General features: G+C 33.4%; 8 protein-coding genes and 1 pseudogene across 8 annotated transcripts in view; 5 read left to right on the plus strand and 4 right to left on the minus strand.

The window, feature by feature from the left end:
* LOC102600729 (premnaspirodiene oxygenase-like) overlaps window positions 1-9003 on the minus strand; it is a 19041-nt gene extending 10038 nt beyond the window's left edge. Inside the window, exon 1 of the mRNA XM_006338983.2 lies at window positions 8155-9003. Within this exon, the coding sequence (XP_006339045.1) occupies window positions 8155-8974 (820 nt within the window). The 5' untranslated portion in view covers window positions 8975-9003. The remainder of the gene's footprint in view (window positions 1-8154) is intronic.
* LOC102600403 (premnaspirodiene oxygenase-like) lies at window positions 2202-4657 on the minus strand. The gene is made up of 2 exons (XM_006338982.2): window positions 3746-4657; window positions 2202-2823 (listed from the first exon to the last, which is right to left on the minus strand). The coding sequence occupies exons 1-2, from the start codon at window positions 4655-4657 to the stop codon at window positions 2203-2205; spliced, it is 1533 nt and encodes a 510-aa protein (XP_006339044.1). The 3' UTR covers window position 2202.
* A 9178-nt stretch (window positions 9004-18181) lies between the features above and the next one.
* LOC102601982 (subtilisin-like protease SBT1.7) lies at window positions 18182-20631 on the plus strand (annotated as a pseudogene).
* Window positions 20632-24921: 4290 nt separating this feature from the next.
* On the plus strand, window positions 24922-28418 carry LOC102601427 (ankyrin repeat-containing protein At3g12360-like). The gene is made up of 3 exons (XM_006338985.2): window positions 24922-25491; window positions 26291-26700; window positions 27334-28418. Exons 1-3 carry the CDS (start codon window positions 24933-24935, stop codon window positions 28156-28158), a joined length of 1794 nt encoding a protein of 597 aa, XP_006339047.1. The 5' UTR covers window positions 24922-24932; the 3' UTR covers window positions 28159-28418.
* A 196-nt stretch (window positions 28419-28614) lies between these two features.
* Window positions 28615-31254, minus strand: LOC102601758 (pentatricopeptide repeat-containing protein At2g29760, chloroplastic-like). Its single transcript, XM_006338986.2, has one exon. It carries the CDS (start codon window positions 31230-31232, stop codon window positions 29190-29192), a length of 2043 nt encoding a protein of 680 aa, XP_006339048.1. The 5' UTR covers window positions 31233-31254; the 3' UTR covers window positions 28615-29189.
* A 594-nt stretch (window positions 31255-31848) lies between these two features.
* On the minus strand, window positions 31849-38780 carry LOC102602094 (phosphatidate phosphatase PAH1-like). The gene is made up of 11 exons (XM_006338987.2): window positions 38624-38780; window positions 36987-38436; window positions 36261-36871; window positions 36086-36159; window positions 35336-35420; window positions 34618-34704; window positions 34121-34193; window positions 33097-33140; window positions 32875-33003; window positions 32683-32781; window positions 31849-31933 (listed from the first exon to the last, which is right to left on the minus strand). The coding sequence occupies exons 2-11, from the start codon at window positions 38323-38325 to the stop codon at window positions 31874-31876; spliced, it is 2601 nt and encodes an 866-aa protein (XP_006339049.1). The 5' UTR covers window positions 38326-38436; window positions 38624-38780; the 3' UTR covers window positions 31849-31873.
* Window positions 38781-44064: 5284 nt separating this feature from the next.
* On the plus strand, window positions 44065-45865 carry LOC102602425 (protein GPR107-like). The gene has a single exon (XM_006338988.1). It carries the CDS (start codon window positions 44297-44299, stop codon window positions 45599-45601), a length of 1305 nt encoding a protein of 434 aa, XP_006339050.1. The 5' UTR covers window positions 44065-44296; the 3' UTR covers window positions 45602-45865.
* Window positions 45866-49922: 4057 nt separating this feature from the next.
* On the plus strand, window positions 49923-50412 carry LOC102602765 (uncharacterized). The gene has a single exon (XM_006338989.2). It carries the CDS (start codon window positions 50004-50006, stop codon window positions 50352-50354), a length of 351 nt encoding a protein of 116 aa, XP_006339051.1. The 5' UTR covers window positions 49923-50003; the 3' UTR covers window positions 50355-50412.
* Window positions 50413-52351: 1939 nt separating this feature from the next.
* Window positions 52352-53912, plus strand: LOC102602315 (uncharacterized). The gene is made up of 4 exons (XM_006339228.2): window positions 52352-52412; window positions 52642-52817; window positions 53089-53287; window positions 53677-53912. The coding sequence occupies exons 1-4, from the start codon at window positions 52352-52354 to the stop codon at window positions 53910-53912; spliced, it is 672 nt and encodes a 223-aa protein (XP_006339290.1).
* The last annotated feature ends 7306 nt before the right edge of the window (window positions 53913-61218 follow it).

Genomic DNA, 61218 nt, shown 5'->3' on the forward strand with positions numbered 1-61218 from the left:
AGTTTTGAGTCTCTCATCCATGTATATGTATGTATATGTAAATATTCTATTTTGAGACTCGAGTTGCCCCTTTGGGCCATATTTTTATCAGTTAAGTTGTTTATGTCTTTGCATGGCATTGAGTTATTCTGTTGAGTCAGGTTTCCGCTGAGTTAAGAAAGCCAGGCCAAGGGTTCGCTTGGGGCCATCAATGGTCTCCGAGTGCCGGTCCCGCCCAGGGTGTAGGCTCGGGGCGTGACAGTATATGACGAAAATATATGTATTCGTAATTGTATATACAGTTTTCTCTTGCTTTATACAAACACAAACGCATTTTATACATTTGTGTTTGTATAAAAGCAAGAGAAGCGAGGGAGAGACTGGCGAGCGAGAAACCTACGGAGAGAGGCGAATGACAGTTGTTTACTACGGATTACAATTAAATCAAACTGTGGTTATAACATTTAATTTAAATTAATAGTTTGTTATTTTATATACAATTTTCCCAAAAAAAATAAAACAAGAGAATTAAGGAAAAAAAGTGGAAAAAAAAATCCAAAAAATACTTACCTAAAATCCTGACTCCCTCATGTAACACAAACTCAACACACACGAAAAAAAGGAGAAAGAAGCCAAAAAGGAAGAGAGAGAGAGTGAAAGGGATGAGATGCAAAAATGGAAAGAAGAGAAAAAACGAAATAAGTAGATAGAGGAAAATAGAAGAAAAAAACAACAAATTAAAGAGATTTAGAAAACGAGAAAATAAAAATAATTTGGAGTTCTAGATTTTTGTTCACGTTACGTCTAGATTCATGGCTTTTAAATTAGTGATTTATTAAAGTATTTTTCATTTCTTTCTTTGAGTTAGATTTCACATTATGAACAAATGATAAAAAATATAAATAGTCATTTATTCATTTATGTGACATAACTAAATGTCTATCAAGATGAAATTCAAATATCAAATTTGTTAAATTTAATTAATTAGATCTGCGTGAGTTTAAGTTTCAAAAAATTATACTATTATATATAAAGGATTTTTATTCGTTTATGTTATGTCATTCTTAATATATTGTTTGATTTAATTTATCGATTAGTAGCATTTCTAGACTAACGATTAATAATAATAATAGCAAAACGGATTCGGCTCCCTTTCAGTATTCCATCTGTCTAGTTCCTCTAGTATTTTACTACACATATCCTTCAAATTAATATTTCCTTTGTTCAATTTTATTTGTCACTTATTCTAAAATAGATTTTTATTTTTTTCTTGTCAGATAATTATTTTTCCATATTTTATCCTTAGCATTAAATACTATATTTCAAATCTTAATAGAGACAATGTGATAAAATATTTATATCAAGTTAAACAGTGACAAGTAAAACTGAACGGAGAGGTAGATGGTTCAGGTTATTTGCTAAAACCAACCATTTAACCATAGTCAAACATTATCTTCCTTCTCTCCACGGACTCCCAACAGGGGCAGAGCTACTTGGTCGTTAGGGACACCCTTTTTTGGAAAAAAATTATACATACAAGTAAAATGGTACACAAAGTGATTAAATATATAACATATTTTGGACACCCTTGACACAACATACTGTTGTAGCCCAGTGATTTCAGACGCTTCAAATGAGCCAGTATTTGCATGTTCGAATCAGACTAGCAGTTGTACAATTTCTGGACACCTTTTGTGAAATTACCGCTCCCAACCATCTTCATGATTGCTCTCATGATAGGCTAATAATAAGTATAGAAAATTGAAAGTTGATGATTCTTAATCACGTCAATTGCAACCCAGGAGAATTCTCTAGCCTACTTCAATTTAGATTCATTAATGGTAAAAAAAAAAATCATAACTTTACATTTCTCTGGCGACCAAAAGGTTCTCTTCTACTTTAATTTCTTTTAAAGTAAAAAACATAGAAAATAATATTTGTTTTTCACTTGATTTTGCAAAAGTGAAAAATAAGAATTGGACGGATGGGCTATTGGAGGGGAGCCGAATCCTAGCAGAACATGGATCCTTTGAGCAAGATTCTAATAAAAAGAAGAAGAGAATAATTCGCGATAAGGTTGAAAAGATTCATTTGTGTCATTAATATAGAACTAAATTTTATCATGTGACATTATTTAAATTCTTTATATATAAATAAAAGCTTGAAACAAGATGACACAAATATCATTAAATACATAAAATACCTCAATTTCTATATCAAATATCATTCACGAGAAGGATAATAAGGAGTGGCAATCAAGTAAAGCTCACTCTTTCTTGCTGCAGTTATTCCAAAAAACTCAGTCATGTCAACATCTTCAAGCTTCACACCATCAGGTAATTTCCAATCAAAATGATACAACAAATTAGCCAGTGGAAGATAAACATTGATCAAACCAAATAAAATCCCAGGACACATTCTCCTTCCGGCACCAAAAGGAAGATACTTAAAGTTATTCCCCATAAAATCCACAGAAATCTGCTCGAATCTCTCAGGGATAAAGCTTTCCGCATCTTCCCAATACTTTGGGTCCCTCCCCATCGCATAAACGTTAACAATGACTCTTGTTTTTAAAGGGATAGTGTAACCATTGATGCTTGTTTCTTCTCTACATTCTCTGGGGATTAAGAGAGGGGCTGGGGGATGAAGTCTGAAGGTTTCTTTAACAACTTGTTTTAAGTATTTCAATTCTTCAATAACATCTTCATTGAAAGTTTCTTTTCCTTTGAATGCTTCTCTTACCTCAGCTTGTGCCTTTGCTAATACACTTGGATTTCTCATCATTTCTGACATAGCCCATATTATTGTTGTTCCTGAAGTTTCTGTTCCCGCACCGAACAAGTCCTATATTCATTATAATTAATCAGAGAAGGTTATAACACAAATATCCATATATAATATGTTGTAACATGAACTAGCTTGTAATTTCATAGTATATATTGAACTTAATTAATGTGTATTTATATTTTTGTCCACAAATATTATTACTTTATAAGGACATTTTTGTAATCCAACTTTTAATTTGGGTGCTTTCCACTTTTAATAATATATGATATGATATGATATGATATGATATGATGATATGATGATATAATGTTCATGCATATATCAAGGGTAATATATTTCCTTGAATATGCATCTCAAAATTTTCACAAATTCATAAAATATTCGCAAAGACATGATCAGGAAGTGGTTGAACTCTTTTTGATAACTATTAAATACTTCAAGAAGATCTACAAAATTCTTTCATGGAGATTAAACAAATCTCAAGCAGGCCAACATCATCCTAATTTGAGAAATACATCATTAACAGCCCACAAATAATGGAGAGAAGAATCAAGGGATAAACAGACTTATACCCACATTAATTTATCAATAAAATTATGTTTTTTCATATTTTATTTGTGATTATAATTTATTTTCTGTCACTTTAAATTTGTCACAAATATAGTTAATCGAAATTTTTGAAAAATACCTTTTTTAGGAAAACAAGTACCACAAGTGGTATTCCATATTATTATTCATGTCCTTCCAATTCACATCTTCACCTCCTATCCTATAGCCTCCATCCCAGACCCCTACCTCCACCTCCCTCCTTCTCTCCCATAGTATTTTTCTATAAATAAATGTTTTAAGAATAATAGTGAACACATGAAAATAAGAAATTCACTTATTTTTCAAAAAAACATTTTTCATGAAAAATATTCTTCCGTACAATACAAACCCTTAGAGATTTTTTAAAATTATAAGTACATATAATACTTACAATCATAATTGCTTTGATGTTGTCATTGGTGATTGGGATTTTAAGTTCCCTACTCTCCTTTAATCTTAGTAGTACATCAACTAAATCTTCACCTCCAAATGCACCATTTCCCTTTTTACCACTTGCAATATTCTTCTTGTGCTCATTGATAACATCCTCAACAATAGCATCAACATTTTTGTGAACTTTCAAGATTCTACTCCTCACTCCACTTAGTACATGAAGGATCTTGATTGAAGGAAAAAAATCAGCCACACTAAATCCACTAGCCAATTCCACCAATTCCTTCACTAATCCAATGAATTTCTCTTGATCTTTCAACAATTTTCCAAATGCTGCTCTGCTTGTATTTGAGCTCTCGTACCATGAAATCTGTTCCGTAACGTTTATCGGCTCGCCACGTGTTGATGATCGGATGAATTGCACGAGGCTTGAAGCCTCGTCTCGCCTAATGGAACTAAAAGACCGTACATTCTTGGCAGTGAAAAGTTCCAAGACACATATTTTGCGCATCTGTCTCCAATATTCTCCGTAAGAACTAAACGCGATGTCCGTGCTCTTGTAAAATATTATGTCGAGGGATACTAATTTAGGCCTCGATGCAAAAGCAAGGTCATGAGTTTTCATTACCTCTCGCGCCATGTCCAGAGAAGATACTACGACCATAGAAGTTTCGCCTAGTTGAAGGTGCATGAAAGGTCCATATTTTTTGCCCAAGTTTGTGAGTGCATGATGAGGAAGTCCACCTTCTAATGCCAAGTGATGAAGACTTCCTAAGAAAGGCAAATTCCATGGTCCTGGAGGAAGTTTCTTGTTAAAGTTTCTTGATTTTTTCCATTCTACAAGTAGTAGATAGAGGAATGATAGGAAAAGGATTAAGAAAATGAAGTTGAATGGAAATTGGATCTCCATTAGAGCAAAGGCAAAGAGAGGGGTGTCACAATTTTCAAGTTCAAAGCTTTATTTGTATAGGCTTTCTTTTGCATGGCCTACTATATAAAAGCTTCTTGTATAACTGTATATGTGACCCAAAAAATAATCAACAAAATCGGCGGAATGTATATGTAATGTATCGTTATTCTAAATAATAGACAGTTGTGTATATATATATATATGATGTATAACTATATATCAGAGATGTATATACATCCATATATGCTGTTTATACAATATTCATACATAATACCAGTTCATCTTCCTCCACGAACTGATTTTTAGTCAGTTTTTTATAAAGTGCAGACACTCTAACGATTTGGGCGCTAATTACATTCTATCTCGAAAGTTTCTCAACTTACAAATAATTTTGGATTTTTCAGAACTCATGGATACGCTACTCCTTCGCTCGATACATAGCAAATGATGCATAAGTTATATATCGGATACATAACTATAAACAAGATTTATACGAATTTAGGTTTGAAATAATTAAAGTTGTGTATAAACAATAACATGTGTACCAGATACATTGTACACAAACAAAGTTATAATGTATCTAATAGAGGTGAAGTGATGTATAGATGTTAAGAGAGAAAGAAGGGAAAATGAATTTTTGTAATTAATTCAAATGATAAAGATTTTTTTAAAGATTATGTTATCTTAAGTCGTGTAATTATGTAATTTTCTCGTAATTTTTCCCTACAATAAAATAATTGATTTGCACTTTGTAGACATCCTAGCTCATTAATTTTTTGGAATTTGTATTTGATAATTTGCTTTCTTTTCTATTTCTAGAAAAACCAACAAAGTAGGAAAACACACAATAAGATGTAAATTTTTTGTCTTGTTGAAAGTGAGATTAGAAATCATGTCGTGGAGAAGGACCTAGATATAACGTGTTACAATGATATTCTACGTGATTTTTTTTGGAACAAAAAATTAAATTGAATTACTACCTAAAATGAGGCTACAGCCTACATATATTAATTATAGCTCAACCAGTTTTCTACTATTTTAAAAAAGATTTTTAAAAAAAATATGTGTTGTTTCTAATTTAGATTTTAGTAAATCAACTAGTGACTTTAGTAATTTCTTTTAGTTATATTTTATTTTTAACTAGCTAGCTTTTAATTAATATTTTACTATTCTATATTTCCTTCGAGGGGAAAATAAAATAAGATAAAGCATATAATCCAAAAGTCCAAAAATACCACGTAACACAAACTCAACACACAAGAAATTGAAATTCAAAAGCTAAGAGAGGGGTCATGCATGTATAGGTTTTAATTCTTCTGGCATAATATATAATCCTAATGTCAGAAAGAAAATGATTTGCAACAAAGGTTTTTTTCTTTTATATATATATATATATATATATATTTGATAAGTAAACAAAAAAATATTGTAAAATTTAGAAGATATTCTGGGATAAGATTGGGTTGGGATTGGGGGTTGGAAAGATAAAGTCTCCATGTAATGTCACTTACTAGTTACGGACTACGATACGGATCTTGTTTTCCTTATTCAAGAAAGTCATATTTCATTATTTTCTTTTAAGAACTATTTTTCTATAAAAAATTATGTTTTGAAATATACGCATGATTTTGTATAAGTGATCAATATTGATTATTGAGTATCGACCTATTATAACAATTCATTTTGTAATTAAATGAGTTTTGATCTAGAAAGATAGGTTCATGATGCTTACTTTCTAACTAGCTAGATACTAACAAATGACTCAGTCGTGTCATCTGTTAAAATTTAGGTTTATTTATGCTATTACTGTGATACATTTGTGCCATTAACAAATAATTAGATTTTTTCACGTGACATTATTTAAACCTTTTATTATATACATAGAAACTTGAAACAAGATGACACAAATATCATTAAACACATAAAATATCATTCATGAGAAGGATAATAAGGAGTGGCAATCAAGTAAAACTCACTCTTTCTTGTTGCAGTTATTCCAGAAAACTCAGTCATGTCCACATCTTCAAGCTTCACACCATCAGGTAATTTCCAATCAAAATGATATAACAAATTAGCGAGTGGAAGATAAACATTGATCAAACCAAATGTAATCCCAGGACATATTCTCCTTCCGGCACCAAAAGGAAGATATTCAAAGTTATTTCCCATAAAATTCACTGAGCTTTGCTCGAATCTCTCAGGGATAAATCTTTCCGCATCTTCCCAATACTTTGGGTCCCTCCCCATCGCATAAACGTTAACAATGACTCTTGTTTTTAAAGGGATAGTGTAACCATTGATGTTTGTTTCTTCTCTACATTCTCTAGGGATTAAGAGAGGGAGCGGAGGATGAAGTCTAAAGGTTTCTTTAACAACTTGTTTTAAGTATTTCAATTCTTCAATAACATCTTCATTGAAAGTTTCTTTTCCTTTGAATGCTTCTCTTACCTCAGCTTGTGCCTTTGCTAATACACTTGGGTTTCTTATCATTTCTGTCATGGCCCATATTGTTGTTGTTGTTGAAGTTTCTGTTCCAGCAGAAAACAAGTCCTACATTTCATTAATAATCAAAGAAGAATTAACATAAATAGCCATGTATAATATGTTGTAACACCGAGACAAACCTTGAAATATGAATATTTGTAGACATTGAAATTTTATAGAACTTTACAATACGAGTTCAGTTTCAATTATGGTTCTTGAAAGTTACTCTATCCTAAGCCCTAACACATGCCCATATAAAAGGTAATATACTCATACATTTATAAAAGGTAATATATTTTCTTGAATATGCATCTAAAAAATTACATAAATTCATGGAATATTCACAAAGATCAGAACAAGATGTGACCGAACTCTTCTTGATCAAACTCTTCTTGATAACTAAATACTTCAAGAAGATCTACAAATTCGTTCATGGAGATCAAATAAATCTCAAGGAGGTCCATATCATCTTAGTTTGAGAAATATGCTACTAACGATCCTTGAATCACGAAGTAATATTAGAACAGAAGAATCACAAAATAAACAAATTTGTATCCACATTATTTTATCAATAAAATTATATTTTTTCATATATTTTTTTTCTGAGTACAATTTATTTTATATCACTTTAAATTTGTTGCAAACACAAATTGATCAAAAAAAAATCCGGGAAAACAAGTATCACAATAGTGGTATACAACATTAATTATATTATTCCTATAATCCCATCCCCACCATCTCACACACTACCTCCACTCCACCCCTTTCTCCCATTATATTTGTCTAAAATTTAAATAAATGTTTTTAGGATAATATGAAACACAAGAAAATAAAAAATAAATTCCCTTATTTTCCCTAAAAAATCACTTTTCATGAAAAAAATTCTTTTGAACAGATTTAATTATAAGTAAGAATACTTACAATGATAATTGCTTTAATGTTGTCATTGGTGATTGGAATTTTAAGTTCCCCACTCTCCTTTAATCTTAGTAGAAAATCAACTAAATCTTCACCTCCAAATGCACCATTTCCCTTTTTACCACTTGCAATATTCTTCTTGTGCTCATTGATAATATCCTCAACAATAACATCAACATTTTTGTGAACTTTCATAATTCTACTCCTCAATCCACTTAACACATGAAGGATCTTGATTGAAGGAAAAATATTAGCCACACTAAATCCACCAGTCAATTCCGCCAATTCCCTCACTATTCCAATGAATTTCTCTTGATCTTTCAACAATTCCCCAAATGCTGCTTTGCATGTATTTGAGCTCTCGTACCATGAAATCCGTTCCGTAACGTTTATCGTCTCGCCACGTGGTGATGACCCGATGAATTGCACGAGGCTCGAAGCCTCCTCTCTCCTGATGGAACTAAAGGACCGTACGTTCTTGGCACTGAAAAGTTCCAAGAAACATATTTTACGCATCTGTCTCCAGTAATCTCCATAAGGACTAAACACAATGTCTGTGCTATTATAACATATCACGTCGAGGGATACTAGTTTAGGCCTCGATGCAAAAGCAAGGTCATGAATTTTCATTACCTCTCGCGCCATTTCCAAAGAAGAAACTACGATTGTAGAAATTTCGCCTAGTTGAAGGTGCATGAAAGGCCCATGTTTTTTGCCCAATTTTGTGAGTGCATGATGGGGAAGTCCACCTTCTAATGCCAAGTGATGGATACTTCCTAAAAAGGGCAATTTCCATGGGCCTGGAGGAAGTTTTTTGTTTAAGTTTCTTGATTTTTTCCATTCCACAAGTAGTAGATAGAGGAATGATAGGAAAAGGAATAAGAAAGTGAAGTTGAATGGAAATTGAAACTCCATTAGATAGCTAAAGCTAAGAGAAGGGTGTCTCTCAATTCTCAAGTTCAAAGCTATATTTGTATAGGATTTCTTTTGGTCTAATATATAAGGACCGAATAGAGGGGTGGAGCCAATATTTTCAGCAAGAAGATTCAAAATTTGAAGAAGTAGACATAAGAACTAACCGAAGGGTAGAGTAGACATAAGAACTAACCGAAGGGAGTTGAGTTCAGCATCTACTATATATACATTAAAAATTCTATTAACCATATATAAATAGTATAATTTTTCGCTGAAAGGGGTTTGGATGAACCCCTGACCATAAGGTAGCTCCGCTCCTGACTGTACAGATGAAAAAATATCAATAAAATGATCGCATATACATATAATATATCGATATTGTATAAATAATTATGTAATGTATTAATATTGTAAATAATACATAACCATATATATATGATGTATAATTATGTATTAGAAATATATTTAAATTCATATAAATTTTATTTATACATTGCACTAGTTCATCTTCGTCAATGAGCTGATTTTTGTAGTCAGATAATATTTCCCTCCAATGTAACCATGGAGCAGTATGCAGCTTATAAACGTCTCTAGCTACCTCATTGACTTTTTGGGGTTTGGTTTTGATAATTTACTTACTTTTTTCCCCTTCCATTTCTAGACAAAACAAGAAAATAGAAAGAAATAAAAAACAATGAGATGTTGATCTAATTTTGTCTATTTAATATGAGATAAAATATCTTAGCTCATATTCTACGTGGAAGAATTTTGGAACAATAAGAATACAAATCAAATTGAAATATTACCTAAATAAGGTCTACAAATATAAGAGGGATATATTATAGATGAATGACCATTTTAAGTAGTAATAAATTACAATTGGATCATTTTGATTAATAAGTAATTTAAACCCAATTAACTTTTTGCATAAAAAATATTTTTTCATAAAAAATGTACGTAATCTTGAAAATATATATTTTTAGAATATAAGTGCTTTATTTGCTTATTTTCTGATATTTAATTAGTAAATAAAAGATATTGCCAAAAGTATTTACGCATAATCTTGATTAGAGTTTTGCCATAGATTTCCAAATATATTTGGAAAATCAGTTTTGGGGTAAGTTTCAACATGTGTTAACCATAGTTATTGAAAACATATTTCGTCCTTTAAGAAGATAAAAAACATGAAACAATATTTATGTCTGTAAGTTTTTAAAACTATTAAAAATACCTATAAGTTTGACATAAAATTATTATTTTATAATGAACTAGATAATATATTATTAAAAAATTATAACACAATATTTTAATAAGACTACTACTAATAAAATTATCAGCTATTATAATTTGTCAATTACAACAATAATAACTAGTTATTCTTTAATTTAATCTTCTCATATTCTACAAATAACAATATGTTTAATGAGGGATCGAGTATATAAAATTATAATTAGAATCTTTTAAAAATAAAAATAAAAACAAATTTACTACTAGATAAAGTGTCTAGCGGTCTTTTATTAAAAATAAAAACATATCAATAGGGATAAATACAAGCAACTGAAGCAAGGGGGGCTAGACCTTACCTTACCAATCCTAATGAAGTACCTAAGTTCTACTAACTAACAATTACTAACTAACAAGCATAATTATAAATAAAATCATAATTGATGAGGGTTTTAAATAAAATATAAAAGTTTAGGGTAAATATTAAGTTTAAAATATTTCAAAAACTTGATTTTGGGATTTTATTTTTATTTTTATTTTTATTTTTTGGACAATACTTGACAAATTTAATGATCAAACAAATTTTGACAATTTTTTCTTCAAAAAAAACTACTTGTAAAATCTATGGCCAAATGGGACCTTAGGGTGGTGGTGGGATAGGAAGGAAATAGTCATTTTCTTTGTTTTCATCATAAAAGACATTTTTCCTGATTTTTATAAACTTGTTTATTTTTAAAAATTAATATATTTTAACCAGACAATTATGGAAAAAATTGAAAAAAACCCCACACAAAAGTCAAAATCCACCCTAAATGTAATGCTAAGCCTATACGTGCAAGTCATTACCTCTTTAACCACATATTTGTTTATTTGACATTTGATGAAAGCAATAAATCAGTTTTTAATTGTATTCTATTAACACCTAATTGTTATCAATAGAATAACCAACACGTCTTTACTTAATTTACCCATCATGTATTACAACCGTCAATGATATGGAAAATCTTCTATGAATCATTATTTGGATTACGATTAGTTAGAGGGGTTAAATGGACACATTAAGTTGAATTTTAGCAGACCAAAGTGGATTGAGTTAATAAATTAACGGTTTAGTGATTCGTTTAAAAAAAAAGTTGGGCTGAAATGACATAAAATGGGTGGGTCATAACTCAGTTCGATTTCTGGGTGAGCTTGCAAGGTTAGAACATATGGAAAAAAATCACCTAGTATTTTTATGGAAAAATTATGTAAGTACTATACGATTTAAGATAGCATAATCTCTAAAAATTCCTACCATTTTTGAATTAAGGGAAAAGTCTCAAAATTGTGCTTAACATAGTAGAAATGGTTCAAAAACTCCCTCTCCTTCCACCTATTACCTATTGGTTTAAAAATGCCCTTAACGTTTTATTTAGATTCAAAAATACCCTTTAGTTAACAGAAATATGACATAAAATTTAACAAAACAAATTACCAATTTTCATTGGTCCACATAATTTTTTTTTATCAAATATAAATTAGTAGAAGATACTATCAAAAACAACGGACGCCCTAAACCCTGAGCAATTGCGATGGAGACTTAGCAGCAAGCATGTCTGCGCACATCTCTCCCCAACCTTTGGTTGTGGGAGAGACAAACCCTAATCATAATCAATAAACATTCTTTGCTACTCGATTAACCACAAATCAAGCTGTCCAAAATTTGACAAAAATCCAGTTGAAACAGATTCAATATGTACCTGGAGAGCCTACGATTCAATTCACAAAGGGATAACGACAGGTTTTCACATAGGAAGAAGGATTACATCAAGCTGTAATTATTAAGTTCTCATTTGATACACTAGAAGTGAAGGATTTGCGAACAGTTTTACCTAAACACTTGGGCATCAAAGGAAACTGTTTAGTTGGTTTACTTGCTCGTAGACATATTCTGCTAAGGATAGACCAATATGAAGATTATGTGGTTGCTCTATCAAAATCAGTAAACTTTTTGCCTTTCTGTGGAGATCAACATCTTTATAGGGTATCTCCTTGGACAATAGATTTCAGTTCAAGAGAAGAAACTTCAATGGTCGTGGTGTGGATTTCGTTACTTTATAGGGTATTTCCTTGGACTATAGATTTCAATTCTAGAGAAGAAACTTCAATGGTCACGGTGTGGATTTCGTTATCTCGATTATCACCAGATTATTTTCCAAGAGATCCTTGTTGTCGATGGCATCAGTGGTTGGAAGGCCAATAGCTATCGACAAGGCAACACAAGACAAGACAAGGCCTAGCACTGCTAGGGTGCATGAAGGTGATACTTGATCTTATGGACAAGCTGCCTAAGAGGATGCGTCTCCAGTATTTGGACGAGCAGACCGGTAAAATCCAAGAGGTTTTTCAGAAATTTGTTTATGATAATTTACCTTTATATTGTAACCAGTGTAAGCATCAAGGTCATGACGAAAACAGTTGTTGATTGATTTTGAAAAAGAATCAAGATAAAAATCACAAAGGTGATGGAATGATTGGAGATGAACAATTCAATGGTGAGAAATTTCAAGGTAATTTGAGACAAATTTTAAATGAGAAGAGGGGACTAGCAAACATAGATCAAAGTATTGATGATAATACTCGAGTTGCAGATGCAAATAATAATGAAATAGCAATGGTGGAAGCCATTAAAATAATGGAGATCGAGTAGTTGATACTTGTGTTCAAGATGATACTTTGGTTTTGGTGCAAATGATGGTGTTACTAGTGATTCGGTGGTTCCTATGATTAATTTGGAGTCTGATCTAGCTTTGAATCCTAAACTACCTACTGCTGGTGTTTTATCTAGGAAAGATCCTAGTTTGGCTACTATTGAAGATTCTGTCCAGGCTAATAAGGTGCAGCAATGTGAAGAGAATTTGGATCAAATTGTCGAATCTGGTGGTACATGTGATCATGACTTCACTTTGAAGGACAATGATGAGGAAGGCTGGACTGAAGTACCAAGCAAAACATTTTCTCCAGGTAACACCCAACTACAACAACTAGTTTGCACTAACCCACCACGCAAGGAGCAAACGATAAATTGTGAAGATGAAGTATCAAAGAAAATTGTGTCCTCTAACATCTTTGATGCCCTAATGATCAATTCTGATCAAGAGCTCCATGCTTTGTCCACTCCAATTCTTCAAGTTTCTAATCCAGAAACTACTAGAATAATCAAAGAGTCACATGCCACAATGTTGAATAAAGAAAACCCAATGAGCAAACCACCTATACAGTCAATCTCCAAAAGGAATGATAAGAGTTTGGTGAAGGAAACAAGTGATTCTAGATGGGCAGATTTAGTTGAGGAAGAGGAGCATGCACCTGCAAGGAGTAAGTTAAGTCCTCAAGCACCCATATTTGTGCCTTCAAGTAAGGAAAATCCATCTATGACAGTGACAATTGATAAGTCCAAAAAGATCTTGACCATTACCACCAAGGTATTGGAAAAAGCCATGAGCCAGAAGCTGAAGTTTCAAGACTTAGTCCAACTACAACTTATCATAGTGACTTAGGCAGTGAAATGTTTGACGAGGATGATATGCTAGACATATTATTTGATAAGGTAGCCAAGGTTGGAGATCTCTCGCCTAGGCAACAAAGAAGTGGAAGCAACAAAAACAAAAAGAAGACACATGAAAGGCAACATAGTTGGGATGGTAAGGTGACTGAAGAATTTATTCCAAAGCACCTACCAATGCGACTAGCAAAGCAAAATCATATGACAGTTTCAACAACAACACGATCTAGTAAATCCAAAAAGAAGTGATGAACTATCAAGTTTTGTTCGACATATTTGACGAAGAAGACAAGAGGAAAATACTTCAGGTTACTTTACACGGGCAATCCATCTCTTCTAATTCTTACATATATAAAATGAAGTTTGAGGTTGATAACCTACCTTTATTCTTAGATTTTATATTTTTGCATTACTTAAGCATCCTCATTAATTTGTAGTATCATCACAGAGTGTATTATAAACTCTATGATGATCATAGAATAACTAGTTTTCTCTAGCTCTTATTTTCTTCATGCTTGTTAATTAGTAGAGGTTTGTTACCTCATTAAGATTAGTAAGGTAAGGCATCACCCCCTTGCTTGTACTTTTCTCTTTGAGATCCTTTTCTCTTTATTAATAAAACTAGCCCTAGGCACACCTTGCCTAGCGGAATTGCTTAAAAAAAAATTAGTAGAAGATATTTTTTTTCTCTTTTTGCAAATTTTTAAAAAAAATTGTAACTAAATTATGACTCTTTTTTAAACTTTTTTAAAATTAAAATATTGAAGAATTGAAACATACCTCAATGATACCACGACAGTATGTAGATATACCGTAATGGTATCATGGATGACTGAGTAATCTCATTGAAGGATTGAAGCAAACCTCAATGAAAATTCTGCTCAGTTACTCATTGATACCACGAGAGTATATTATATTTTGATTGTATCAAAAAGGAAGAAGCAGTCCTTCAATAAAGACACTGCTCAATTACTCTTTAATGCCGATTGTGTTGATCATGGAGAAAGGTTAATTAGACTAATAAGCTGAGTATATACCGCTGGCATTCTGCTATAACAGTATGATTACTAGCTGGTTAGGTAGTTAACTAGTTAGTTAGGTATAGTTAGTCTATAAATAATAGCTAGTACACAAGATGTAAACTACCATGTATTCATTCTTCTCAATCAATACAAACAAGCACTTATTTACTCTCTATGTGTTAGTTCTAGACTTTTAGTAATGACCTAAAAGATCTCATATTCACTCTCCAATAATGGTGAATTTTATCAATACCATCAGACTATATTTATAGTATATAAATATAATCTGATGGCATCAAAGAGAGAGAAAAAAATGGTGACATCGGCATGATGTTAACGCACGAATAGATATAAGTCATTTTAAAATAAAAAAAGATATGAAAATAATAAGGTATTTAAGGATAAATTAAATATTTTACTTTTTTGATAAGCCAAAATATAGTTCTTGAAAAGCATTGAGGTGACTTTGTTTGTGTGTGTGTTTTCCATTCCCCCAATATTTGGTGTTTGGTATTTGCTTTGGATACTATTTAGATTCGTGTTGTATAAACTAGTTAGAGAAACCCTAGCAAAGATCTCTTTTTCACTTTCAAACTCAAATTCGAGATATCTAGTATTATATTTACAAAGACTTGATGCATATTTTGCCTTGTCAATAACAAATTATCGCATAAAAAAAAACTTGTATTGATTAATATATACATAAAGACGAGAGGGAGTTGCTCGGATGGTAAGCACTTCTCACTTCCAACCCGAAGGTTGCGAGTTCGAGTCACCAAGGGAGCAAAAAGGGTGGGAGCTCCTAGGGAGGGTAAAAAAAAAATAAAATAAAAATACATAAAGAATGAAGGCCTAAAATTGGCAAAACCGTATTATATAACTCGGAGAAACAGAGTACACTTAATACAATATACAATCCGAAAATTGTTAACTAGCCTATGCTCTTTTACAAAAAAATATCTATTGCGCGATTCGGTTCTTCGGTATCTATGCTCACCCCTAGGTTTCTTCAGCAGAACAGTACTCTTCTTGTGGATACATTGAATTGTAATGCAATTCAGCACAAAAGCTCAAATAAATGATGTCGATTGATTTGGCTGAAACTCGTGATAGTTCTTTAGGGGAAATTATATTGTTAACATATTGCTTACGCTTAGAATTATAATCTTTTGACACGTCGTCAAGCTGAGCAAAATCACTCTCATACTGATCAGAAATATATCGTGGGTTAGTTAGCACACAATCATAAATAATGAAAACAGAGAAGAAAAATAATATAAGGATTTAATGAAGTTTGGCTAAACCTAGTAGAGAGAATTTTTCACTATGCTTTAGAATTCTCAATTACATACCCTAATATAGATCTCAAATAATCCTAAACATATAGGGAAAAAGTTTTTCCAATTCTAAATTGAAAAAAAGAAGAGAGAAACAAAAAAATTACTATAAATTAAGTAGACCTAATTTGATATATAACTTATAAAAAAAAAAAAGTTTCCTAACTCCCTCACGTAACAAATTAAAAGATCAACACACACACACGGAAAAGGAAAAGAAACAGAGGAAAAAAAAAAGAAGAGAAAAAAAGTTGCTATAAATTAAGTAGACCTAATTCTTATCTATGTAGGTTTTGATATATAACTTATAAAAAATAGTTACTATAAATTTAGACCTAATTCTTATCTACGTAGGATTTGATGTATAACTTATAAATATACGTACCACCAAAAAGTAAAAAAGTGATCGATCATACACAAATTAAGAAGAAAAAAAAGGCTGAGTTATAAATTCCGCAAACAAGATCAAAGAAGAAGAAATAATTACAATGAGGTCTTTTAATCCTGATTATTATAGAAACAGGCAGAATTATATTAGTAATAGTTACAAGATGAAGATCAATAATGGAAGTGCAATTCAGAAAATCAAGAAGTGTCTCGATTTCATAAAGAACAAGTTGATGATGAGTAAGAAGGACTCATGCACTAAGAGAAACTCACTTGCCGAGTTGTTTTTACTTGATGTTCAAGATTGAGTATGTGATTTAGGAATATATACTACAAATGAGTCATATTTCAAGGTTTTTAGTGTAATTTACTCAAATTTCGAAGCATAATATATAGTATTGTTTTTTTCTTTTCAGTATACATTTATTACTCCAATCGTTCGTTCTTCTTTGTTCTATTAATCTTCAGAAAATGCAGATAGGCAAACTTTGAAACAAAATACCAAGCATTATTAATTAACTTATTTAGATGATTGTCATGTATCGTTTGTATAATATTATATTAGATGAGTATAATATTGAGATAGATTGTATTATTTTACGTCATTTTATAATGCCCAACACCAACAATATGAAGAATAAATATACAATATAACAAAACAAAAGTAAGGTACGAGATAGAATTATTATTAAAAAAAAAAAAGCAAGGTAAAAAATAAAATAAGATTTTAAAATATCAATGCTAGCAAAAAGTAACAACGCGATCACACAAAAATTGTCACCTTTCCATCATTGCATAATAAATAGAATTGACGATACGATACAACAAATTTAGAAACAATCAAAATACCTTGATGCAGAAAATTCATAATTATACGTCTTAAGAAAATCCGATAGAGCGCATTATGCAGAATATTAAGTAAAGATATAGTAAGAATTCAAAAGAGAAAGTTACAAATAATCAACATTTTAATCAAAAGTAACACTAGAAGAAGTGATAAAAGTAAACAAATCATGTTTATACATGAACTAAATCCTATAGACACATACAAAATTTATAGAGGGGTGGAGGTAGGGGGGATGAGTGAGTTGTCATGCATAATAAATTCGAAAAGTATGACCCCCTCCAATTAACCAATCAATGACAATATTTTTTATCACCATATACAAAATGTGTTTCTAATGTATCACATTTGAAGGACAAAAAAGAGGTGATGACAAGATTTATGGAATCTTTTGCACAAAAGAAGAGATTGGGTTGTCCTGGTGAATTGATGATTTTTTGGGATTTTGTGAGACATTTAAAAAATGAAACACATGACGATATTGTTCTTTTTGTAATTTCTTTTTTGAAATATAACTGTTATGTTAGTGGAAAAAGATATTTTTGAGAAACAATGCCAAAGTACTTCTTTTAAAGAGAAATATCCACTGAAATTTTACAAATGGGTTCTGGAGAGTGTAGAATGTACGCAGACCTTATCACTATCTTGCGAAAATGGAGAAGCTGTTTTCAAAAACTCTATGCTCGAATGCATCTATTCAAATAACTGTTTTGATAAATCATATATTATAACCTCAATCTATCACTTCAAATATAATTTGGTGCATGTACAGGAATCCTGTTTCCATTAACAAACGTGGCCATAGGTCCACTTGCTGAAACTAGTAAAAGTGACCATCCATTGAAAATTTGAAATTAATCCACAATGACTGTCAGAGTGTGTATTAGAAGGAGGCTCTGTCATAGTAGGAAAACACAAATAAAGAGATATAACTATGGAGACAATAGTTCCTTTTCTTGGTTTCTTTCTTTGTTTTTAGGAACCTCAGCTGAGTGGTCTACCTACATTGTCCATTTGGATAAGTCATTTATGCCTAAAATCTTTGCTACTCACCAGAACTGGCATTCTTCCATTATTGATACCATCAAGATTGAAGCTCCCACCACACAAAATAGCCACCATCCAGTTCCAAAGCTTCTTTATTCTTATGACAATGTGCTTCATGGATTCACTGCTGTTTTGTCTAAAGATGAATTTGAAGCACTCAAGAAGTCTCCAGGCTTTCTTTCAGCTTATAAAGATAGGCCTGTTGAAGCTCACACTACTCATTCCCCTGAGTTTCTTAAGCTTAATCCTGCTTCTGGGCTATGGCCGGCGTCTGGTTTTGGTGAAGATGTGATCATCGGTGTACTCGACTCTGGTGTTTGGCCAGAATCTGCTAGTTTCAGAGATGATGGACTATCTGCAATACCAAAAAAGGTGGAAGGGAATTTGCAAGCCAGGAACAGATTTCAATTCTTCATTATGCAACAGGAAACTCATTGAGGCGAATTATTTCAATAAGGGGCTTTTGGCCAGCGATCCTACTATTGTTCTTTCCATGAATTCTGCAAGGGATATGAGAGATCATGGCACTCATGTTGCTTCCATTGCTGCTGGTAGTCCTGTTAAAGGAGTTTCATATTTTGGATATGCTCCTGGAACAGCAAGAGGTATTGCGCCACGAGCTAGGATTGCTGTGTATAAGTTTAGCTTTGAAGAAGAGACCGTCACTTCTGATTTAATTGCTGCTATGGACCAAGCTGTTGCAGATGGCGTTGACGTACTATCACTTTCTTATGGGTATGGTTTTGATCCGTTGTATGAAGATTCTGTTGCAATAGCTTCTTTTGGTGCCATGATGAAGGGTGTGTTAGTCTCTGCTTCAGCTGGGAATAATGGTCCTGAAATGGGAACTTTATCCAATGGATTCCCCTGGATCTTTACTGTGGCATCAGGCAGAACTGACCGATCATTTTCCAGGACAATAACTTTTGGGAATGGCTTAAAGATTACTGGATTTAGCTTGTTTCCAGTGAGAACCACCATCAAGGATTTTGATTTGGTTTTCAATGGAAGCTTATCCACTTGTAATGACCCTGATGGTTTAGCCCAAGTCCCTAATAAAGAACGTAGCATCACGATTTGTTATAGCGGTGCACAAGAAGACTTATCAGTCTCTGACCAAATGGGGTTTATCTCAGAGGCAAAATTTGGAGGCGCACTCTATGTTTATGAAGATCCGGATGTATTGGCATCCAATTTTTTTCCCAATCCTGGAGCTGTAATTAGCAGCAAGGATTGGAAAAAGGTGGTAGACTATGCAAAAACAAGTGCTAAACCAAAAGTCAGCATCAGTTTCCAGGAAACACATTTTGCTGTTAAGCCTGCTCCAGTTGTTTCTGCATTTTCCTCGAGAGGCCCCTCCCTAAGCTATCTACGAGTTGCAAAGCCAGATATTATGGCACCAGGGGAGTTAATTTTAGCAGCCTGGCCATCGAACACTTCAGCTGCAGTTATTGGTGTCAATACATTTTTGGATAGTGATTACAGGCTTCTTTCAGGCACTTCGATGGCTGCTCCTCACATTTCCGGAATTGCTGCAATGCTAAAAGGAGTACATCCTGATTGGAGTCCTTCAGCTATTCGATCTGCCATGATGACCACTGCAAATCCTTTGGATAATACTGAAAAACCCATCAAGACCATGGATTACCTCAGAACCAGTTATGCTATATCTTTATCCATGGGAGCCGGACTTGTTGATCCAAACCGTGCAGTTGATCCAGGCCTGATATATGATGCAACTCCACAAGACTACGTGAATCTTCTCTGCTCCATGAATTTCACAGAAAAGCAGTTCAAGACAATTGCTAGATCATCAGCTAAGCACAACTGTGCAAATCCATCAGATGATATCAATTACCCATCATTTATTGCTCTCTACATCCCAAAAGGGGACTACGCTTGGTTGGATCAGAAATTCAGGAGGACAGTCACAAATGTTGGACCTGGTGCAGCTAAGTACAAAGTAAAAGTGAAAGCACCAATAAACTCAACAATTTCTATCTCTCCACAGACCTTGGTGTTTGAGAAAAAACATCAGAAGCAGGACTACACTCTTACCATACGTTACAGAGGCATTGAATTTGACCAAGCACAATCTGGTTCAATCACTTGGGTGGAAAAGAACGGTCATCACACCGTAAGAAGTCCTATAGTAGTAGCTCCAGCTCCTGATGCCCCCAATGAAAATGATTGATGCCCCAAACTGAAATGCTGCAGTTGACAAAAGTGTTGCATTTGTAAGTTTGTAACTCTCCCCAAGAGGGTTCTGTTAAAGTAGCTGGAAGTATTCTTGCAAAGCATATGTGTGTTTGAAGTATCTGTTGAATAATGTTTTTTTCTTGTGTTACCAATAAATCATCAAAACTTTGTTGCTACATCAAAACAAGGCCGACAAAAAATAAGATAATAATGCGATCACATTAAATATGTCTTTACTTCAAAGAAAATTCTCCAATCATTATGTAATAACAAAATTGACAATACAATACAATAAAATTAAGAAATAATCAAAATATTATATTTAAAATAATAAAACAATACGTAACAACCATCCAAACAAGTTGTAAGCCACCATTGGCATTTGGCAGTTCCCGGCCAGAACTGGAATCTTCCTAGATATGGCTCATGGATTGGCATTCTAGCTGCAATTACAATGGAAAAGTAAAAAAAATGGTTATACGAGGCGGGGCGGATTGAAGTCTTCTGATATTTGATTCATAATCATATATATCGCCCTCACCATTTGTCATTCGTAAAATGAAGAGTAACATATAAGTATTATTTCAACGAGACATTTAAAAATATGCAACTAATTTTTTTATGGGGAAAAAACTTAAATATACAATTTAAGAACATAAATAACACGTATATAACAATAGTTTTACTTTACACCAAAATAGCAATAGAATCATTACAAAATAAAACAAAATAAAAAAAAATATTAAAATGAAAAAATAACCCACGCACAATTCTATAGTAAATAAAATTCTAATCCCTTAATTTACTCCATATTGTTATTTACTTTCCACAAATATCTCAGTTGTTATTTAATATTTCTCTTTCATAACCTCAATATAATTCCTTTTTCCATAGTTAATTCTGAAAAATATTTAAGAATTGATTGTTGTTTTTCATTATTTTGAATAAATATTTTTTTTCAGAATAGTATTTTATGCTATAAACGATTGCATAATTATTCAATTTTTAAGCATTTTTCAGAATGGTGTTATTTTTTCAATTGTTAATTTTATTTTTATTAATTCCAACGGTTTTGGTTTTGTTATGGTTTAAAATGAATAATTTCGAACAAAAAAGATGTAAATCAATTAACATAATGTTAATATATTAGAAAATATTTATTTCAATAAATATTAATATATTATATGATTTCAAGTTGGGGGTTATAAGTTAGTATATTATATGATATCTAATTGGTAGTATTTATTTCAATAAAAATTGGTATATTAAACGAAATCTTGTTGATATGATATATGATATAAGTTAGTATATTATATAATAACTATATGGTAGCATAGATTTCAAGGAAAGTTGGAGTATATTATATGATACCATATTGGTGTGATATATGGTATAATATGGTATAAGTTAGTATATTATATAATGACTATATGGTAGCATAGATTTCAAGGAAAGTTGGAGTATATTATATGATACCATATTGGTGTGATATATGGTATAAGTTACTATTTTATATGACAATATGGTAGTATTTATTTCATGAAGGTTAGTATTTTATATGATATAATGTTGGTATGAAATATAGTATAAGTTAGTATATTATAGGCTTAAGTCATCGAGAGCCTCTTGAAGTTGTCCGCATATTTCATTTGAACACCCCAATTCAACCTTATATCTATTGTACACTGCAAGAAATTTGTACGTTTATATTGAGGTATATTGTTGGATTAAAATATGATATAATATTCTTGCTAAATTGATAGCTTGAATACCAACTTTTATACCATAATTTATATCATATAATGCACGTTTGTTAATAATTTTATAAAAAAAAATTCAGCTAGTAATTTTATACCACAACGAACACCAACATAATTTCTATAAAATATTACCTTCCAGGTCCAACACTAGAATGAACAATACCACATTTGCGAAATATTATTTTTCAGAATTTCAAGAAAGACTAAAAATTAGGCACAACGAAATACCAAAAAATCGTCAAAAAACAATTATTCTTGCTAAATTGATAGCTTGAATACCAACTTTTATACCATAATTTATATCATATAATGCACGTTTGTTAATAATTTTATAAATATTTTTTCAGCTAGTCATTTTATACCACAACGAACACCAACATAATTTCTATCAAATATTACCTTTCAAGTCCAACAATAGAATGAACAATACCACATTTTGAGAAATATTATTTTTCAGAATTTCAAGAAAGACTAAATAGGCACAATGAAATACCAAAAAATCATCAAAAAACAATAAAATTTTATTTAATTGTATGACAAAATAATTTCTCAAAATAAGATAAAGTGATGGAAGAAATTGTTCTAAGATGAACTTCTATATAAAATTACTATCATACGAGTACACCTTCGAATCAACAGTTGAAACCTCTTTCTCCTTACCTTTCTTTTTTGTCAAATTAGGAGTCATAGATAGACCTTTCACTACCGATAACAAGATTAGGGAGACAAAGTAAATGCATTCAACTCGAAATTTCATCTCGAACACACATTAAGATTGTTAATATTGCAATTCGGCTGTCAATACCCAGATTATTTCTACAAATCGAATTCATGAAATTTTCCTATTCATGATCGTATAAATCAAAGAAAACACACAATTTCATCTCAAAAATATAGATAATTTTGAAGAAAAAAAACAAAGTATGAAGAAGAACCAAAAATTCTTAATAAGAAAAGATAGAGATTTTATCCAAAATCTAATATGTGAGAGAATAAAAAAATTAAAATAGGTGTGATTTCATGATAAAAATAAGAGAGAGAAAAGAAAGAGAAATTAAAAGATGTTTTAAAAAAAAGAAACGTATCACAACATAACTGTGCTTGGAAATTCAAAAGGTAAAATAGTAAATTATCAATTCCATAAAATAAACACACTACCCCAAAAAGTAGTAAATAAAACCGTATCCCACGTAAAAAAAAATGCATTTTATTATATTGTTATGTATATATCTGTAATTAAAATGTTAATGTTGTAAATAAAAAGACTAAAATAATATTATGTAAATAATGGTCTTACATAGTATATTCTTGTAATTTTTCCTTTTTTTTTATCAAATCTATGGATTTACACCATTTTAGTATTTAAAATAATTTTTTAGGGCTAAATTAGATTTTATCTTATTTATGGTAAATTTATTTTAAAATTAAAAAAATAAAGTCACATTTTAAGGATGAGTTATGTTTTTATTTTTATAAGAATAGAAATTTTACAAAAAAAATGTTTTGTTTGTTTTGTTTGATTTATAAAATCCTAACTCTCTCACGTAACAAAAACTCAACACACACGGAAAAAGAAAAAGAAAAAGAGGAAAAATTGAAAAAAAGAAAGAAGTTACTATAAATTAAGTAGACCTAATTCTTATCTATGTAGGATTTGATATATAACTTAAACGAAAAAGTTACTATAAATTAAGTAGACCTTATTCTTAGATTAGGTAGGATTTGATATAACTTAGAACTTATAAATAGATCAAACAAGTATACGTACCTTCAAAAAGTAAAAGGTGATCATATACTAGATATGGCTCATCACTCATGGATGGGCATTCTACCTCTGCTATAACAATATTGGAAAAACAAAAATAATAATATCAAACTTCAAACATTAGGGAAAACACGAAATAAAATGATTTACTACTTCTCGTTCTATATATACATGCTATGTATAATATATGTATATATGTTTTTTATAGGGTCCTCTAGGAGAATTTGAACTCGAGAGTCGAGACCTCAAGAATTGGCCCAACACTCCCAATATAATATTTTTCATTCCCAAAAAAACTTAAATCTGAAAACTCTAATTAAGAGTTAATGATACATATAATTTGTTTGTTTATATAAAAATATTATTATGAGCAAGTGTAATTACACTCCACCACTAAAAATTATATCCTCTAATAATAGCCACTAAAGTAAAAAAACACAAAAGTTAGAATTCAAATATTATAACTAACAAACAAAATCCGAACCTTTTGGTCGTTAAGAATATGGTAATCACTACGGCGGCGTCAACATCATTTCATATTAACCGTTTTAACCACCGGCGGCGTCCCCCACTTCCCTTTTTCCGTCAGCCGTCGCCCCTAATTTCCTCCATTTCTTCCATTACAAAATAAAAACTCCATTGATGGACTCGTAAAATCAAAAATAAATAAATAAATCAATAATGTCTTCCATCAACCAACAAGGTAATGCCATGAATCGACTAGTTTGGGATTGAGACGTTGTTATTGTTATATTATAGGATTATACATTTATGTATGTAATTTTAATTTTTTTTGGATTTGTGTGATTCAGGTTCGATGGATCTTGAAATGGGGCTACCTCCGGCCCCACATCCAATTTCGAACATGAATTATGCCGGCGAGCCATCATCGTCGCCGTCGCCACGAGCACCGGCACTTGTGGTGTCACATTCAAGCAAAGCTTTGATTCCATCAAATTCAGGGAAAGCCCTGTTTGTGTCAAATTCAGGGAAAGCATTACTTTTATCAAATTCAGGGAAAAGGTTGGATCCAACAGGGAAGAAAAAGTATGTGAAGCAGGTGACGGGGCGACACAACGACACAGAGCTGCATCTCGCGGCTCAGCGTGGGGATGTGGGTGCTGTGAGGGATATATTAGGGGAAATTGATGCACAGATGTTGAAAACCATGAGCGGGGCGGAGTTTGATGCAGAGGTTGCTGAGATAAGGGAAGCAATGGTGAATGAGGTAAATGAATTAGGCGAAACGGCGTTGTTTACTGCTGCTGAAAGGGGATATATTGATGTTGTTAAGGAGTTGCTGCCTTATAGTACAAAGGAAGGGATCACGACGAAGAATCGTTCTGGTCTTGATCCCTTGCACATTGCTGCTAATCAAGGTCATCAAGGTAATAAAAAATTATATATGGATCTGAAGAATCGTTTGTGTTTCATAGATGTGTTAGTAGATAGTCGAGCCTAGTTTAGTTTTCCTTATCAGTATTATTGTTAGTAACTCTCCTACTATCGTATTCTTCGATTTTACTATTATTTGTTGTTTGATTTGCTTCATTTATCGTACTATTTGTCATTGTTACTGTTCTTTTCTCCATTATTTTCTATATGTGCCTCTCTACTGACTACCTTTCACGAGGTAGGGGTAGGGCTGCATACATATCATCCTGTCTAGACCCCACTTATGAAATTACACTAAATATTTTGTTGAATAGATGTTATCATAAAATGATATTTTAGCTTGCAGTTGTCCGTCTAAGTATTTGATTTTGTACTTGACAAGGATGGAGATATTTTAGTCAAGCCTAAGAAGTGTTATGCACAGTGTTCTAAGCATAAAAGGTAAACAACAAATTTAAACAAACCAAAAAAAAAAATATTGAGCCCACGGAATTTACTGTGTGTTCTTAAGGAATTTAATCCTCTCAAAGTACCCGAGGTGTTGGATTATGTTTTTCCAGGATAGAACGGGATATACCTTTGTTGGAATAGTGGTACTTCAAATTCAAGAAAATGATCTGAGGTCAAGAACGAAGCAAATCACTCGACATTGCATTCTGGTGTCTGAAAACTAGTTTTACAGGAAAAGGCAAAGAAAAAGAATTTATTTAGTCCAAAAGTTAATCAATCAGATCACTCGAATCCGAGGAATTTATAATTTTTATTGCTAACGCGTGGAAAATGTATTTGCAGCTATTGTTAAGTTACTGTTGGAGCATGAGCCAGAGTTGAGCAAGACAGTTGCTCAATCAAATGCAACTCCTCTTGTATCTGCAGCCACAAAAGGGCATACATCAGTTGTCCATGAATTGCTTTCCAAGGATTCTAGCTTGTTAGAGATATCAAGATCTAATGGAAAAAACGCGCTACATTTGTCTGCACGCCAAGGCCACGTGGATATTGTTCAAGCATTGCTAGAAAAGGATCCACAACTGGCAAGAAGAACTGATAAGAAAGGACAGACTGCTCTACACATGGCTGTAAAAGGCGTTAGCAACGAAGTGGTGAAGTTGCTTCTGCAAGCAGATCCAGCTATTGTAATGCTTCCGGATAAGTTTGGCAATACTGCATTACATATTGCCACGCGGAAAAAGCGGTCAGAGGTAATCACTATTGCTTTGTTTAACGACTTTTGATGGCGTAAAGCTGTGATTCATTGTTCTACCTGGCCAAAGGGTTAAGGCCATCTTAATAATTTCTCTCTCAGTTTCGGTTCGATTTGATTTGAGCACGCTCAAATTTCGTTTTAGATACATCTGTTGGATGTGATTCATTGTGTCTTACTAGGTGTAGCTAAGATACCATAGGAGTTCAAATTATTACTATGGAGTAACCTTTCTCTCCGCGTCATGTCAAACGTCTTTTATTTAGACGTTGTAGAGATCCCTAAAGCACCTTTTAGACATTCTTGAATAATTTTTAGAGATAATGGTCAAAAACACATGAACTATCACTTTTTTGTGAGTTTCACACCTCAACTATCAGTTGTTCTATTTTCCTACCTGCACTATCATCATCATCTATGTATTAAAACACACCTCAACGATTAGTTGTTCAGGTAGGAATAGGAAACAACCGTTAGGTTTCTCTGGATTTTCCATCCTTTTTAAGGATAAGAAGTTGTCAAGCTTTTGACTGTAACATAGCTTGTCAAATGAAACTGGTCTTTATAATGCACTGGTAATGTTAGGCATTAAAGAATCTGTGGTTTTGAATTTAGCTTTATATGACTGCAGATAGTGCAAGAACTCTTGATGCTCGACGACACAAATGTCAATGCATTGACAAGAGAACACAAAACAGCTCTAGACATAGCTGAAGGTCTTCCTATGTCTGAAGAATCGACAGAACTAAAAGAGTGCTTAACACGTTATGGTGCTTGTAGAGCCAATGAATTGAATCAGCCGCGAGATGAGCTTAGGAAGACTGTGACAGAAATTAAGAAAAACGTTCACTCCCAGCTTGAACAAGCTCGAAAGACTAACAAGAACATGACTGGTATTGCAAAGGAGCTTCAAAAGCTCCACAGAGAAGGAATTAACACTGCTACCAATTCTGTAACTATTGTTGCCTCTCTTTTCGCAACAGTAGCTTTTGCTGCTATATTCACAGTTCCTGGTGGTGATCTTGATTCTGGATACGCTGTGGCGTCCAACACCCCTGCATTTAAGATCTTCTATATCACGAATGCTCTTGCACTCTTCACGTCCTTGGCTGTCGTGGTTGTACAAATCACAGTAGTCAGGGGTGAGACAAAATCAGAGAAAAGGGTTATTGGAGTGATTAACAAACTCATGTGGTTGGCCGCGGTTTTCACTAATCTGGCCTTTGTATCTGCTTCTTATGTAGTTATTGGAAAGCGTAATATATGGGCTGCAATTTTTGTTACAGTTGTTGCAGGAATCATAATGGCAGGGGTTTTAGGTGCCATGACTTATTATGTTGTGAAGTCTAAAAGAACTCGCAAAATCAGGAAGAGGGAGAAGTTTACAAGGACTAGAACCAACTCATTTCACACGGAATTATCCGATTCAGATTTAAATCCAATGTTTGCTCTCTGATTCAAGCTATAGTGGTTTCAGAGTATGTGTGTATGTGTGTGTCATCTCAGACAAGATACGAAGAACAGTGATCGATTGCAGTAGGTCATTGCTGGAAATACTGAAGCTGCATTTCAGCAGTTTTGTAAACGAATTCGTCTCTGGAAACTGGCTGGAGATATTAATGGTAGATGAAGAGAAGAGAAAGCAATCACAGAAAAATGGTGCAAGCCCTATTTGCAGAAGGTTTTTGTTTGTGCTAGAAGTGCATAATAATTGAATTTCTACTAAAGCAAATATACATTGTCCCCTATTCCTTTTTCATTTCTCTTAAATTCTTTTTTGTCGATAAAATTTTGCCTTATTCTTAGTTGGTGTATTTCTTTCTATTTGATCTCAGACCATCATCTTGTTAAGTTAAATGCTGTTTCTTTTCTCAATTTATCGACTGAATATGGAAACTGTGGAAATAAGAAATTCAAAAAACTAAAATGAATATATGATAACGTCTTTTATGTCAAACCATGGCTTCAAAAATGGAGACAAACTCGTACTAAAAATGTAAAGCTGTAAAATGAACATATGAACTGTGGCTGTTCAAAGGACTCAATGCAACTTGTACAACATCGTGAATTAGAAGGGTAGGTTGGTCGATTACGACACTTGGAGAGAGTGTGTCCTTGTCTTTGGCTTCATCCTGTATGCACTATGCACAGGGCATAGGTTACGAGGCAAGTGTGTCCTGGTGCTAAAGGTGCTGCCTGCTGATCAGTGCTGTGGCCTGTTGGCACAGGTGTGTGTGACTGGTGGGGTGACATAGTCACAGGCGCACTTGTCAGTTAGCTACACCAGGGGACGGGACAGTCCATGACACCAGGCCAAGAAATCGCCCATGACATTGTTTCATAGCCTGTCTTAGGTAGGAGAATACCTATATCATCGAACTTTCTACGTACTGTTTTAACTGATTGTTAGCCTCTCGGGATCTTGTTTAGCAATTCTCCATTTGCACTGACATGAGAAATGATGGTTGAAGGAGGATTTGCATATTTTCACCAATAGTCTCTACAAGAGCAAACACCATTCTTGAAGTGGTGAAAACGATGACGGTCTCTAATGACTATTTCTCTTTCAAAGCTAGCAGAAATCAGCTTCATAGCTGCATGACAATCAGGGCAAATGCGAAGGTTTTTCACCACACGAATGATAGTTGTTTTATCAGTTGCAATAAGTCCGAAAGCAACAGCCATTTTCTCACTGTGGAAGAACAGAGCCTTTTCCTTTTCCTCCTCTTCAACGTCGAAAAATACCTCTCTGGTGCTTGCAACATGGCCTGCCCTCTTCAGTCGTCTATAAATCTCATCTATCATATCATATATTTCTCTGGCTTGAGGGTGTTTTTTCTCTTGGACACCAAATTCGTGTATTACCCCATTAATCTCAATGGAGCTAATCCCCCGTGATTTACCAATGCCTTTTTCCTTCATCAATTTTCGGACTTTTGAGACATCTTCCCACCTTCCTGCATTAGCATATATGTTGGACATAATTGCGAGGTATCCCCCGTCCTCAAGGTCAAGTTGGATCAAGTGTTCTATGGCCTTTTCAGCAAGCTCAACATTTCTATGTATCTTGCATGCTCCTAGTAAGGCTCCCCAGGCACCCGTGTGTGGCTCATATGGCATAGATTGTATCAAACAATACGCCTCATCTAGCAAACCAGCTCGACCAAGGAGATCAACCATACAACCATAATGCTCCAACTTTGGTGTTAAGCCGAACTCCTCAGACATGCCATAAAAGCACTTCTTTCCCTCTTCAACCAACCCTGCATGCACACAAGCACACAGAACCCCCAAAATTGTCGCATCATTTGGCGTTTCAGATTCATCTTTCATACGGTAAAAGAAGTTCAATGCAGTTCTACTTTGTCCATTCATCGAGGACCCCATGATCATAGCACTCCAAGCTACAACATCACGTTCAGACATCTTATTGAAGACATCCGCAGCACTCCCCAAATCACCACACTTGCAATACATATCCACCAGCGCTGTCCCAATCACAGCATTTAACTCAGAACACCTCCTATCAATATATGAGTGCAACCATTTCCCAATATCCAGAGCTCCAGCTTGTGCACAAGCAGAGAGCAAGCTTGCTAGGGTAACATCATCAGGCGATAAATTCACTCTTTCCATTTCATAGAAGAACCTCATAGCTTCATTAATCCTCCCATCACGTACGAGCCCTCCAATTACCGTATTCCAAGATACCAAATCCCTACAAGGCATTTCATGAAACAATCTCAAGAGACGATCAACTTCACCATTCTTGGCAAGGCAACCTAAAATTGTATTGTACATGAGTAAATCCTTAACAGGCGCTATATCAAAATACTTTTTCGCTAACTCCAAGTCCCCAGCTTTGACATATCCCAGGATTAAGGTATGCCAAATTACAAGATCCTTACATGGTATCTTTTCGAACAAATCCCGAGCTTTCCCCATGTCATTAAACTTGTTAACATAGCTCGATAACATCGCATACCATGTTACCTCATCTTTATCCGGCAATTCCTCAAAAACTTGCTTAGTCATGTTCAAATCCCCCATAGCAGTATAAAAATCAACCAAGCTAGTACCCACAAAGACATCAAAATTGACCCCAATTTTAACCACCTGACCATGAAGACTAGCTCCTTTAGCAAACTCCAGTAAACCTGAACAAGCACGAATGGTGAAAGGGTAAGTAAATCTATCAGGCTGTGCATTGTTTACCCGCATTTGATCAAAATAATAAAGGGTGTATTTCGGAGAATGATTCTGTTGGAACCCTCTTATGAGTGTATTCCATACAAACGAATTTGGTTCAGACATTTGATCGAACAGTTGGGCTGCATACGACATGAGTCCAAGAGAAGCACAATGGGTGATGAAGTTTCCAACGGCGAAACTGCTGTGGTGAAGGCCAGTGCGGAGGAGGTATACATGGAGGGATTTTAGGTGATTCAAAGTGGAGAGCTTGTTGGGAGACTTTAGCAGAGAAAGGGCAAATTGTTTCTGCTGCCATAGCCCACTGCAAGGTCCATTCATTGGCGCCTTGGTGTGGAGTTGGGATCGGTTAAATATAGATGTATGAACTCAAACTCAAATATTTCACGAGGCAGTTAAACAAAACACATCAAATGAAAAGTTTTGATATCAGTCTTTCATAATAGTGCATCTATCTTCTTGAAATCGTGAATTTGTATTTAATAATATTGGCATAATCTATATGAGAAATTAAAATATTCTTGACTACGTATAATAGAAGAAATGCAAGTAAAGTTGAAGAAAGGAAATTAGAAAGGGGAGACCACATAAAGTACAAGAGGCGCCATTCGATTAATTTTATTTCCTATGCTTTTAATGAAATGACAATGTGAATTGACCACGACTACAAAATCGTTTTTATACACTTGTAATAAGAAAAAAAGAAGTTCACTGCATCCGGCATTTACATCAAACTAATGACGATAGGACAAGCGTCTTGCATATAAACTTTTGTTATCACAAGTGATATGTACTCACTTTAGTATGTATATCTTAGTATTACGTTTCTTAATTTGGTAGAAACATTGGGTGCGAGTAAATATTTTTCCGACCAAAAAATCAGCAGTGGCAACCCCCTCCTTTCAAAGAGCTAGAAGTGATCAAATCAACAGAATAGATCCATCTGTATGGAGACAAAATCTCTACAAGAAATTGATGTCTGAGATGGGCATTTTCCAATAGTTCCATATGTTATAATCTTCCTGCAAACAGAATCAAAATCCAGAAATATGTGACAAAGTGCCTACTTAGTAAACCACAAATTTAGTCAAATGTCCCAGATAAATCAGTAAATGAAACAGTGGTTTGTTATGGAAACTGACTGAAGAAAGAACGGAGACGTATTCATCCAAATAGTCAAAACGATGATGGTGGGGATAGAAAATAACAAGAGATTTTATCATTTGTGCAAATAACACACATTTTGTGGGGAAGATAGTTGTCAACTTTCTAAATCTATCGGTGAAGTTAGATGTAAAAAGTCACGGGAATGGAGGGGGTGAACAAGACGAGATGTAGAGAAAATTGAATTCTCTCTAACTTGGATTTATAGGTGTTGAAACAACATAAATAACACACCAATATATGTGAGCCTAATTAAAGGATTGAATATGGTGTTTTTGTTGCAGCATCTGACAATGCTAATCTTAACCCCTCATACTCTTCTTTCCATTTTTGGGTCACTCTTCTTATCTGCCATCCCCATAATCCTCCTTCAGACGAAGGCATTGCAACATATACATCAAATCAAGATCAAATAGAAGATTCTCCATCCCTTCTTTATACTCGTCTATCCCTCGATCAACTAGATGGGACTAGGATAAGGTAATAAAAAAGTGACAGCATTGCATCTATTTCACCCCTAAACTGTATCAATTATCTCACCTTTTAACACTTAATACATGCAAACTAACGAGATGATAATACACAAAAAGATGAAATTGCTTCTGACCTGCTCAGCCATGGATGTTGGCGGGAACATGTCATCAACTAGACTGTGCAATGAAGTATAGGATTTCACATCAATTTGGTTATTAATCGATACCTCCCCCTGTGAGTCCACTTTAACATGTTAGGCAAACATTGTACACTAAATTAACAAATCCTGTAGTTGACAACAAAGCATATGGCAGGGATTGCTAACCTTTGGGTTGATTATAAAAATTTTGCCTTTAGGAATTCCAATTTTTCTGTAACTGAATTCATCAGTGTCCCTATTCCCGAACCCTGCATAAAATGGGTTGTAATCTTGTGGGAAAAGTGCTTTGATGTCCTGAAAAGTACAAATAGCATTAGAAAGGACAACCATTAGAAGATACCAAATGGTTGGAGTCCACACGAAGAACTGTCAGCTTGAGGTGCATACCTCTAAACAGGCTATCTTGAATTCATGAGGAGCTCTTCTTATAACTGTCATGATGAAAAGAAGGAAGAAGTAAATCGCATAAGATTACATGTAATCCTTCTTAAAGTAGGAAAATGATTGCCTTCAACATGCATTCAATCGCCACTTTGAAAATGATGACATGGTATCAAATAATAGGCAGAAAAAGAGACAAAAATATCTACCAAACTGGAACAACGTTTCCATTAGACTATCAGCAAATGCACATGAAGAAAGAGTTAGGAAATTAGGACATCAAAAGAATACAATTGAAGAAATATTGTGCTTAGTGTATTTACTTCCCATCAGATTTAGATTAACTTATAGAGCTGGAATATAATCTGCATACTCCAAGCTAGATCTTTTCCTTTTAACAAGAGAAGAGAAAATAGCTAAGTCTATGGTGGAGCTAACTATGGCATACAAGCATTCTTTTGCTCAATGGTCGAAAGTCGAAACATATGCAACCATCCACATGAACTCAAAATACTCATGATCCTACCAGAAAAGTAAATACTCCCTCCGTTTCAATTTGTTTGCCTTATTTTGACTTGGCATGAAGTTTAAAAAAGTAAAAAAACTTTTGAATCTTGTGGTAGTAAATTAAAGATATGTCAAATATACCAAAATGCCCTTTAATCTTGTGGTCTTAAAATGCCATGTGAAAAGTTGGAATTAAAGAGTTTCTAAAAAAGGAAAGTAGGACAAACAAATTGAAACACAGGGAGTAGTAAATTTTCAAGAGGACATATGTTAGATAACCACAAGTACAGAGAGAAATCAACTAAGCCACTTCTTCTTTTTTGGGTGTGGCAAAGCAGCATATAGGCTCTTCAATGTAATCGTCTGCAGAAAATGTCGGTAAACTATTCCATGAGGAAACCAGAGATTTATAATACTTTCAGCATGGACAAACACCAAGAAATATGTCCAACTTTTATGCACCGATCAAGCACTTTGACGCAGACAACAAGCATGAGAAGACATTAGAAGGATACGGCCGTACCTTCTCTATACAACGATGGAAATAAACCATCAGGAGAAATGACAACAGGTCCAGTGGGTAGGGTTTTTCCATCCTACAGAGCATATAACCTTTATAGTCAGAGAGATCTGTTGGATAATCAGACCGCAGAGCAATGACAGGACAACAAAAGTCACATCCAAGAAATTCAAAGTGGCACATACTGTTGAACGACAAGTATCATGAGCAAAATGATCCTCTAAGACTCTTTTTTTCCAAGAAGAAAAGAAACAGACACACACGCAGAGGGAGAGAACAATGAATAGTAGGAGAAAAGTACAAGTAATGAAAAGAAAAGGCCAAGTTGTGAGAGTTACGAATCAAGCTAATCTAAACACCATAAGACCCACTAGATATTTGAAAATGTTTAAGGAGAAATTTCAACCAACTCGTTCCCTGGGATTCAAAAGAATATGTCGCTATAATTCAGAAGCCTAGGACTGGTGTGGCTGATGTCTCATGAATGCATATACTATTACCTGTTTGAGATTGAAAAGGAAATTCTTGGTCAGATATGCTTGAACAATAGCACGTGCACTGAGAAAGAGTAGCTGATATCCGTTTTCCTGCAGTTAATAAGCTAAAACATATCAACACTAGTATCCATGATAAACTATTAAGGAAAACTTGGGTCAATATAAGTGAAATAGAAGTGAGGTAAAAAATGTTCAGCATCATTTGTGTCAGACACCCATGCTATTTCATATAAGTCTTCCTTAGGAGATACAACTGAACTAACTGTGAAAATCCAATCAACAATTAATTGAACTTGAAGCAGTTTAAGAACTGATGGTCAAAATATTAGAAGAATCAAATTTAGACATATTTTGATGATCTATTTACAAAAAGATGGCATAAAACAGATTCCACCACACAATATACTCAGAAATTTGGACAGGAATTCCCACGAACTATTAATTTCCTCAAGGAATGGCATCTCGCCCAGGAATTCTGCATGCTACTTGATACATATTATAAAATGTAGTTGTGTAGAAAAGTAGAGACAGCAGATATCATGATATGGTGGTGTTGATGAATAATCTTAAGCTGGTTCTTAATGTGACTTGTCAGTTGTCACAATCAAAATGGGTAAGCAGACACATGTCCTAGTTAGACACATAATAAATATTACTGTTTTATAGAACTAATGAAGTGTACAAATGCAAAATCTCGAATGTGGGTCAGAGAAAGAAGTACCTTGATTGCAGAGAAAAGTTTGGCAGTTCCAAAATGTGTCCAGTCCTTCCCAACCAAAGGCATAAACTGACCAAGAACATCGGACCTGGACGATGAAACATGTTGCCCAAAGGTATGTTATCATAAATATCCACATCCATAGTCAATTTTGACAGTAACATAAAATGTGGATTATTACTTTTACTTCTAAAGAAATAATGATCACTAAGCATATTTTTCTCACATAAATCAGATGAAGCTTACAGTAGCGTATTCCTCAATAGGCACCCCAAAAAAATATCTTCTCATTGTTCAACTCAACTACGCATGAATCAGAATTTGTGGTATTCAGTTCTACTCATTTCCGATAACTTAACACAATCTAACCTTGTCAGACTTTAGCCTTTATTGATAGGCCTCATAAACTTTTAAGGTTATAGATATTCTTGGGGAAGATATAAGGGTTATAAATGCATTAAGCAATGTTCAACTGAGTTCAGAACTTCTGCTAATCTAGTAACTTAGACAATGCACAATCCATATGTAGTCTAAAAAGAAGAACAAGAATCCTTCCATTTTTTATGCAGCAGTTCAAGAAAATAAAAACTCCCAAGTCCATCCCGATTTATTTGACAGAACTCCTACTTTTATCCATTAAATCTTTAATGACTTCAAAGGACTTTATAAGTTCAAGTATGCAAAAGACAATTTCTAGATAGCATGCACAAACATTCAATTTTGAAGGCCAAAAATTTTAGTGCAAAATCTTACTTGGTAATAGTCCCATCAACATCAGAAATAACAATTTTTGCGTTCCACTTCCACAAGTATATATGGGATTCAACCTGTTTCAGAAAGTTGCTTGAGCAACCAAAATAAGAATACAAAAATACAGTAGACCACGTCATTAGAACAAAATATTTTGATTGAAAGAAAGACAACAAACCTTTTGCTCCCCTAGGACTCGGGTTGAGAAAATGAAAGTTACCACATTCTGCCCCTCCTTCAAGTTTAAAGATGTGATTTGACTGGAAGTGGGAATATTTGTTCTCACGAGTTGCAACTGAGGAGATTCCTTGCCTCCTTGAGCGATTGCTGTTTGTTCTATAGGCTGGTACACAGAACCAGATTCAGAATCAACAAAGACCTCTTCATTTGATGAATTACAGTTACTTTTCTCAAGTGTCTTAAGCCTTCTAAATGGATTTGGCCAGAGAGTCCATCGTCGTCCAGAAGGAACTGAAGAGATCTCACTACCATCCTCTCCTGATTTTGAGGTCTCCCCCAACTCCACAGGTATGAAATCAGCACATTCAACAGGCAGTTCCATATCACATTCGGCCATGGCAAGAATGATAGGAGCAGCTCTATCCCACAAAATATAGTTTCCTCGAATTCTGACAACTAAGTTTTTGTTCTTGATTATGGATTCTGAAGAACTTCTGAATTCCTCCTCAGATATGTAATTTGCATCAAAGGCTTCTCTAGCAGCACTAGAACCCATTCCAGCATGAAGCAAGCTGCCACAAAGAGATATCTCTACTCCTGTCACTATTACTAAAAGTGTGCGAAATTAGTGAGAATTTGCAATAAATCAAAAAATAAATGAGAGTCTGCAATCGTATTCAACAACAAGAGGGACCCCCCATTTGTGCTGAATCAGCTTTTGTACCTTTAAGAAAAGCTTCTATAAGATGCTTCACATTTTCACATTGCGTACATTCATCTGGTTCTTGCTGGCCACTCTGTATTGCTTCAGTTGCTAAAGATACATCATTCTTTTTCTCAGGGTGTTTATCACTAACAACCTGATGGTCTATTGAGCCATCAGAACCATTAGAATCCATCACGGATTTGCCTTGCGGAAGGGTTTTAGCAGGATTTAACGAACTGCTGTCTCCCAGTTTCCCAGGAGGCTTCTTTTCTAAATCGTCAACGACTTCCTGGATCTTCTCAGGAGAAACCATATCTGGCTGATTTACCTCATTCTCAACATGTGTGCCAGACGCTTGGAGCTCCAAACAGCTGTTGGACACTGCATTCTTCTTAATGACACATGATGTAATCTCCACATTGCCATTTTCCTGGTTCTTGACGTCCAGATTCACTGGATATTGACCATCTACTTCAGAAACATCTGTCTGGTGCTCAACCTTACTGCTCTCTTTTTTCACATCGCAAGCATCTGCAGGAACAACTTTTGGTGACGCCTGATAACTCAGATACTCATTAGCCCATGTAGCTTCACCTGAGATGAACTCTGAGTTACTATCAGAAAAATCTGTCCCCTGACCAGGACCTAGATGAAACCTAGGCGTGTCTAATTTGACATCTTCCACATTCATTTCAGATGATAAGATGGGTGCTTTCAATATATGGCCATCCACACTCACCATAACAACTTCAGAACTGGAGTCCTGTGATTGCAGGACCTCCTCAACATTATCTGCGTTCTCACATCTGCTGGAACTAAGTTCTGCTACAGCCGAATCCTCCAAAGAAGATTGTTCGTCCAGAAACTCATAGGATCTCCTGTCACCATCGGAATCTCCCACGTCTAATCGTTCTATACCCAATGTCACATCTTCATCTCGCGATGAAAACTCAGCTTTATTAGAGTCATTATCCTCCTTTACACCTTCATTATTGTTCACATTATCAAGATCACTAGTATCCACTTCTTCCTTTTTAGCAGAATCCCTTATATCCCCATTCACCTCATTCACATTATCAGCAACAACCTCTCTGATAAAATAAGCTTCACCCGAATTATCAAGATACATATGAAAATCAGCTTCTACACCGTTAACTTCAATTCGAACCACTTTTTCTGCCCCTTTAAGTACACCCTGAAATTTACCAAATCGAACATGCCAAGGGGTACTCCTAAAAGTCTCATCATTCTGCTTCACGACAATTATATCAACTGCTCCACCAAAAGGGTGAAATGGGGTAGCAACTGAATACACACCTTGTGTTATAAAGCTACTAACTTTACCAACCACATTCATTTGCACCCCTCAAAAACTCAAAACCCCAGACACAAAATTATCGAAAACTCCAATTATTTAAACCTACAATGTAATTTTCTTCGTAAATCAAAAAACAACCCAATCCACAATCTGCATGGAATCAAATAATAGCAATGTGTGATCATACATGTTACAAATTCAAAATACCCAAATCACATAAATTTTATATCTATAAGCTTCAAAATACAAAACCCAAATGAAATTTTTCGATACAAATGCATGAGAATGAACGATTCATGAAAATAAATTTGAAAAAAAAAAAACTATAAAAACTTACAGATTGAAATTTTCAATGTGACAAAAATTGAATGTAGCCCAGAAAATCTTCAAGCTCCAATTATATAAGTGGATCAATTCGAAATTGATCTCACCGCTTAATGGGGTTGAAGAAAGAAGAAGAAGAAAATAATATACCCGAAAATTCTTTCTCTTAGAAATTTTTGTTTTATACTTGCTCTGTGTAATTTATGTGACACTTAATTCAAACTATATACAAAATTTGGATCACCATTTTAAAATATAGTTTCCATCATATTAATTTAAAAAGAATTATAATTATATATATTTAACTTTAATTTTAAAAAATATTAAATTGATTTAAACCATAAGTTAATTAAGCATAATAGATGATAAATATTTTAATTTGATTTTTACTAGTAACTAAACAAGAAGCACATCTAGATATCTCAAATGGTCTCTATTGTGTCCGTTAAAAACTTCAACTTTTAAAATGATATCTAAACAAATTAAAATTTATGTATCACATTAGTATCGAATGTCTATGAAACATAATAAAAATTAATTGAGGAATCTAAATGTGCATTCTCAAAAGAGAGAAGTATTAGAAACACCAAATTTAACAAAACCTTCTTCTTTTTTTATGACAAGGAAAATCTGCAGCTACTACCCAAAGGGTAGCACAGAGTAAAGTCTTCGCTCTTATGCAATAACTCGCAAATCATACAGGAGAGGTAACTCGCACTAAGCAAGCTAGGTGCGACGAGCTCGATCCAGAAGGCAAATCTCTTGCTTTCGTTGGCAAAGGCCAAGGGGTTTCGAACTTGAGACCTCCAACATGGAAGTCCCAAGCCTAAACTAATGGGCCACTCCGAAGGGTAAAACATTTTTGATTTTTTTACTTAACTAATTGAAGTTAAATACTTTCTGATCTTACAACATGAGTGAAATACACTCCATTTTCAATACCTTTTTCGACTTTTTATTAAGAGTCGCATGTTGCTACAAGAGTTTGAGATCATTTATTGTGTAATATGCCAGATTGATGATGTATCTAAGTTTAATTAGTCAAGTAAATTAATGTTTTTAAGACTATTAATACTTTAAAAATGAAATTAATAATTTGTGATAAATTCAAAAGTCTTTTTAATACTTCTCCATTGTCAAAGCTCAAATATTTAATTATTTTTGGGATATAATTAGTTGTGATTACAGGTAGAGATGTAACGTCAAAGATTTTTCTGCAAAAGGTTGATGAGGAATTGAATGAATTTTTGGGGAAACCAAACCAACCAGTCATAAATTCCTATGTTTATTTTTGTTAGAATTATCTCAAAGGATTAAATAATATTCCCTTCGTCCTTTTTTATATGTCATTCCTTTCTGTAAATAGATAAAATTTTTATTTTTATTAAATTAAAATGCTCATATTCAAATTTTCAATTAATATTATACATTTTTTGAAGGATTGAAATCTTTAATTGTTATTTTTTTTCTTTTTTTCTAATCTTACAAAAATATTGTTGTTACCTTCTTCTTTTTTTCTAATTCTGCAAAATAATACTTCAAAAAATAATACATAAACATAAAATATAAAATTTATTATATAACAATAAAAAATAAAACTATTAAATGGAACTTAATCAAACATATGAGATATGTTAATTAATTAATTAATAAGATATATATATATATATGGAAGGGACATTTTAATCTTGAAAGAAATAATTTTCTGCTTCTGTTGTTTTTAAGAAGCAGAAATTAATAGCTTCTTTCCAATAACAGAAAAACTGCTTCAACTTCCATTCAAAAGCAGTTTTACAAGTTTGCCAAATACCCAATTTTTCAAAAATAAAATCTCAAAATAAGTGCTTCTGAGCTACCAACAACAATGCCAACCAGGCTCTTATATGACATAAATAAAATTGTGAGAGTTGAATTTTTTTTTAATTGGAATTCCTTTATATGTGTTTTAAGTATTTTAAGCTAAGAAATTATTGTGATTCATTGTTTTTTACATGATTTTTGAGTATATAATTTTCTTATTTTGAAAAACTTAAAGCTTTTATGCCCAAGTTCATAATTAAAGTTAACAAATTTGAATTATGAAATTATAACTATACCATATAAATTGAAACATATGGAGTACTTAAATACTACCTGTCTCTCAATATGTATGGCACTTTTTGCTTATAAAAAATTAATTAGACTAATCTTTAAAGTTAAATTAAATTAAATTTATTTAATCTTTTAAAATCAAAATTTTGATATTAAAAAATTATAGAAGTCGCAATTGCTCATATTATAAAAAGGAATATTTTTAAAAATATCAAAATTTATATTATTTAAATATTAAAAAGTAAAAAATTATCATTAAGAATTACATAAGCCTTACCAACTTGAGTTGGATTTCACCTTCTAGAACACGAGACCAGTGATCCATACTTAACTACAAGCTATCTTATAGTTTCACATCCTTCAAGATTATTTTTTTCCTTGTATCCGTATTGATTCAAATAATTTAAAATTATGTATTGTAAAATTCATTTTTAGAGGCGATACTTTCAATAAAAAAATTATTTAAAGTTTAATTTTGAGATTTCTTATTAAAGATAAGGAATTCCAATCATATCACTACGACTAGATTGGTTCCTTCACCCAAATTCATTTCAAAATTTGGATGTTTCCCAAAATTCACCCAAATTCATTTCAAAATTTGGATGTTTCCCAAAAATCACCCAAATTCATCTCATTGTTGTATCAAAATCTCTCAAATTCGAAATATGAACCCCTCGAAATGTACTTTATCTTTTTAAAATATATTCTATTGGGAAAAGGGTAAAAAATACTCATCAACTTCCATTTAATAGTTTTATTTTTTATTGCTATATAATAAATTTTATATTTTATGTTTATGTATTATTATTTTAAGTATTATTTTGCAGAATTAGAAAAAAAGAAGGTAACAACAATATTTTTGTAAGATTAGAAAAAAAGAAAAAAAATAACAATTAAAGATTTCAATCCTTCAAAAAATGTATAATATTAATTGAAAATTTGAATATGAGCATTTTAATTTAATAAAAATAAAAATTTAATCTTTTTTTTTTGTAACAAATGTTTAAACTAGTTTCTCCCTATAGAATAATCTTAGTATTAAAAGCACATTAATACTTGTCCTTAATCATAATTTGAATCTCAAAAACACTTTTAAAAAAGATCAGCCGAACACAATTTGCTTATAAAAAATATTTTTCAAATGAATTAGCCAAACAAAAATTATTATTTTTAAAAAAGCTTTTCTGAAAAGTTATTTTAAAAAAGTACTTCTAAGAATAAAAATAGTTTTTAGCGGCAATACCAACCTGCTCTAAATCAAGAAAGAAAGAGCATTTTTTCAACATGTGTAAAATTAGGTACAAACTAATAAGGAATTAGGATATACTAGCAACCAGTGGCGAATTTAGGTGCAAAAAATAGGGCACCCGAACCCGTGGTCTCTTCGTAAAATTAGATATTTTATGTATATATTTTCTAACATTTGTATAATATTATATTCTTGCACCCGTACTATAAAAATTCTAGTTGATCCACATGGTTAAATGTTGAGCTTTTGACTTTGAGGACTGAGGATCAATTCCCACTTAATACATTTTTCTTGGTGCACCCATGTTCGGATCATCCTAGATTCGCCTCTGCTAGCAACTAGTTTAATCCTATTTCGAACTTACCATTTCCAGCTGAAAATAATCAAAATTTCGTAGTAATATATTAGTTATTAAATCTCAATATAATATATATGGATTCGTACATGTGATGTAATTGTTTAGGTACATTTCATGCATGATCCTTTTATGAGTATATTTTTGTCATAATTTACGTTCCATCACTTAAATATTAAATAATTATACGATTTAATTTCGATTGTGAATTCGAACATAAACTTTTTTAAATAAAATTTACAAGCTGGAGACGAGATATCGAAAATGGAGATGATAATGTCAATTAGGGCTGCGTATCAAATGATTTGATTCAATTTTGAAGTTTATCAATTTGACTTATCGATTTATAGACAGTGGCGGAGTCAGAAATTTCACGAAGGGTGTTCAAAAATTGCACAACAAAAGATATTTTTTAAAAGGGAAATAAATTGTTGCTAGTGAACAAAAGGTCTTTTTAAAAAGTTAAAAAAATGTTGTTTGAACACGCGACCACTAACTCATTCAAGGTGTTTGAAACACCTTAAAAAGGTCTAAAGCCACTAGGCTATAACAACCTATTGTTTCAAGGGTGTCCAAAATATATTATTTAATCACTTTGTGTATCATTTTACTTGTATATACGGTATTTTTTTCCGACAAAGGGTGTCCAATTGGACACCCTAAATTGCATGTGTCTACGCCATTGTTTATAGATGTGCTAAACCATTATAGATTCTTTAAATATTAGTTTATCGATTATTGATTTATTGGTTAGGATTGATTTAGGTGTTAAAATTTCAAAAACAAAAAATAATAATTGAAATCACTTTTAAATAAGATGAAAAATCACATAAACCATGCATACAAGTTGACATCTTGCATCTTGTTTAATAAGTAGCAAACACTGGTACTTTGTAGAATAAGCAAGAGTTTGAGACCGTCAAAACTAAAAATATGAAACTAAACCTTAAGTCAAGGATTTTATACACCAAATGGTATAAGTGTAATATGTAGACATTGAAAATTTATGGGACTCCGCAAGCTGCAAGACGTGTTCAATTCTGATTGTGATCCTACAAGGTGTGTTCGATTTTGATTATGATTCTTGGAGGCTACTCAATCCTAAATTCTAGTTCATGCATATATAAATGATACTATAATCCCTTAAAGAGACATTTTGAATATTCCGCAAATTTATAAAATATTCATAAAGAGATCAAATTCAAATCATCCTAGTTTGAGAAATACGTCACAAACGACCCTCGAATCATGGATAAATCTTATGAGAGAAGAATCAAGGGACAAACAGATTTGTACCCGCTATGTTTATCAATAAAATTATGTTTTTTTTATATTTTATTTGTGATTGTAATTTATTTTTTGTTACTTTAAATTTGTTGCAAACACCAATAACCCAATATAAAAAAGAATATTAAAACTGTTATCGAAACTATTAAACCAATAACTTTTTTGATATGGGTTATTGATTTCGATTTCGTTTTGAACAACCCTACCATCAATATAAAATTTATTTTCTCTTGCAAATTCAGAAAAAATATTCTTTTGAATTTTAGTATTTAGAACGTATTTTCCAACCTAAGATTTTATTCTTTAAAACATTTTGACCAAGTAATCATAATTTATTTTTTGTTGAAAAATCCATATCAAACACACCAAATCGATTTTTACAATTTAGTTTGACTTTGTTAGAATAATAACGTAAATAATTTTCTTATAAATTTCCTTTAGTTTACTTCACAATAAAGACTACTATAGTTACCTTTTTTCTCCAAACAAGATCTAGATCTAACACAAAAGGCTAATTTCGTCATTTCCTTAATATCTTCCCCTAAATTTCACTCTTTATTCATTTCGTTTCAGTCCCTAATTTTTTCCTACTCCTAAAATCCCCTCAATTCTCTTTTCCGGCCCGTTATCCTCGCCGGCATTGCCGTCCTCCTCCGTGAACCACCACTGACCCGCCGCACACGACGGCGTTTCCATTTTTCAAAATGACGAAATTATCCCTCCCCCTCCTCCTTCTCCTCCTCTGTCTTGTCTCGTTCACCACCGGCGAGATAAAAAAGCTGAAAATCTCCTCCGATCCACGTGCAATGATTCTCTTCGAGCGGTTCGGGTTTACACATACGGGTCAAGCTGCCATTAGCGTTTCATCCGTCTCTGTTATCTCTACCTTAGCTACGCCGGACCCTTCACGGCTTGGGTTTTTTCTCTTATCGGAAGAAGCGCTTATTCAAGTTCTTCTTGAACTTCAACAAAACCCTACATTTTGTGTTCTAGATTCCAAATTCATCAATTCGTTGTTTAATTTCCGTGATCTTTCTCCACCCCCAAATTCTTCGTTTAACCGATCTTACCCTGTTACTTCTCCTAATGAATACTCTCTCTTCTTTGCGAATTGTGCTCCTGAATCGAAAGTTTCCATGGATGTTCGTACGGAACTGTATAATCTAGATAATCAAGTGAAGGATTATCTTTCTGCTGGTCTTACTCAGCTTCCCACGTTGTATTTTCTGTTTTCCTTTGTGTATATTGGGTTTTTGGGGTTGTGGTTGTCGGTATGTATTCGTAATAAGAAATCTGTTCATCGGATTCATATGCTTATGGCTGCTTTAGTTGTAATGAAGGCGTTGAATTTGATTTTCGCGGCGGAGGATAAGCATTATGTTAAGGTTACTGGTACTGCTCATGGTTGGGATGTGTTGTTTTACATTTTTCAGTCGATTCGTGTTGTTTTGCTTTTTACTGTGATTGTTTTGATTGGTACTGGGTGGTCGTTTTTGAAGCCGTTTTTGCAAGAGAGGGAGAAGAAAGTGTTGATGATTGTGATCCCGCTTCAGGTTTTGGCTAATGTGGCATCGGTTGTGATTGGTGAAACGGGTCCGTTTATTAGGGATTGGGTGACTTGGAATCAGGTGTTTTTGATTGTTGATATTATTTGTTGTTGTGCTATTATCTTCCCTATTGTTTGGTCGATTAGGTCATTGAGGGAGACATCGAAGACTGATGGAAAGGCTGCAAGGAATTTGTCAAAATTGACTTTGTTTAGGCAGTTTTATATTGTGGTGATTGGATACTTGTACTTCACAAGGATTGTTGTGTTCGCATTGAGGACAATAGCTGCATATAAGTACCAATGGGTGGCAAATGCTGCCGAGGAGATAGCTAGTTTAGCGTTCTACATTGTGATGTTTTACATGTTTAGGCCAGAGGAGAAGAATGAGTACTTTGTTCTTGACGAGGAGGAAGAAGAGGCTGCAGAAATGGCTCTTCGAGATGAGGAGTTTGAGCTGTGAAGTTGAGTTCTGGTGGGAGGTGTCCTGTCATTTATGCGGTTTGCAGCCTAACACTGTGAGTTCACTGAAGTGATAGTTAGGTTTGCTGGGATGAATTATCATTTACTGTTCCTTTACTTTTTCATTTTTATTAAACAATATTTTGGTCTGTAGTAATAGTACTGTAATCATGGAACAGCGGTTTGCATTTTTGGATATTGATAAGTTCTTTCATTGGAAGTGTTATCTAAACCTCATTTTCATTGATATAGTGCTTTATCATGATTTTCCATTGTTGGTCTTTACTCCCTCTGGATGTTCGTGTGCTTGAATATGAAATTGTAAAGCTTGTTGTTTTCCATTGAGAAATTAGTCTAGCTGTGGTTATGTTGGTTCAATTGGATGGTAATGGCCTTGCTGTCTGTCCTGTTGTGGCCATTTTGTTCCATGTTCTGTTGTTTGCTTCATGGTATGCCATCACTCTAGACTGACTTTCTGAGGTGTGATATTCGGTCTGTAGTAATAGCACTGTAGCTATGAGCAATATGGTATCTGTGTCCTATTTCTTTACTCTGAATTTCTGAGATGTGATATGTTAATCTTTCTTAGTAATAGAACGTGTTTTATCTTATAAAGCATTTTACATAAACAATGAGGAGTAACAAACGGTGGATAGGCCAAAGAACTTACTATCAAAGAATCCGTGGAAGAGAATAATAGATTAGGGATAGTATAGTGGTGGGAATTCTTTAAGTTTTTTTATTTATTGTCTAGACCATTCAGATATAAGGCTTAAGGAACCATGATGCAATAGAGTACATTTCTTGATGTGCTGCTATTCATCAGGATAATTCTGCCTTTGTGTGAGGAAGTGTTCAGCTGACTTTTACGTTTTTTCTCTTTGATCTTCTACTCTAGAAAGCTGGCTAAATCAAACAATATTGACTTGGAAACAAGAGTGGTAATATAGTTAGGTGTTTTCTGCATGTTGTGTTAGATGAATTTGTGGGGGGTCATCGCTCATTTGTCGTCAGCATATGTGAGTGTTGTAATACCTCCTTTTTGCTATCTTATCTGTTTTCCTTATCAAAATACAAATGTCATTAGATATCTAGTGATAGTTTATTAGATGGAACAGGTTCAAAAAACAGAAAGCACCATTACAACCTTGTTTATGCTGATGCAACTTTTCAAAGTTTTTTGCTCAATTGATCCCGATGCTCATTCATACATTGATACATAGACCATCGTGGTAGATGAGATTGCATGGAACTTCTGGCCTGACTTGCACTTTTCTGATTGCTTCCTTTACTTTTTCTTGCTGATATGGTTTCTTTAGATGGCGATAGTGCATATGCTGCTGAAAATGGCAGCATCGTACTTGTTTTCACTTCCTGATAGCTAATGAATTTTGTTTTTCCCCATCCTTCTCTCTTTGCTCTTTGCTTATTTTGCGACACTTTCTTAGTTATTTTATGAATGGACATAAACACTCTTTTTCTTTTGAAATTCAGTTATTACTGTTCTCCTAGTGAGTCTTCTGGTGAGCGCCAGTCATCGAACATAACCTGTTTGTTGCCTAGGGCACTTATTCTAGCACTAATAACTTAAACAGAAATGATAACTTCTGAGTTCTGACCATAGAGGGCTTTTTTATTGTTTAAATATATTTTTACTTTGATGGATTAGGGATTTTGATCATCTGGACTTCAATATTAGGCATGTCTAACTCTTTGTTTTGGAGTTGCAAGATAATCTTGATATATAGGTAAAAACTTGGAAGCATATCAAATACTCCCTCTGTCCCTAATTACTTGTTCATTTTGAATTGACACACCTATTAAGAAAACAATTATTGACATAGTGACTTTATCATTTTACCCCTATTAATTATGAAGTGGATGAATTAAAAACTTAAGATTTTCAAAAAGTTCTACCGTTTTCAAAGTAATTAATTGGGGTATAATAGGTAAAAAAAATTTTGTCCTTTCTTGATTTGTTAAAATGGACAAGTAATTAGGGACAATTAAAAAGGATAAAATGGATAAGTAATTAGGGGCAGAGGGAGTAGTAAACAAGGTTGAAACTTCCAAGAAAAAAAACACAATCCTTAGAGTGAACTGACTATATTCCAAACCGACAGAGGTGAACAAGTATAGTATACTAGGGCGCTTGAGAGAACCATGTCGAAGGAACTCGACAAAATGACCCCGTAACTTGATGAGAAAGGGTACGATCATTATCAGCTCATACTTCTTGATGCCTACACATTGAAAGTGAAATTTGGGAACAAGAAAGCCCCACCTAATGGAAAATGGGATATTTGATCCTCTTTAAAATGTCTATTATTTGCTCTTAACTAGTTGTTGCTTTTGGTTAAGAGTATAAAAAGGCCAAAACTTTTTATTCTCACGCCATGCAAATTTGGATTAGTTAGAGCCTCAAAGCAACTAACAATAATCGAGTTGGAAAAAAAAAACCAAGCATGAATATCACTAGCTTAAATACTTAATCTAACACAAGCATGTAATTGACCCAACTAGAGAAGAATCCACACTAGTATTTTACTTTACCTATGTCGACTTGACACCTCTCTTATTTAAATGCATTCGTTAGAAGTTTATGTTACTAAATTAATTTTATTAATTATGGTTTGAAAATCTAAATTTGACTATTAATATTTATATAGTTATTTAATAGTAAAAGTAAGATTGAAAGCAACTACATTAATATATATTTTTTAATTTGCTAAATTAAGTATAAAATAATAATCTTTTTTTCTTTTTAAATATATAAAAACCAAGTAAAATGAAATGGATGTAGTACATAATCTCTCTAATTATAAGAAGACGTGCTATTTATTGTTTACCAACAATGAGTAGCACGATACTCCTTCCGTCCACGTTTAATTGTAATGTTGCGCTTTTCAAAAGTCAATTCAATTAATTTTCAAAGTTAAATTAGATTACATTAATTCGATATTTTAAACAAAAAATTTAGATATTCAAAAACTATATTGAAAGTACTATAAATTGTAATTTTTTGTATATCAATATGATGAAAAAATATATAGTACTATATTAGTCAAAATTCTTGTTGTTTGACTCTAAAAAAGGAAACCATGACAATTAAAGTGGACGGAGGGAGTAATTAATTTTCTTTTCTCTTCTTTCTTCTGGACAATTCATTGAAGTTTTCCACATTTGATTATGAATATCAATAAATTCCACAAATATTTTATTTCATTATTTATATTAAAATAATGAAATTAGCTATTTCATATATATATCTATATATCCCAACAACCAAACAATCCTTTAAATAATAACCCACTCTCCACTCATATGCTCAATATTTATTTTTCTAAAACTGTTTTTAAAGTCAACATAATTCTTTTAAAGTAAATTAATTTGCATGATTAAAGCACTTTCACCGCTAATAATGTGAACTTATTACTATAAAGTACACCACACATGGAGCATTATCCCACTAATATCGATGTCCACATTTTCCATGCCTCACACTATTTTCACATTCTATATAATATAGTTCGTTTCTCTCAATTTATATGATATATTTTTATTAGTTTAAAATAAATGATATTTTTTAGGGAAAAAATATTAATACCTCCCTAGACTATGACCCAAATTCCAGAAACACACATTAACTAAACTAAGGTCCTATTACCCTCTGAACTCATTTTATTTGTAATTTTGTACACTTTTTTGGCTTACGTGACATCCAAATATCTCCCACACACCTCAACTGCGTGAAGCCATGGGGTGTGCCATATTAGCCAAAAGGTGTACAATATTATATATAAAAGGAGTTCAGGGGGTAATAAGACCTTAGTTTAGTTAAAGTGTGTCTCTGAGATTTCGGTCATAGTCTAGGGGTACTTATGCCTTCTCCCATATTTTTTATATTGAGTTAATTATTAAAAAGCATACATTTAAATTATTATATATTTGCTAGTTTCATACTCTAATTATTCATTGTTCAATTTATCAATATAAACTATCACCTTTTTGTAGAGTCATATTTTAATTATGATTTTCTTCATTATTTGAGAATAAATATTTGATTAATTCAGTATTAAATTGTGTTTTAATTAAAAAAAGTGATAACTCAAATTGTTAAAGAGAATAATGGATAATCAAAATAAAATAATAGTTTAAATACTCCTTTTTGACCGTTAATCCTTTTATACTTAATAATTTGACTTTAAAAAAATTATTTTATTTTTAGTGTGATGATTTATTGATAAATAATATTTTTATATATATTTAGATTTGGATTATTTCACAAATCTCCTTAAGACGGAAGAGGGAGTATATAATCACCTCTTTGTTCTGACAATTGTCTTTCATTTCCCATTACACACAACAACAAAAGAAAAGGTGAAAACAAAAATTTCACTGAAATGGCGGAGTTTCTGAAGATGAATTCTCCGGCGATATACGGCGGCAGAAGACGGCAGCTCTGGCAGTCTCCTAGGGTGGTAGACTCCGTCTCCTGCCGCCAGCTGTACTTGAGAAGCGCTTATACGTTCTCGAGAAAAGAAACTGTTCCTCAAAAAACTAAGAAGTGTCTCGGAAAAGTCAGAGAAAGAGTGGCGAACGGCAAGGGGAAAATCGGTTGGAGACGGCGGCGCGTGAGGAGTTTCACGGCGGTGAGGAGAGTGAAGAAAATTTGTTGTGCGGCGTTGTGCGGTGTTTTCCGAAAGCTGTTAGCGTGTACTGCTACTGTTGATGTTGTCGATCATGAAAGTTAAAAAAAAAAGTCAGTGTTAGTTACAGTATTTTTAATATTTTTTTTTTTCTCTTTTTGTCTTTTTTACCTTTAATTTTTTTTTTTTATAGTTTGTATTCGAAAAAAAAAGTGTTTTATTTCTTTTTCTTTGGCCAAATATTAAAGCATGAGCATGAATTAGTTTAAATTTTTACTTGAATTGTCGTGGACGATTGAGATTTACCTATCCTTATTCAAAGTTCTTTAAGTTTGAATTCTTAGAATGACTTTTCTTTTTGTTCGAAATGTCGCCAGTAGAAATAGGCTTTGCAATGCATAAATTAGGATATCAATGCAAGCATCGAATATCAGATGAGAAATAAAAGAAAGGTGCAACATTTGTTATTACTTTGTTCTATTTAATTTTTTTTTTTTTGAGATTCTAGATTCGAATTGTGAATATATAAAAATCATGATAAGAAGTGTGTTCCCTTTATATTATTAGGATATACACGGCGTAAATGCAATTAACTGAGGCTTCAATTTTTGTATCAGACACTGAATGAAATAGCTATCATATGTATGGTTATACGTTTAGAGTATAGTTTATTGTTTTTCAATTTTATGATTACATAGGATCCTTAGACAAAATAACTCATAATTGAAAATATGCAATTGCTCTACTGTAGAAAAGAAAAATAATAATAAAAGGTAGAGATGTAACCGTAATTAAATGAGCAAATGATAATGCAAGATTAAATTGAAGATTCCAATTAACGGCTATTGGCCATGAAAATAAGGTTGTTTATTACTGTAATTAATGTGACATTAAAAGCCTTCAAAGTGGTTAACCTCAAATCATTAACATCACTCAACTATATCCCCAAAAATACCCTTTAAAATATGAGTACTTATTATTTGGCTCATCAACTCGTATCTTAACACTACAAAATAATAAGACATAACACAAAAGCACCATTTAATTTGACCTTAATTTGTATTTATTTTCTCTAACTTTGGGGTAAACAAATATACATTTAAATTTGAATGATTTTAAAAAATAGATAATTTTATCCCATGTGACAATTTTGTTTCCTACTTGTATTATGCCACATAAGATATATATATATGTCTACTTGTTCAATTTTATAAAAATTTAAGTATTTATTTGTGCACACCCAAAATTACTTAAGCATCAGACTACACAAAAGAATTTACAGATCGATAATCTAGTTTACATTCATTTTTTCTATCAAAGAAAATTGGAAAAAACTTCATAAGATTATAACTTATTGGGGATTTTTGAAATTTCCAAGAATAACACTTTTGAGGTTCTTAGTATATACTACCTCCGTCCACTTTTATTTGTCATGTTACGCTTTTCAAAAGTCAATTTGACTAATTTTCAAAGTTAAATTAGATTATATTAATTCAATATTTTAAACATAAAACTTAGATATTCAAAAACTATACTAAAAGTACTATAAATTGCAATTTCTTGCATATCAATATGATGAAAAAATACACCGCAAAATGTTAGTCAAAGTTCTTATAGTTTGACTCTAAAAAAGAAAACCATGATAATTTAAAGCGGACGGAAGGAGTATATATTTTTTTGAGGAAAATAGTGATAAGTGAATATATTATTCTAAAAAAGAAACCTTTTGTAGTCAATTCTCAAAATTTTGATGGCCATTTAAAGAATCAACATTGTTCCTAATGTAAACATGGTGCTCTAATACAAACATTATTGATTATTTTTACGGCTCAAACCAGTGACCTCAATTTTATCAGGCTCCGAGGCAAAACCCAATAAAATAAAAGTGTAATTGGAGTAATACATATATAAAATTGGTGTCAAATAAAAAATGCTTACGGTTGAATAGCGCGCGAACTGCTCATCAGCATTTTCCTAACAAGCAAAATGCCGAGCCTTGTTCCGCCATGAAAGGTTTCCGTAATTATTACGGAAACCTTTCATGTAATCTCCTTCATCATCTGTCCCATACACAATCAAAAATAAACTTTTACATGTCAACGATGCATCGAATTCCAATCGTGTTAATTTTCTGTACCTCACTTTTTCTCAGATTGCTCCCAGGTATATTTCATTTTGGTTTTTATAAAAAAAAATTGTTCTTTTTTTCGATTAGTTGATTATATGAATATCGTATATAAAGATACTCATTCTTGCGAATTGATTTCTTTGATAGTCACTCAACTAATATGCCTTTCTAAGATAATAAAATATTACTCGGTTGCATTGCCCAATCCATGTTTCCTGGGTTTAAAAGAGATAAACAAACAATTGATCTTTTTTTTTTGTGCAGGATTAGTTAGAGCTGCAATTGTTACACTTGATTCGATTGAAATATATAAGAAACATGAAATCTTCGGATCAAAACCAACAGTATTTTTTCGGTGTAAGGGGGAAAACTGGACAATTCTGCCAGATGTGAAGAAAAAACATGTTTTGTATAGCTTCAAGGGCGAAGAGTCTTGGCAGGTTTATAATGATGAAATCTCTCTCAATTCTTCTATTTACTTTCCGTGGAATTTTCTCCATGTGACCTATAGGTTATGGGTTTGAGTCGTGAAATCAGTACCATCTTGACGAAGACAATGTAACTATCTGGTTGAGAAAAAATCAAAACTTGTGCAATTGTATGTATGGAAAAGATCGCGAATTTCTGTATGTTGCATATAAAACATGAATGTTTATGGCATACGATAAATCTCCTTCCAGGATTTGACATTGATTAAATTTGATGTTTTAGCCTTTGACAGAGCTGACAGATAAAAAATGCAAACGATGCGGGATCTATGAGAAGGACACAATAAAGCCTGATGATACGTTTGATGAGTGGGAGTTATGTCCTTCTGATTTCACTAGTCCTCATGGGAAGTATATTCATTACATAAAGAAAGAGTTCAAAGCCACATTTTTGTGTCCAGAGTGTATCCACCATCGCGATGGTAAGTTTTCTTATTCCTTAATGATATCTAATCTTCTCTTACTTTATATTCGAAGAGTTGCACTTTTTTCGTTATACCCAGGCATATCATAATAAGTTTTCAGATAAACTGCACATCAGAAATTGTGTAGGTTCACTAGTAGTTCCCTGAGAGGCAGGGCGGAGCTGATTGTTAATTTAGAACTCAGTAACTTACCCAAAATCTATAAACTTTAAATCCTGACTCCGCCTTTGTAAGAGAGGAAACAAGCATAATGTTATCCCTCCCGCCCCCTCTTGTGGGGAGAATGGTGTAAAAAATAATACTGAATAAGCTTTTGATTTGCATACAAATCGATTTGTTAGACATAGTAAGTACTAATTTTGCATTTTGTTGCATTGTTATTGTAGCTTCACATCACTCATCTGGCTCACAAAAAGGCGGAAAGAGATCAATGCACTGGGCTTTCATGCTTCTCATCGGTGCTTCAGTGTTGATTGTTTTAGTTCTTGGAGCAGGTATTACCTACAAATGTTGGAAGCAAAAAAAGAGGCAGAACGAGCAAGCTCGTTTCTTGAAGCTGTTTGAAGAGGACGATGACATAGATGACGAACTAGGCATTGGGCCACTTAGTCATGTTATTTAGGAAACTAGAACTATCATTTTTCGCGTCTCAACATACGCGTACATGCTTGACGTAGTTGTATAGTAGAACTTAAATGGGGATTTTTTTTGTATTGAATCATATTATTGCAAGAGAATGTAGCCAATGTAGGTAGAGCCATGAGCTTGGAAGTTAGAATGCAACAATTGGAGATTTATGAGACTGAACAACCTCTTTGAATAGAAGTTTTTTTTAAAAAATATTCAGGGTAAATTGCACTCAACGTACTGTAAGATGAATCGATTGATAGATGCATCCTGTATTTTACATTCACATTTGTACGATGTGTTCACTAGAAGATTTATCATAAGATATATATTTCTATTGGTTTCCGGTTGTTCAAGAAGTTGTATACGAACTATGTTTATCAAATTGATGAGGTTCCCTGCAATCAAATTAGACACTTCAAGTAGGTCTTGTTCATTTTAAACACCTATAGTAGGTCTTGATTGTGACATTTTGATTTTTTTTTTTATATATATTTTCAGATTTAACTTAGGTGTGTTGGACAAACACTTTTTACGTGGAGAAATAAACAAATCTACATGTGACACATGGATTTATTATATTTTTTAAAAAAACTTTGTTTTCTTTGTTTTTTCTCCATATCTCTAACTTAGGCCCCCACCCCTTTCTTCATTCTTCTTCTAAAACCCCACCAAGAACACGAGAAAAGTACAATTCTTATTTTCTCTTCTCACAAGTCACTATAGTTGCAAAGGAAGACAAATATATATAAGAATTAATCTTCATTGTAATTGCTGAGGAGATTAATTATAAATTTGAAAATTAATTATCTCTGTAATTTTAAATAATTATTTATTTCATTTCTAGTGGATATACAAAAAATTAGGTTGAGGTTGAAACGATATGAAAAGTAAAATTTTAGGGAAATACTTCTATTTCGAAACTGTAATCAATTTTTTGTTTTGATGTTCGATAGATCTTCTCATTTGAGAGGAAACGATTAGTGATAAGCGATTATTATCTGACAGGAAACTATGGATGAAAAATTAAATATGAGATCAAAAAATAAAAAAATTAATTCTCAAGAAAGAAGAAGAAATCAAGTAATATACTAACCTAACAAAAATTTTGTGTGATGAAAAGTGGCAGAGAGAGCCTGAGGAGGAAGAACGAGAAAAAGAAAATTCAGAAGAGTGGTGGAAGGAGAGAGAAAAGTGAGGAAGAAGACGGCAAATAAGAATTTCTCAAAGAAACTTCTCAAAAGCGCTTAAAATTCGTGTCGCACACGTATAATGCTCAGTCAGCGAGAAATGTCAAAATGGCACAATAGAAACCTACTATCGGTGTTCAAAATGAACAAGATCTATTTGAGGTGTTTAAGTGAAAGTTAGTGCCAACTTTAAGGGGCTACCAATAGGTTTAGCCTAATAAATAATAAATAAAGTGACATGAACTATGGTAAGGCTATAGGAGTTTTTCTCCGGATCCTTATAGATGGTTTTGTAAAGGTTTTCAAAAAAATAGTGTCTGAAAGCCGTATCATCCAAAAATCCATGGGCTAACACACACAAAAAATTGACAAAACCACCTAATTTCATTTGAGTGGCTCCTAAATGCTAAAAAAGTGGTGTGGATCATCGTGAAACTATAGAATTGTTCCCAAGGTCATTGTGGATGGTTCTATAAAAATTTTGGAAAAAATTGGCGTGGTTTTGAAAAAAAATGTTGAGAAAATTACATAATTCATGTTGAGTTGCCCTTAAATGCTAAAAAAATGGCGTGGTTCATGGTGAAGCTATAAGAGTTTTTCCCTAGGTCTTTACGGATGGTTCCGTAAAGGTTTTGGAAAAAAAGTGCCAGGAAGCTATATCGCTAAGAAATTCCTGGGTTAACACACAATAAAAACTAGAAAAATTGTATAATTCTTGTTGAGTGACCCCTAAAATGCGAAAATATGTAGCGTGGATCATGGTGAAGCTATAAGAATTGTTCCCTATGTCTTTGTGGATGATTCTATAAAGGTTTTGGAAAAAAATGTCTGGAAGCTATATCGCCAAAAAATCCGTGGATTAACACCCTTGGAAAACTGAGAAAATCACCTAATTCCTATTGAGTGACATCTAAGTGCTAAAAGAATTATCGGGATCATGGTGTGGGTATAGGAATTGTTCCCATAGTTCTTAGTATGGTTCTGTAAAGGTATTGGAAAAAAGTGTCTAAAGCCATTTCACCAAAAAATCTTTAGTTTAATTAATACACACAAAAAATTGAGAAAATCACCTAATTCCTATTGAGTGACCCCTAAATGCTAAAAAAAGTGGTGTGGTTAATGAGGAGGCTATAAGAATTGTTCCCAAAGTTTTAACAAAAAAGTGTCAGAAAGTCATATCACCAAAAAATCAATGGGCTAACACATACGAAAACTTGAGATAATCGTCTGGTTCCTGTTGAATGGCTCCTAATAAATGCTAAAAAATGATGTGGATCACGGTGAGGATTAAGACTGGGCACCGGACCCGGTACCGTTCCGATCCGGGTAGTATTTGGGACGGAATGGGATACAGTGAACCGGTACTTGAACGGAACAGTATCATGATTTGATACCGGTATACCGGTACCGGTTCATCCCGGTTCCGTTCCAGTCCAGTCTGGTCACGGTAAATTATTTTTAATTAATTAAAAATAGGCCTGTAGCAGCAGATACGCGTGGCATTGTTTTTTTTTTTTTTAATTTGTGTCATTGTTTTATACTTTTATTAGCATTTCTTTTTTGTTTATTTAATTTGTTAAACTACAAGTTATAAATATAACTTATAACATATAAATTAATAACTTATAAACTTCAAAAGATTCAAATCTTGAAAACTTAAGCGCAATAACTTAAAAAAAACTTTATTAAACTTAACTTACGAACTTATATAAGTAAAATTTTTTAAAAAATATCTTTAAAATAAACTTAAGTAAAATTACATTATAAATTTCAAAACTATTAAACTTAGAAAAATAAAAAAGCATTCATATTTTCGTAATTCAAAATAATTAAAGAATAGATTTTTTTTTTTTTGAAATAGCTATGTAACATCTCGCAATTTGAAATAACTAGGAAGAAGCTAATAATTGGAAATAGTCATTTTTGGAAAGAATGAAAATCTGAAAATTTTGTTAAGTTAGAATAAGTTGAGTTTTGGTCAGCTTCAAACGTGAGTTATGCCCTTTGAAAGTTGGGCTGTTCGAATAAGGAAAGTCTAAACCGGATTTTAGAAGGGTAGTTTGGTCTTTTCCTTACCCAACTTAATTAATTCATTTTTAGGAGTTTAATTGGGGGTAAAGTAAGATTTTAGTCAGTTTAGAAAAAGTGAATTTCACGCTAGGGCTTGGAGAAAGGAGAAAAGAGGAGAAAGGAGAAGAGAAAGCAAGATTCGTCAAGATCGTCGAGTTTAGCTTGTGGATTTCGTCAAGAGGTGATCCCTACGAGGTATGTGAAATCACACAGCATTGGGTTAGTTCACCCACACGCCAATCATGATTCAATTCAGTGAAATATGTTTGATTTGAAAGTAAATCCTTTGAGTTCTTGACGAAATTCGTTTGAATTCTTGTGGGTTGTTTTGTTGAAGTTTCTTGTGCTTTGATTCATGTTTTCGGGTGTAATTTCGGTTTGAATCTAGTATATATTGAGGGTATAAATGATTATAAGTGTTTGGGGAAAGAACCATTGAAGTTTAGAGGGTTTAGAGATGAAAAACGAGTAAGAAAAGTCGGAGTTCACCTGGGCAGGGGCTTAGGGCATCGCGCCTCTCAGAGCCCCATGAGAGGCTTTCTGAACTTTGACCTCTGGGGCGCCGCGCCAGCCAGAGCTCCCCAAGTCAGTCTCTGAACTTTGAGGGCTGGCGCCTCGTTCCTCTCAAAGCGCCAGGGACGCCAGTTCTCCCCATTCGTTCCCCACCTTTTAGTACTTATTCCTTAGCAATGTACCTATCTTTTCTAGTTGATTCCAACACTCTAAGGTACATCTAAAACATCATGAAATTATCCATAAAACATGAAATCATGAACCTTGAATCCATAATCCAATTCAAGGAAAGTTAAGATCAAAGTCAAGAGAAGTAAGAGTCAAGTCAAGAGAAGTTTATAAAGTTTTCAAAAGTCTTTCACAAACGTTTAACTTTGTTTAAAGACTTAAGTTTTCAAGTTAAGCAAAGAGTAAAGAGTTGAGTTCATTTCTTCAAAAGAAGTATATCGGGACTATGTATTCCCAAAGAGTAAAATGTTTTCAACATTTAAACAAGAAAGGAAACCTTGATTTCCAAAGAGCCTTTGGGCTAGTTTTCAGAAAAGAGTAATCGCTTTCTAAATGAAGCAAGAGAGGAAACTATGATTTCCAAGATAGCCTTTGAGCTAAGTTTTTGAGCAATTATCTCAAATCACAGAAATAAGTATGTTTTTAAACATAAGAGCTAATATCACATTTTTTGGGAGTAGTATTGAGCACCGATATGGGGGAGAGTTCAGACAACTCACAGCCCCCATAAACCATGTAGCCATCATGGGTAGAAAAGGGTCATACTTTTTAGATGATTCCTTTAGTGTTTTTTAGCATAGACTAGAGGATCCACTTAGTAGTTCAACTTCTATACCCTCGACAAGGTATAGGACTGCCCTGACAGCGTGAGGCAAAATGCTGTATCATCACAATAGCTCTTACGTGATGGTTGTCGGTTAGAGAAACTCCCACAGAAGTAATTATATTCTTAAATACACAGTTTATTTGTATTTTTACATACATCTCAGAGTTATATGTATCTTTGCATACACACAGAGTTGACATCATGTTTTAAACAACTTTTCTTTATATTGCACTTGTTTTAAACTGCTTTATATTGAAATGAGTTTAGTTATGTTAAGTTGAGTTAAGCCAGGTAAGTTCTTCAGATTCCTTTTAAGCCTATGTTGTGTTTAGCATTCCAACTCGCATACTCGTACATTCAATGTACTGATGCCAGTTGGCCTGCATCTTATTATGATGTAGACACAGGTAACTAGGATCGACATCCAGCGCATCGTTGATCCAGTGAACACTCCAGAGTCAGTTGGTGAGACTCCTTGCATTTCAGAGGACTCATTTTTATTGCTTTCAGTTATTTTATTAGTTCATTAGGTTGTCGTGGGGTTTGTCCCGACATTCATCTTAGTTGTTTTAGAGGCGTCATAGACAGTCAGATGTTAGTTCTTTAGTCTTTTCATTGTCATTATCTTGTGTTAAGACTTGAGTTTGCCTTAATGGCCAAGTTGAATGTTCCATTATAACATTCCAGTTTATTACATAGACTTAGTCTTTGTTGAATTAAGTCTTCTGCTGAGTAAGTAAGCCAGGCCAAAGGGTTCGCTTAGGGTCCAGCAATGGTTCTCGAGTGCCAGTCCCGCCTAGGTTGTAGGCTCGGGGAGTGACAAGCTATATGTGTCGTCCCATTTATCCCATCCCGTTCCATTCCGATCCTTCTCGGTTCTATACCGATATATAGTGGGATGGGACGGAACCGAGCCTCCATTCTGATAATTCTGTTCCGGTTCATCCCGGTATCGGTCAACGACCCGGTCAAACCATCCCGTTCCAATCCGATGCCCAATTTTAGTGAGGATATAAGAATTGTTCCCCAAATCCTTGTGGATGGTTGTGTATAGATTTTGGAAAAAACGTGCCCAGAAGCCATATAGCCAAAAAAATTCATGGGCTTACAAACACGAAAAATTGAGAAAACTGTCTAATTTCTATTTATTAGCCACTAAATGCAAGAAAAAAAGGTGTGGATCCCTAGCTAGGTTATAGGAATTGTTCCCCATGTCCTAGTGGATGGTTCTGTAAAGTTTTTGGAACAAAAGTATCCTGAAGCCCTATCACCAAAAAATCAATGCGCTAACACACTGAAAATTGAGAAAATCGCTTAATTACTGTTGAGTAGACCCTAAATACAAAAAAAAGTGTTGTGGATCATTATGAGGCTATAGGAATTGTTCCCCCGGTCCTAGCGTATAGTTCTATAAAGGTTTTGCAAAAATAGTGTCTGAAAGACATGTCACCAAGAAATCCATGAGATAACAGACACAAAAAACTGTAAAAAAAAATAGCCCAATTTTTGTTGAGTGCCCCCTCTAAAGAAAGTGACATGGATCATGGTAAGGCTACAAGAATTAATCTCAGGTCCTTACAGATGGTTCTGTAAAGGTTTTTGAAAAAAAAGAGTTTGTAAGACATATCACTAAAATATTCATGGACTAACACACGAAAAACTGAGAAAACTGCATAATTCATGTTTAGTGGCCCCTAAATGCTAAACAAATTAGTGTAGATCCTCCTGAGGATATATGAGTTATTCTCAGGTCCTTATAGATGGTTCTATAATGATTTTGAAAAAATAGTGTCAGTAAGCCATATCACCAAAAAATCTATGGGCTAACACATTTAAAAATTTTAAGATTAAGTTAATGATTGTCCAAGTGAAGAAAGTTGCAAATTTTACCAAATATAGACTAACATTAACTTAATTATTGCGGTTTATAAATAGGGCTAAACAAGTATAGGTGGTGGACATATCCAAGGCCGCTTTTATGTTACATTCCTTCTTGGGCCTAAATCACGTCATGTATAAATGTAGGCTGGCGATGTAGGCTGTGTTGAAGGCCTCTTATTATGGAAGGCCCATTAGGTCAAGGTTTGGTGCCTATAAGTAAAGGGCTAGCTAGGTCGCCTCTCATCTCCTTAGCCTTATGGAGACCGCCGCATTCGACTCCTAGTTGTAGGAGAAGCAATGAGAGGAAGACCTAATTGAATGTTCCACATGTATGAGACATGCGTCCGCATTGATAAACAAGATGACTTAACAGGTATGCATCTTAATCTAGCTTTCTTATGATGTTTATTTACAAACCATAGTAGATCTGGGGAAATTAAAAGCAGCCCTTCCAATGATTGGGTTCGGCTCGTCAAAATTCAATGTTAAATAGGCCAACTTAGTGTGTCCTTCAACTAAGATTTTCTCCATCATCATTCCTCCTTATATCTCATCTATTGAAGGCAACTTCTTAAGATCGTATGTTTCTCCTTCAAGCCAATTTGAAAGAGTAAACATGAATGGCAAACTTGGCTGAAATTCCAAAAAGATTTTGTCTCAAACATACTTCTTTTCGAGTAAGTGATATCTCAAAAAAACTGAAACAAGAGGGGAGTCAGAATTAGGGATGGCAATGGAGCTGGGCTGGGTGGTGGGGGCGGGCGGGTTTTGACTTATGCGGGACGGGGCGGGTTTCGACTTGTGCGGGGCGA

Source organism: Solanum tuberosum, unplaced genomic scaffold (genome assembly GCF_000226075.1).
Source record: "Solanum tuberosum cultivar DM 1-3 516 R44 unplaced genomic scaffold, SolTub_3.0 scf00008, whole genome shotgun sequence".
Taxonomy (NCBI): Eukaryota; Viridiplantae; Streptophyta; class Magnoliopsida; order Solanales; family Solanaceae; genus Solanum; species Solanum tuberosum.

Bases quoted from the DNA above. Each gene is read 5' to 3' on its own strand.
- LOC102602765 (XM_006338989.2), top strand. From the start codon at position 50,004: ATGGCGGAGTTTCTGAAGATGAATTCTCCGGCGATATACGGCGGCAGA.
- LOC102601427 (XM_006338985.2), top strand. From the start codon at position 24,933: ATGGGGCTACCTCCGGCCCCACATCCAATTTCGAACATGAATTATGCC. The intron at 25,492-26,290 runs GTAATAAAAAAT...ATGTATTTGCAG, and splicing joins TGCTAATCAAGGTCATCAAG to CTATTGTTAAGTTACTGTTG. The intron at 26,701-27,333 runs GTAATCACTATT...ATATGACTGCAG, and splicing joins CGCGGAAAAAGCGGTCAGAG to ATAGTGCAAGAACTCTTGAT.
- LOC102602315 (XM_006339228.2), top strand. From the start codon at position 52,352: ATGCATCGAATTCCAATCGTGTTAATTTTCTGTACCTCACTTTTTCTC. The intron at 52,413-52,641 runs GTATATTTCATT...TTTTTTGTGCAG, and splicing joins TTTTCTCAGATTGCTCCCAG to GATTAGTTAGAGCTGCAATT. The intron at 53,288-53,676 runs GTAAGTTTTCTT...TTGTTATTGTAG, and splicing joins GTGTATCCACCATCGCGATG to CTTCACATCACTCATCTGGC.
- LOC102601758 (XM_006338986.2), bottom strand. From the start codon at position 31,232: ATGAATGGACCTTGCAGTGGGCTATGGCAGCAGAAACAATTTGCCCTT.
- LOC102602094 (XM_006338987.2), bottom strand. From the start codon at position 38,325: ATGAATGTGGTTGGTAAAGTTAGTAGCTTTATAACACAAGGTGTGTAT. The intron at 35,421-36,085 runs GTAAGATTTTGC...TTCATCGTCCAG, and splicing joins GTTGATGGGACTATTACCAA to GTCCGATGTTCTTGGTCAGT. The intron at 33,141-34,120 runs GTACGGCCGTAT...TCATCATGACAG, and splicing joins TCCATCGTTGTATAGAGAAG to TTATAAGAAGAGCTCCTCAT.
- LOC102600403 (XM_006338982.2), bottom strand. From the start codon at position 4,657: ATGGAGATCCAATTTCCATTCAACTTCATTTTCTTAATCCTTTTCCTA. The intron at 2,824-3,745 runs GTAAGTATTATA...TAATGAATATAG, and splicing joins ACATCAAAGCAATTATGATT to GACTTGTTCGGTGCGGGAAC.
- LOC102602425 (XM_006338988.1), top strand. From the start codon at position 44,297: ATGACGAAATTATCCCTCCCCCTCCTCCTTCTCCTCCTCTGTCTTGTC.